This window comes from Gigantopelta aegis, chromosome 5 (assembly GCF_016097555.1).
Source record: "Gigantopelta aegis isolate Gae_Host chromosome 5, Gae_host_genome, whole genome shotgun sequence".
NCBI classification, from domain to species: domain Eukaryota; kingdom Metazoa; phylum Mollusca; class Gastropoda; order Neomphalida; family Peltospiridae; genus Gigantopelta; species Gigantopelta aegis.
In genome coordinates, this window is record NC_054703.1 from 7,777,976 (window position 1) to 7,850,064 (window position 72,089).

The 72,089-nt window shown below is 39.6% G+C and overlaps 4 protein-coding genes across 5 annotated transcripts in view; 1 reads left to right on the forward strand and 3 right to left on the reverse strand.

Moving 5' to 3' along the window:
- LOC121373846 (excitatory amino acid transporter 2-like) overlaps nt 1-3,794 on the forward strand; it is a 9,790-nt gene extending 5,996 nt beyond the window's left edge. The window contains exons 5-6 of one of the 2 annotated variants that reach the window (XM_041500620.1): nt 1,931-2,065; nt 2,464-3,794. In XM_041500620.1, the coding sequence (XP_041356554.1) occupies nt 1,931-2,065; nt 2,464-2,593 (265 nt within the window). In that variant the 3' untranslated portion in view covers nt 2,594-3,794. Of the gene's footprint in view, nt 1-794; nt 847-1,930; nt 2,066-2,463 lie in introns of those variants that run through there. The other variant, XM_041500621.1, reaches the window with a different exon arrangement.
- A 10,306-nt stretch (nt 3,795-14,100) lies between these two features.
- LOC121373520 (protein FAM186A-like) lies at nt 14,101-28,259 on the reverse strand. Its single transcript, XM_041500195.1, has 3 exons — nt 28,068-28,259; nt 23,043-23,085; nt 14,101-15,089 (listed from the first exon to the last, which is right to left on the reverse strand). The coding sequence occupies exons 1-3, from the start codon at nt 28,257-28,259 to the stop codon at nt 14,101-14,103; spliced, it is 1,224 nt and encodes a 407-aa protein (XP_041356129.1).
- A 15,983-nt stretch (nt 28,260-44,242) lies between these two features.
- Nucleotides 44,243-45,808, reverse strand: LOC121373528 (tigger transposable element-derived protein 4-like). Its single transcript, XM_041500205.1, has one exon. The coding sequence runs from the start codon at nt 45,806-45,808 to the stop codon at nt 44,243-44,245; it is 1,566 nt and encodes a 521-aa protein (XP_041356139.1).
- A 22,039-nt stretch (nt 45,809-67,847) lies between these two features.
- On the reverse strand, nt 67,848-68,954 carry LOC121373531 (type-1B angiotensin II receptor-like). Its single transcript, XM_041500208.1, has one exon. It carries the CDS (start codon nt 68,952-68,954, stop codon nt 67,848-67,850), a length of 1,107 nt encoding a protein of 368 aa, XP_041356142.1.
- Between the last annotated feature and the right edge of the window lie 3,135 nt (nt 68,955-72,089).

Sequence of the window (72,089 nt, forward strand, 5' to 3'; positions counted from 1 at the left end):
ACAGCATTAAGCGATCATGGTTATAACAGTGATGGTATCAAGTGTTCGAGAAAGGTGAGCATATTCTGCCCCACCGGTGAAACCAGTCATCACAAGTACCACGACAGACTTTAAATTAATTAATTCATCCATTAGGGGCGAGATTTAGCTCAGTCGGTTGAGTGCTCTCTTGAGGTGCTTCAGTGGATCCGTTCACTGATTTTTTTCTCGTTCCAAACTGTGCACCACAACTGGACAAAGGCCGTGGTATGTGCTTTCCTGTCTGTGGGAAAGTGCATATAAAAGATCCCTTGCTTTTAATGAAAACATGTAGTGGATTTGTTCTGATGACTATGAGTCGTAATTACCAAATGTTTGACATCCAGTAGCTGATGATTAATTAACCAATGTGCTCTAGTGATGTTGTTAAACAAAACAAACTTTTTCCCATTCATTCATTTGCTTTATATATATATATATATATACAGTTGAATCTCGTTGGCTCGAACCCCGTCGGTGCTCGAGAAAGTGTTCGACCCATCGGGTAGTTCGACCGAACCATTTGGTCAACATCGGATATTTCCGTAACATCAGTTAGAACGTTGAATTAGATAGGTGTCAGGACGTTTCGGCCCCAGTACGGCCCCAAACCGTTTCGGCCCCTAATGCAATATACGGCGATCTAGTGTTCGTGTATACAGATATATGCTGTAATTGGTATAGTAACACCGGTAATAATATAGATAAAATACAAATTTGTAACATTAATTTGTCTTTGGATATTAATGCTTTATCAGCTGTTTACTTTCTTTCAGCTGAAGCTAGGCGAAATCAACATACCGTACTCGGCGTTTTAACCTCAGCTGGGTATGTAGTATATTTAATAAGAAACCACAGTACATCAGTAGTATGCAGTGTGACTGTTCATTATCTAAGGCCTGTACGTATTTCATGTATATGGCTTGAGTAAATGATACTGGAAATAAACAACATTATAATATTATTTTTATCTGTAAATATAAACACGCAATGTGTGACATCTAAAAATCAATGGATATAGGACAAATCAATGAATAAATGTACTTTATTAACAAAATAAAAATTAGTGCGAATAGAAACATGGGCGAAACGACTCGGTTAGAGGTACGAATCAACCCTGTTCAAAACGACTCGGGTGAACTAGTAATGAGGGCAAAACGACCTGTTACCATATTATTTTGGTAACTGCAAACTTAAAAGTATCATCATTGTGTAATATAACAAAATATCAGAGTGAAAGGATTTATTAGAAATTACTCCGATTGTGTGATACAAAAGCCCTTGCCGAAGTGATGATAGCTGAGTACCTCGCCCCTGGTTTCATTGAAAACTGATCTGGTAGACGTGTTCAGATTAACGCTTCCCGCCGAGGCCAATTGTTTGACTGGTATCACGGTTCATCGAAAAGGCACCGTGACACTAGCTGTACTTGAAATACTTTTACTGATACCTGCTGGCTGAACACACAAAACGACAGGTATGGCAAAGAAAGGATTGCTTGGCTAGTGTCGCGATTCTCCGATCCATCTATAACTCGTTCCGCCTAAATTATTATAATCCAAAGGTTGTAATAACCAACTGCGCAAGCGCGGCAGTTGTTGATCCTTGGTTGGTCGGTGGTTTTCCATTTGATATTTGATGTATCACCAGTTCGAGAGAAATATAGCTACTAACACAGACGAGACCGATAATTTAGTTCGAGCGAAGCCTTATAGTCGACTCGGGACGTATTCGACCCATCATCAGTTAATATAAGGGTTTACCGGACACAAAAATCGGGACTTCGTTTTTGGTTCGAGCGTTGCGGTGTGATCGACCCTTCCGAGGTCGAGCCAACGATATTCTACTGTATATATATATATATATAGATAGATAGATAGATAGATATATATCATATTTGTTTCACTTTCAGGCTTCTAACTTCTGTCGGTTCTTTGGCCATTCCACCTGTGCCGAGTTCCAGCTTAGTGACGTTAATAATAATTCTGACGTCAATGGGCATCCCGTCTGATGGAATAAGTCTGTTGTTTGCTATCGATTGGCTTATGTATGTATACTCTGATATAACAACCATATATGGTTTATATATGTGTGAATGGGCCAAGGTGTGTGTGTGTGTGTGTGTGTGAGAGAGAGAGAGAGAGAGAGAGAGAGAGAGAGAGAGAGAGAGGGGGGGGGGAGGTAGGTAGGTAGGTAGGTAGATGTGGGGGATATTTGGGCCAACTAACCATGGACCAAGATTCACCAGTTATTTATTTTTTTCATTTACCATTAAATTAATTTAAATGATTTCTTTGTTATTTTTATAGATGACAGTATACTGTTTACATTTAAAAGTTAAAGATAATAACTAATTTTGGCGGTGAAACCGCCATTATGCACGGTTGAGATAGCGCCTTTATCTAAACAAACACGAAATAACCTGCATTTTACCGATTATTTCAGGGACCGTTTCAGAACCTGTTGCAACATTATAAGTCACACGTTTTGTGCGGCTGTGACGTACCAGTTTTGCAAGAAAGACTTGGCAAAGATCGACCAGGCAGACAGTCATCAAGAGAACCAAATAGCCTGATGCATCCAAGCTGTTAGGAGCGGATCCAGAAGTGTGTGTGGGGGTGGGGTGTGTGTGTCGAGGGGCGTGCCACCTCTTGTTCCGCCAACATAAAATGTAATAAAAGGACAGTGTAGCACCCACCCCTTTCACAAGACCCAGGATCTGAATCTTCTTGTCATTAATGCTGTGAACACATTTATCATAAAGTAAGCACGCTGTAATTCTATGGATAGATACAAAGTGAGTGCTCATTAAGGTAACAATAATTCAAATTTACTTCATTTCACGGATTGAGTTGTCAACTTTACGTCGTTTCACACGTCATCAGGCACGGCGGAAGCAAGTAGACATTGGGAGGGTGGGGTGGCGTGGCTAACTGAGATCAAAGGCGTAAAGCAAAATATTGGTAGGGCTTCCCGGTAAAATTTTAAAAACTAGATGTCTTGAAATGCAATTTCCTGTATTCTACAAGTAAAATGCATTTTTACCTTAAGATTTACTACCAATAATATTTTTGATTCAAAATTAATGGAGGGGCTAGAGAACCCCCCCCCCCCCCCCCCCATACACACACACCTCCCCAGCCCCCACCTGCTCCGCCGTGCCTGGTCATGAATGGAGTTATCAGCATTAGGTGAAAACCTATTTCATAAAACAGGAACAAGAGAATGTTATGTACCGGGTTTGGGGTATTTATTTTCATTCATTCATTAAATTAAAATATTTTATTCCGTATTTGATATCTGAGTATTTGTCTATAGTCCGTCCCATCCTCCTATAATTAATTTTTGTAAATAATTTGGGTTTGTTTGACGTAAGAGGAAAAGTAAAAACCCCGACCATTTGTATGTGCCATTTAAAATATATTCGGTTTAGAAATAAATAAAATTGTAATACATACCATAGTAAGAAAACGACGCTTTCGGCGTTATGGCCACCAATTTAGTTTTATGGACTCGTGTAGTCTTGATACGAGATAACTCTATTTGATTAATTTCACTACAGAGGGAGCAACAAGAAAATAATCTGAATTATCTCATTATAGCAAGACTATACCAGTCCATAAAACCAAAATAGGGGAGGGGGAGGCTGGTCGTAGCTCAGTGGTAAAGCGCTCGCTTGATGCGCTGTTTGTCTGGGATCGATCCCCGTCGGTGGTCCCATTGAGCTATTTCTCGTTCCAGCCAGTGCACTACGACTGGTATATCAAAGGCCGTGGAATGTGTTAACCTGTCTGTGGGATAGTGATATAAAAAAATCCCTTGCTACTAATGGGAAAAAATGTTTCCTCTCTAAGACTATATGTCGAAATTACCAAATGTTTGACATCCAATAGCCGATGATTAATAAATCAATGTTCTCTAGTGGTGTCGTTAAACAAAACAAACTTTAAACATTAAAACGAAAATGGCGGCCATAACGCTGTAAGCGTTGTTTTCTTACTGTGGTTTGTTTTACAGTTTTATTTATTTCCCTACCGAATATTGTTTTCAATTGCACACCATTATGGTCGGGTTGGTTGTTTTGTTTTGTTTTGTTTTGTTTTTTGTTATTTCCAAAACACTGGAACTGGAACTGGAACTTGTGATTAACGTGCACATTCAGAGCTAGCTGTTGTAGCGCACGCCTATCTTGGGCACAGGCACCGGCCTCGGCCGCTTTCTCTGTTCAGGACAGGAAAGGTTGGCGGAGGGTGGAGGAGGGACATACTGCGCTGGAAGATGCAAGAGAGGACCAGCAGCCCGACCGTGGTCGGTAGTGTGTGTGTGTGTGGGGGGGGGGGGGGGGGGGGGGGGAGGTGGTGCTATGGAATTGAAAACATATTATTTCCATCTCTATATATGACATTGTGAGAGAACTATACTGAGTGAAAGAATTAAGGGATCACATTAACACTAACAGGAATGAATGAAGGAAGGAAATGTTTTATTAACGACACACTCAACACTCAACATCCATCCCAGTAAGCCTGCACCAAGTATATATTATTTTTCAATACAAAATAAACACCATTCTCAAAATTTTAAAATAACTGTCTTATGTTTTTGTACATAAATTAACCCAGGTACTGAAATAATAATCGGAGTGTTTTCTTGGTTAATTGGCAGGTATATATTTAGACAGTCCCCAGGCACTGTGTCTAGACAGAACAGAACAGAACTTTATTTCTCCAAGGCCGTTACACAACGGCATATGGGGAATATGAAATAATAATTGACAGTGACAAGATGGGTTTTACAGGAGATAAATATATACGTATACAGTACAATGCATATATGTAATAAACTCACAATGTAATATGCAATGGTATTAACACAGCTATGTATGGTGTGGGACAATCATCATACTACACATGCACAAACATATACGCAAACACTCATACATATACACGTATACACATACACATACACATACACATATATACATATACATACACACACATACATATTCATACATATACGCATACAAACACACACATACATGTACATATATATATATATATATATATATATATATATATATATATATATATATATATATATATATATATATACACACACACATACATATTCGTAAATAAATATATAATGGCAATAATGGATAGTGTATATATTTTCATTTGTAGGCAGCTGTAGTTTTAGAGTTTATGGAATTTGTTAATAATTTCTTTTATTAATTTGCATAGTTTCTTAAGGGCACTTATTTTATTATTAGTCATCAAACGCTTATATTTCAGCATACTGGGTTTAATATAATAGTATGGCTTTAACAATGAGTGACGTAAATTTACGAGAAATGTGCAGGTGAATAAATAGTGAAATTCATCTCCTGTGTCATTTGTATTACATAAGGTGCATGTTCTGTGTTCCACTGGGGTGTTGTTCCAGCGCCCTGTTTCAATAGGCATATAATGGTTGTAGGTTCTAAATTTTAGTAAAGTAGTCCAAGACTTTTGTGGTAATAGGATAAAATATTTCTATAAACTAAGATTTTCTTTAAATATAGCGTACGCTTTATCTCTTGATGATGTAGATATATCACTATTCCATTTTTGTAGATATTTACGATTTTATCGTAGCTTTACGTGGTCAAGAAGCAGCTTTATAGAAGAAAGGTTCTGTGTCAGTCAAATATCGCTCATACCCAAGTTATTAAATATATCTTCCACATATTCCATCCATTTATAGTTATATCCATTTAGAATTGAGTCGTGTGACATTAATTCGTGCAGCAGAAATGATGATTTCGTTCGTTTACCTGATACAATTCGGGCCCAGAAACTTATAATTCTTTGTTGAATAACCAGGTTAAGGGGTGTTCTTCCTAATTCTCCATATAGCATGAAAAGGGGGTACCTTTTTTCATGGGTAGGATATGCCTCAAGAATGTAATATGAACGTTTTCGACAATATCAGTATTTTCATATCCCTATATTTCGCATCCATATAAAAGTACAATTGAGTCAAATAGTCTTAGTTTACATTCCACTGAAAAGTTGTTATCTTTAGATTTTGATAGAACAAAGTACATTGCTTTTATTGCCTTTTGTTTTAGTATTTTATTTTGTTTTGGTTATATTAAATGTGTTTAGTTTTGTAAAAGTTAAGCCTAAGTATTTATATTCTTTTACGTTTTCAAGTTCATGGTTTCCAAGTGTAAATACCTTCTTGTAATCGTTTCCATTACCATTAAAAATGATTATTTCAGTTTTATTTGCGTTGACTTTTAGTTTCCATTTGTTACAATACTTGGAAAATACATTTAGTGACTGCTGTAAGTCAGAGGCATTAGTTGCGAGAAGCGCGGTATCGTCAGCATATAATAGACATAGGAAGTGCAGGGTCAGATCACAAAAAGTTTCCATACCATCTGTTTTTAAGGATACTCCATTACAATTTTGAAATTTTAAAAAGTTTTCTAGATCATTTAAATAGAGAGAGAATAGGACTGGCGACAAATTTTCTCCTTGACGGACTCCGATGTTGCAAGGGAACTGTTCTGAGGTTCCACTGACTGTACAAATACATGATTTTATTCCTTGGTACATTTGATTTGTGATTTTAAAGAATTTTCCATGTATGTTATTGTCTAATAGTTTTTGCCACAGACATGTTCTAGAAATTAAATCAAACGCCTTTTGGAAGTCAACGAAAGCACAGAATAGTTTCTTTTTTTATTTTCTTTAAAATTTCTATCAGTGAAGGTATATTAAATAGATGGTCTGTGGTGGAATAACCTTGTCGAAAAGCAGTTTGGGTTTCGTTCAATATGTCGTTTTCTTCAATAAATTTGTTCAATCGGTCATTTAAAATTGTTGTAAATAGTTTCGAAATGTAACATAGTAACGTTATTGGTCTATAGTTTTCTGGTAATAAGCGACATTAAAAAGACGTGCCTCTTTTATTAAGATCACAGGGTATTGTGTGATTTAAGCGCGCAGACACCCCTCAAATCGTAATGGACAGTATCAGCCGTCGTGCTTTATTGCTGTAAGCAAGTCTGTATAACCCTTGATTAAGTAGACTTTCCCATCTAAAATCATAAAACTGACCAATTACGTAGTCCCAAAGAAAAGAAAATGATCATTTGGGTTTCGTGAGTCATCGTTTTTGCTCGAACGTACCCTACCAATAGGCCTAATTATATGCATTTTTTTCTTTAGATTTTTTAAAAGCATAAAATACCATAACTCCATTTCGTTCTATTGATGCAAATTGAAATAGATTTAGTTAAATAGTTTGTTATACTATCAAATCATTTCTTTTGTTTTACAAGTCATGTTGATGAAAGCGAAGCGCCTTGTCGTAAATTAGAGCGTTTGTTTACACTGTGCATGGAGGCGTTGGGCGGAGCTGACGTCACTTCGCCCCAAGCTATAGCACCGGACGTCACAAAAACGAAACAAAATGGCTGCCCCCAGTTAGCAGGAATAATCACTTTTTTTTATTAACTCTAAAATTATGTGTTTTTCATTTCTTAAAGTGTCAGTATGTGTTGGTCGTCCGGGTATGCATCTTTTAAACACATCAGGCTCATATTTTAGGTACGCGATTTGCTCTATAGCCTTGGATATGCTATTTGGTACCACCAGAAAGTTCATAACTGTTATATTTCTAACTGGAATTAAACAGAGAATGACTGACCAAAAGAAAGAAATGTTTTATTTAATGACGCCCTCAACACATTTTATTTACGGTTATATGGCGTCAGACATATGGTTAAGGACCACACAGATTTTGAGAGGAAACCTGCTGTCGCCACTACATGGGCTACTCTTTCCAATTAGCAGCAAGGGATCTTTTATTTGCGCTTCCCACAGGCAGGATAGCACAAACCATGGCCTTTGTTGAACCAGTTATGGATCACTGGTCGGTGTAAGTGGTTTACATCTACCCACTGAGCCTTGCGGAGCACTCACTCAGGGTTTGGAGTCGGTATCTGGATTAAAAAACCTATGCCTCGACTGGGATCCGAACCCAGTACCTACCAGCCTGTAGACCGATGGGCTAACAACGACGCCACCGAGGCCGGTAATGACTGACCAATTCACCCAATCAATGTATGCTATTCTTGACACATCCTCAAAATGTTTTATATACAAATATATTGTTGATAATTTATGTTTGCAGGTTCTTTTACAAAAATATCTTGCTTTGAAGTATAAACACATATTATGTAAATACAGACTGTCTGCACACAGCCTTGCTATTACTGCTATAGAAACGGGCAGATGTAGTAATACTGAAAGATCATGCAGGCAGGCAGTTGAAGATGAGTTCCACTTCATATTAGTTTGTCCATTGTATAGTACTCTGAGAGGCAGATATATTAAACCATATTATTATACCCCACCATCTTCATTTAAATTAATAAATTACTGTCCATTGTCGCCGGCCTCGGTGGCGCAGTGGTTAAGCCATCGGACTACAGGCTGGTAGGTACGGGGTTCGCAGCCCGGTACCGGCTCCAACCCAGAGCGAGTTCTTAAGGGATCAGTGGGTAGGTGTAAGGCCACTACACCCTCTTTTCTCTCACTAAGCACTAACCAACTAACAACTAACCCACTGTCCTGGACAGACAGCCCAAAGAGCTGAAGTGTGTGCCCAGGACAGCGTGCTTGAACCTTAATTGGATATAAGCACGAAAATAAGCTCTCAGCCGAATTTGACCTTTGACCTTTGAAGTCGCGCTCTGCTCTGTGGATCTCCCCCACTCCCCCTCCCCCACCCCCCACCCCAAAGCCGGTGGCTACTCCACCGGTGGCGGTTCTTTCGCCGCCGACGCCGAAGACACCGTCCCCGCCGCGACGCAAACCGGCCAGCCTGCATCAGATGGAAGTGGACCCACCGGCCAGCCCTGGCTCTCCAGAACCCACGGTTCGACACCCCCAGCCGCCGGCCCTTATAAGGGCCAATCTTATGGCGCTGTTGAAAGGGTTCGAACCGGTGGTCGCACCCAGACGCAACGCAGAGAGACGCCGACCAGCTGGCAAGCTAGACACGGCCACAGCAGCGGTAAAGCGCCGGGTTAACCAGACAGGGACCAAGCCCCTGGTTGTGTACGCCCCATCGATGGAGCAGCTGCCAACAACGCCGAACAGAGTGATCTTTCCACACCGGTACGATCAACATCGTGACAGCTTCCACATCAACACCTTGAAATCCTGTACCGGGACCCTGAGTACCATGCTGACGATGCAGCACGACAGTGTCTACCAGCAGGCATACGTGGGGGAAGGCTCCACACACCGTCAGACCCACGACATGCTACGCAGGGTTTTCGCGCAGCACTACGGGGACATCGTCAGCCGGTACCAGAGGGAGCTGCATCACTTCGCCAGCTTTGACGCCTGAACACTGCCCTAGCCCTTAAGGCTATTTAGGTTCGTATAGGTCGGTACGTTTAGGCTTAATTAAAAAAAATCCGACACCCTTTAACTTTCGGCTGAACCGTTCAAATTAGCGTTCAATAACGATAATTCTTTCGGACGTAACGCAAACAAATTACTTAAACCTTTCGGCTTAATTCTCTTGAGAAATTTCTAAATTTACCGCCGCCTCTTCCGCCTTAACTCGGTCCACCAACAACCGGTCTTCTGCGCTCCTTCAGTGCTTAAGTCATAAGCGACAATCCCGTCTTCTCCTCCCCCTTTCCTGTCTTGGACGGAAGAGCTTGCTTCGCAAGAACCTGCGCCTACAACAGCTTGCTCTGAATGTGCACGTTAAATCTATGATCTGACCTGACCTGACCTGTCCATTAATAACATAAAGCGGTTAACAACATTGTGTAAATATTTATTAGCAGCAACAACTCCGAGAAAAGATAATTTATATTTATAATAGATCTACGTATCACTCTCTACAATGTACTGCAATATAGTATTATGGGATTAATATATAACTATATGGTGTATTATGGTTAAAGGGACATTCCTGAGTTTGCTGCAATTTTTAAGATGTTATCCACTAACAGAGACTTTTTAACGACTGTAATTACATATCAAACGTATGTTTCTGTATAAAATATTAGTGGCTGTATATTAAACGTGTTTCTGATCGTTCTAATATTTATACTAGGTTATGTTTAATTTTATTTCCTAAAATATTGTTTTTTCGTGGGTACAAAATTATTTGAAGACAAAAAATCCAGTTTGGCCTTCTTATAAATATTAAGACGACCAGAAACACGTTGAATATACAGACACAGATATTTTAAACAAGAAAATATATTTAATATATAAGTTTAATCGTAGAAGTATATGTTTTAGTCGGAAACATCTTACAACGCATCAAACTCAAGAATGTCCCTTTAATGTACAATATGTGTATGTATAATTATATGATAAACTATGAATAATGTATTATTTGTATCTATAATTATGTGATATATATTTATGTTATGGAAAATGTACGTGTTCCTATGAACTGCATGTTTACAGCGATTCAATTATTATTAAGTTGTACCAGATGTTTATTATGCTTCATCAGCTACAATTGCATATTTTTGCCGCCTCTGATGGGAGCGGATGTTGTATAATATGAGATTTAAACACTGAATGTTTGTAACTCTCTATTTGTCACACCTGGTCATTCAGTTCAGGTAGGAGCACTGCTAGTGAGCGGTAAGTTGATATTGCATCACAAAATATTTAAAGGGACATACCCTAGTTTTTAAACACTAAAGCACTTTTCTTAAAACCATTAAGAGCCGTTTTTGATAACTGAAATCACACTTCACTTAGATTTTATTGTTCAGATTATCCATTTCCGTATATTCGAAGTGTTTTTGGTCATCCAGGTGTTTGTAATATCACAAAATGCATTTCTCATATTTTTAAAAACGCACGTGCGTCTGAGAAATAACAGTTATGGAGTTGAGTTTTAGTATATTTTTAGAGGGTATTTCACCTTTTCAAAGTCACAGACTTATGTTTCACTGTGTTACAGGTTTGTAGAAACTAAACCTAGTGTTGATTTTCACGGTTTGAAACTAGGGTCTGTCTCTTTAATGATATTGCCCTATGTAATATTATGATTATGATTTCTGTATGTTTCAGATAAAGTTTAAAGAATACTAATTTTCGTTACAAATGCGTACATAGAGTACCATTAACAGTTGTGGAAATACATAAAACATGTACAGTAAAATATTCATGCAAAGTTAAAGTTTGTTTTGCTTAACGACACCACTAGAGCACATTGATCCACCAATCATCGGCTATTGGACGTCAAACATTTTGACTCGTAGCCTTAGGGAAACTCTGCTATATATTTCCATTGACAGCAAAATATATTTCTTTCCGATTGGAGGGGGGGGGGGGCGTAGCTCAGTGGTACAGCGCTCGCCTGATGCGTTATCGATCTAGGATCGATTCCCGTCGTTGGCACATTGGGCTCTTTCTCTTTCCAGCCAGTGCTCCACAACTGGTGTAAACAAAAAGGCCGTGGTATGTACTATCCTGTCTGTGAGATGGTGCATATAAAAGATCCCTTGCTTCTAATCGAAAAGAGTAGCCCGTGAAGTGGCGACAGCGGGTTTCCTCTCTCAATATCTAGCTCAGTCGATTGAGCACTCGCCTGAGGTGCTTGCGTCCCAGAATCGAACCACCTCAGTTGATCCGTTCGACTGACGGTTTTTTTTTTTTTTTTTTTTTTTTTTTTTTTTTTTTTTTTTTTTTTTTTTTTTTTTTTTTTATCGTTCCAACCAGTGCACCACGACTGGTCGAAGGCCGTGATATGTGTGCTTTCCTGTTTGTGGGATAGTGCATATAAAACATCCCTTTCTGCATTAAGAAAAATGTAGCGGGTTTCCTCTGTTGACTACGTGTCAGAATTACTAAATGTTTGACATTCAATAGCCGATGATTAATTAATCAATGTGATCCAGTGGTGTCGTTAAAGAAATAACCATATGTCCGACGCCATATAACCGTAAATAAAATGTGTTGAGTGCGTCATTAAATAAAACATTTCCTTCCTTCTTTTCCATAGGGAAGCACATATCACGGCCTTTAGTATACCAGTCGTGGTGTACTGGTTGGGACGGGGAAAACATAGTCAGAGGATAAGGGGTGGGGATATAGCTCGCCCGGTGTAATTGGATAGTTGGATCGAACCTCCTTGGCGACCGCTTTGATTTTTCCTGTCCAAACCAATTACAAAACTGATACGTCAAAGACCATGGTATGTGCTGTCCTGTTTATTGCAAAATTCACATTAAAAATTCGTTGGATGAAATTGTGTTCACAGCATAACAAAACACCACTCTCTTAAATATATATATATATATATACATATATATATATATACACACACACACACACACACACACACACACACACACACACACACACACACACACACAGGCACTTCAATGCACTCTCAGAGTTTTGGTAGAGTTGGTCTTGTGAAGGTTACTGATGTTTAAATTTCATAACTGTTTTACGTGACCAGAACACGTGGTGAAGAGCTAATCATTTGACTGCTTTGACATAACTTGAATATTATGATTAGATATTTTGAAAACAAGTGTCAACGCTCACGTGGTACAAGTGGCAATTTCACAAAACATCGTAAACTTACGTCTGCGACTAGCGGTTATATACCGGACATACATTTACAAGTGTTCGGCATCTATTTCACGAAGAACATTACATCATTACGAACAATGGAGCATTTTAAGAACAAAAGCATTAACTATATTTGTTGTACTATAATAGTAGTAAGAATTGTGGTTTTGTCGTAGATTTACGTTTACGTGAAAAACTAGGCTTACGGTAGTTTGTGAAAGTGGGACCAGAAGTTTAAACCAAATGTGTACACGTTCAAGTTAATGTTAAAGTTCAATTCTAAAATGTAACGAATTCCTGCAAGCAACTTAAAGAAGGAAATGTTTTATTTATCGACGCACTCAACACATTTTATTTACGGTTATATGGCGTCAGACATATGGTTAAGAAGCACACAGATATTGAATTGAAGTTTGTTTTGTTTAACGACACCACTGGATCACATTGGTTAAATAATTATTGGCTATTGGATGACTCGTAGTCAACAGAGGAAATCCGCTACCTTTTTCCTAATGCAGCAAGGAATCTTTTATATGCACTTTCCAACAGACAGGAACGCACATACCACGGCCTTTGACCAGTTGTGGTGCACTGGTTGTTTCGATAAACAAAAAAAAAATCAGTTGAACGGATCAACTGAGGTCGTTCGATTCTGCGACGCCAGGTTAAATTAAGTTGAAGTTAAAATAATATAGACCAGATTACACCAGTCGCAAGGCCGATTACTCAAGCACTAAGCAATATTATTTTGTCGATATGGCTTCGCTTCATGTAGTCAGGTCGCATTTTGCAGAAATGTGACAGGTAGGGTGTATACTACCAAATCAAATCCCATAGACAACAATAGTAACATATGTGGCTAAAACTAATACCTGCAGGGTATCAATCGACATAAACGCCACAGATATAAATACTACCACCCCTCACCCTTAAAGTGAATCAGAAGAAATTGGGGTTCAAGCTGATCATTTCTGATAAAATGGGTAGCGTCTATGTGTACCCTAGTTCCGCACAAAATTCGAGTACTTTCTTAACAGGTACCCCCATACATGTTTCAAGCAAAAGCAAGGGGTCCAACCTAACCGTATGACACATGCTTGAACTTCGTAAGCCACTTCAAAAATGGCGGATAAATCTCGCTTCGATACACGACGGTGAGTATATTTTGTCTTTGTGGTTAAAATAATATTGCGATACGGCTCTAGAAGGCATACTCTATCCATCTGTTTACTTAATTCTCGATTTTGTTCAACCAAAAAAAAGCTATTGAAGAAAAACCTCGTTGTTTTGACAGCCAAAACAAACACGATAAAAGTTGTGTGTGTTATTTTAACGAGTTATATTTATATACTTGAAAAGTGTCATGATAAAAGTTTGTATACCATGGAAGCTAAATTAAGCAAATACGTTTTGGACAGTCATTTTATAATTATCCATACAAGAATTTTCTTATAGTTTAGGCACATCTTCGTCTGCGGAGCCTGGCCGCTTGTGGTAATGTTCTAGTATCTGCCTGGGCCGCTTGTTGTAATGCCCCAGTATGAGCCAGGGCCGCTTGTGGTAATGTTCCAGTATGAGCCAGGGCCGCTTGTGGTAATGTTCCAATATGAGCCTGGGCCGCTTGTGGTAATGCTCCAGTATCAGCCTGGGCCGCTTGTGGTAATGTTCCAGTATTAACCTGGGCCTCCTGTGGTAATGCTCCAGTATCAGCCTGGGCCTCTTGTGGTAATGCTCCAGTATCAGCCTGGGCCGCTTGTGGTAATGCTCCAATATCAACCTGGGCCTCTTGTGGTAATGCTCCAGTATCAGTCTGGGCCTCTTGTGGTAATGCTCCAGTATCAACCTGGGCCTCTTGTGGCAATGCTCCAGTATCAGCCTGGGCCTCTTGTGGTAATGCTCCAGTATCAGCCTGGGCCTCTTGTGGTAATGTTCCAGTATCAACCTGGGCCTCTTGTGGTAATTCTCCAGTATCAGCTTGGGTCGCTTGTGGTAATGCTCCAGTATCAGCCAGGGCCGCTTGTGGTAATGTTCCAGTATCAACCTGGGCCTCTTGTGGTAATGCTCCAGTATCAGCCTGTGCCTCTTGTGGTAATGCTCCAGTATCAGCCTGGGTCTCTTGTGGTAATGCTCCAATATCAACCTGGGTCTCTTGTGGTAATGCTCCAGTATCAACCTGTGCCTCTTGTGGTAATGATCCAGTATCAGCCTGGGTCTCTTGTGGTAATGCTCCAGTATCAACCTGGGTCTCTTGTGGTAATGCTCCAGTATCAGCCTGTGCCTCTTGTGGTAATGCTCCAGTATCAGCCTGGGTCTCTTGTGGTAATGCTCCAGTATCAACCTGGGTCTCTTGTGGTAATGCTCCAGTATCAACCTGGGAAACTTGTGGTAATGCTCCAGTATGAGCCTGGGCCGTTTGTGGTGATGTTCTAATATGAGCCTGGGCCGCTTGTGGTAATGTTCACATTACATTATAAAGATGTGTATTAATAATATAAATACATGATATTACATTATAGAGATATATGTATTAACAATATAGATGCATTCTGCGATGTAACAGAGTAGAGGTATATTGTAAAATATAATTATTCAGAAAATTTCAGTTACAACTGTGTACTTTATAATTATTGATATTACAATATATAGATATAAATAAAATAAATAAATAAATAATAAAATAATAATAATAATAATAATAATTAAATTGTCATAAAATAACAATAAGACATAAAATAATGTAATACGATTTAAAATATATCAAGTATAGTTGTATGTTGACCTTTAGTTTCATTAACTGGTTAATGTATGGTAATTTTGGTTTTTGTTGGGTATTGTTGTTATGGGCGTTTAAATACTTGAAAAATTATATTCATGAATTTAGCTAATTGTTTAGTGTGCTTATTCATTTACTGCTCATAAGTTCTCTAAATTTATATATATTTGGTCGTATATAATAATATGGACGTAAACATTCTTAAATAATGAAATTCGTCTCCTATGTAGTTTTCATCACAAATAGTACAAAGTCTATCTTTTAATAGAACTGTATCCCAACGTCCAGTCTCAACAGGTACATAATGGTTAGAAGTCCTAAATTTTATCATAACAGTCCATAATTTTTCAGGAATAATATTAAGATAATTTTCAAAATTTAATTGGTGTCACGGGGATCCTATAATACCCGTAACTGAATAAAACACGTTTATCCAAATATCTCTCCTAACTGTATATCTATTAGATCTCTCTGTATCGGGCAGTTTATACCCGAGTGGCTCGTCTCTAGGTATAATCAGAGATAAGATCTTATATAAATATGTGTTATTATAGCACGTTTAGTTCACAAGAAAGCACAACAAAAACACAATACACTTTGGAATCTGTATTAATACTACGCTGACAAATGTACTGCCGCAGTAGTTAATTAACAACAACAATACAATAACAACCCAGAACTAATCACTTAATTAGTTAATCACTAGGTGTCTAGTTTACACAATATTCTAATCACTTCACCGTGACACAACACCCACACGTGTGATAATTGAGAAACGCTTCCAGGGGAACTTAATTAATAAAGGAATTACAACTCTATTCCTACTTGGTTAATTTTTATTTAACCCTTAACTACTCATTCAGTAACCTTGTAATACAGAATTAATACTGGTACCTATCACAATAAAGACAATAACATACAGTTTACCTAGGTCCTCTAGGATGACCGGCTAAGCTTTATATTTTTAGAACAGTGAAGCCTAGAATTTACTTCGTCAGTTACCGGAAACACTGTCTAAATAATATTGGTATAATACAGTATTAAAATATTTAAAGTCACATCAATCACATCAAGGTTATACAACAGAGCAGAAATATATATTTATCAGTCCGGACGGACAACGTTCCCCTGGAACCTTCCTTTTTGTTCTCCTCGATAAATCTCAAATCCTAGCTATTTATTACACAAACCGAATATCGCCTGGGGGCACATCGCGGTACTCCCCCTATCATGTGAATTTTCCACAGCTACCAAGACGACATTTTTTCTTAGATGGTCAGACTAGCTGTCGCCATCCGCTAGGAAAACAAGGTCGTAAAACAGAACTCGCGAAGGTATTACGTAACTACTGGCCACATGGCCTCCACACCTGGTGTGGGTGTGTAATAGGGGGGTACGGTCGCGCGGAGGTATTACGTAACAAGGTGCCCAGCTAGTCTAAGTGCATATTGATAACAGCTCGACCACCATCGCGTGGGGGTATTACGTAACCACGCCGCACACGGCCCTCTGAAACAATTAACATCGCCACAGGCGAAAAAAATAAGAGCATGTCCCGTCACAATTGGTCTTTGAAATATTCGTAGGTTTTACCTCTCGATGGTTCTGAAATATTATTTTTCCATGTTTGTAAATACTGGTCGTTTTGTCGTATGCTGATTTGTTGTGATAGCCATTTTACCGATAGAAAGGTTTGTGATAGCCACATATTACTCATTCCTAGATGATCTAAACTATTTTTAACAGCACCAATCCAGTTATAATTAGTTCCATTGCTAATATGGTCTCTCATCATTGATTTGTATAATAATAGAGATAGTTTAGATTGTTTCCCAGAGATAACTCGTGCCCAATAACAAAATTAATCTTTTGTGGATAGTCAACTCGACTGGCATTCTATTAAGTTCACCATATAACATTCAGATTGGGGTAGCTTTTTTCACAGGGAGAATATGTCTAATAAAATTGATTTGAACAGTTATAGATGTCGTTGTTTTCGAATCCCCATATTTCACATCTATATAATAATATTGGCAGAACCATCGAGTCAAACATTTTGAGTTTACATTCTACTGATAGATGACGATCTTTTGCTTTTGCCAGAACGAAATACATAGTCTTTGTCGCCTGTTGTTTAAGTCTAATGTTAGTATTTTTGAATTTATTTAGTTTGGTAAAAGTGACACCTAAATGTTTGTATTCTTTGACATTTTCGAGAGTAGTTTTTCCAATCTTAAAAATATATTTATAATCTTTAGAATTTCCATTAAAAATTAAGACTTTTGTTTTTGTAGTATTTATTTTAAGTTTCCAAATATTACAATATTGATAGAATATATTTAACGTGTGTTGTAAATTGACCGCACTTGTTGCTAGTAAAGCATCGTCAGCGTACAATAAGCAAATAAGATGTATTCCAATGTCTTGTGTGTTATTTATATTATCTGCGATGGCAGAAACACCTTCATAACCGTGGTTAAGTAAATAGTTTTCTAGATCATTTAAATACAGAAAAAATAAAATCGGGGATAAATTTTCATCATGACATACACCATTATGGCATGCGAATAATGGTGATTTATTGTTATTTACAAATATTAATGATTTTATACCTTGATACATTTGATAAATGATTCTAAAGAATTTACCATTTTTGTTATTTTCTAGTAACTTGTGCATAGATGTGCTTTTGGGATCATATCGAAAGCTTTTTCAAAATCAACAAATGCACAATGTAGTTTCTTTTTCCTTTTTTCAGGATATCAATTAGTGAATGAAGTGTAAATAAGTGATCTGTAGTCGAATAACCTCTGCGGAAAGCAGTCTGGGCTTCGCTCATAACATCGTTTTCTTCAATAAAAGTAGTTAACCGGTTATTTAATACAGTTGTAAATAACTTTGAACAGCAACATAGTAATGTATTTGGTCGATAATTTTCAGGGGATGAACTACTACCTTTATTTTTAAAGATTGGTATAATTATTCCAGTCAGCCATTCTTCTGGATACACACTATGATCTAAAAGTATATTGAAGAGTTTAACATAGAATGGGAGCAATAAATGGGCTGTCGATTTAATATATTCGTTAATTATTTTATCTACACCTGCTGCTTTATTGTTGTTTTATTGATTTTAGTATTTCGTCCTCGCTGAATTTTCCATTTATGATATCATCGTTGCTTACTTGGTCTACGAGATCATCAATATTTATGTCGGGCACTGTATCAGCCGATAGGTCCTTATTTAATTCACTGAAATAATTAAAGTAGTCTTCAACCGATGGTGCACTTTCTGTCCTGCTTTTTGTCTCTAAATATTTTATAGAATTCTTTGGGGTCATTTGTTTTTAATAGACTCATGTTCTGCTCTGTTTTAAATTTGTAATGAGAATAAGATTTAAATATAAATTTCTTATAGCATTTACTTGCGTTTGTTAAGTTCATTTTATTTGCTATAGTTTTAGGTTTCGAGAAACATTTTTTTGCCTCCAAATATTTTGTTCGTAGAAGCTTACACCGTTTACTAAACCAGGATCGCTTATTATCTGGCGAAGTGCCAGATCTATGTTTTCGTGTCGGCACGTGGCCGAACTTAAGTTGGCCGAGTCTAAAAATAGCTTGTTCAGCGTGTCGACTGTTTGGTTTACACGTGTTGGGATACTGATAGATTCATCATCGAGAATTACCGATAATGATTGAAGTAAGTTTGTATTGATATTGCTAATAAATTCTTCACTTTTATTGGCGTTCCATTTACCGATATTAATTGACTCCAACTCGTCATTTACACATTGGTTATGTTTAAATTATATGTCACGGTCCGTCTGAATCTTACAGGTAAGTACAACTGCACAGTGGCTGTCTGAAAAGAGCGGGTCAAAATTACACACTTCAAAGTCAATGACAGATTTAAAGATGTGGTGAGTACCAATAACATAATCAAACTACAATCTTTACTGGTGACTGCGCCTATATTTTTATCTGTTTCGCATCTACCGTTGAGGATATATATATTATTATGTTTGCACAAATCAAGAAGTTTAAGACCATGGCTGTTAACCTTACCCGTATCCTTGCTTGCTCTGTCCCTGGGTACATTTAAAGTATCAAGCTTTGCTATATCATTTAAAAAGGTTTTCATGTCAACATTATCAATATATATATATATCTGTGTGTGTGTGTGTGTGTGTGTGTGTCTCTCTCTCTCTCTCTCTCTCTCTCTCTCTCTCTCTCTCTCTCTCTCTCTCTCTCTCTCTCTCTCTATATATATATATATATATATATATATATATCGTATTATGTTCATCAAGTGTAGTGTAATCAGGCAAACATCTAGTTCTTGCATTAAAATCACCTATTAGGAGCAGAGGTTTTCCCGGTTCTGTCATTTGGGAAATTTCATTTACAACAATATCAAAGGTATCAACTTTTAAGTATGATGAGCCAATTGGTGGAATACACACAACACCAGCAGTTACGCTATTATCTATACACTCTTTGTCTAAAATACTAAACCAAGAAATATACTGCGAGTTATTTTTTACCTTTATTTTAACTAGGTTGGTCAGTTCATTTCTTACACCAATAACAATACCACCAGATGATCTTTTACCTTTTCTCTTATTGAAATGTAGAGTGTAACCTGGGATTAACTGTGATAAGCAATCACTTTCATCTGTTTTACTTTCAGTAAAGCATAGAATATCATATTGTGAGACAAACTTTAGAAAGTCAGGTATAACCAATTTGTTTCTTAGGCCACAGACATTTAAACTAGGTATTTTTAAGTAAATACAGCTGTGTTTCATATTGGTAAAGTCTATGTTATCAGTGGTTTGGGTATTATATACAGTGTAAGATGAAGCCTGGCTGTTTACAAAATAACTAAGGTTAGGTGCATGGGTATCACTGGTAGGTTCAATAGCACAACAGTGTGTGTGTGTGTGTGTGTGTGTGTGTGTGTGGGTGGGGGGGGGGGGGGTTACATGGCTATTTACAAAATATGTATGCTTTGCTTTAGGGAGATCACTGATCACTGATCACAGTACTGGGCTGTGTATATCCACTTGTATTACTGTGATGGGTCTCACAATTTATATGCCTATTTACATTGTACATATTGGTGGATTCGGGTGCTAGTACATCATTTGTCTCAACATGTTCACTTGTGCTACAATTTGGGGTCATATTTGTTACATTCTTATCCACAATATGTCCAGTTGTAGTACAATGGGGTCATATATATTTTGTTGTTTGAATCATACATATCAATGGGTTTAGATACATCATAAGTCGTATGTTCACTCGTAGTACAATAGAGGGTCGCATGTGATATTTGGCTATTTACATCATACATATCAATGGTTTTAGGTACATCATAGGTCACACTATGTTCACTTGTAGTACAATGGGGGGTCACATGTAATATTTGGCTATTTACATCATGCATATGAATGGGTTTAGATACAACATAGGTCACAATATGTTCATTCGTAGTACAATAGGGGGTCACATGTGGTATTTGGCTATTTACATCATTCTTATCAATGGGTTTAGATATATTGTGAGTCATAATATGTTCACTCATAATACAATGGGGGGGGGGGGGGGGGGGGAGCTAAGTTGGCAATCAGTCATTTCTATCCTAACACCCCCTTCTCAAAACGCACACACGCATACACTGAAAACACCGAGGGCTCGCACTGTCGATAGCCAAATTATCCATTGGCTAATTAAAAATTACGTTTGCAAAAAATGGCTAATAAAATTTGCAAGTGGCTAAAATGTTGGCTAATGCCATTTTCTATCTTCTGGTGTGAACAAACGGTTACATAATCTATCCGACATCTCAAACATAATAATAATACCAAATATTCATTTAGCGTAATGGCGATCTCGCGACCGGTAACGAGAAACGGTGTTATCCAGAATACGGCATAGGCCTTATGATGTTTGCTTATTTTAATAATCACGGTTATTAATTTTAACGGCATGCATTCGACATGTATGACAGCAAGTTGACGGTTATTCAATGTCTGGAAGATCTGTAACTTGTTATTTTAACTTTGTAAAGTCTTTGAACCAAAGTAATAAAAACAAACCGAAAATGCAAGTCAATTTGAATACACGTCAGTTCAGGGCCGAAAGACATGTAGGTTATCCCAAGGGCTGAGTTCAGCCAGACCGAGCGAAAACAAAACGTTTGCTACACTGGTTTCTGCGCTTCAGGTTAAACCAAATGGACACGACGGACGCCAATCAAATAGTTTGCGAACGTTAGGATGAACGTTCGTTGGCTGAACTGCGGAGAACTCTCAGATCAAATATACGTCACGCTTTAGTGTCAGCTGATACCTATGTGTCAAGAGACATCGTTGCGGACATTAAACAATACGATAACACAGAAGTAAATCTTGATGTCAATTTGTAGAAAAGCAATAGTTGTTTCCATCAATGAAGACCTAACTGCAGTTTCGTTTATTTCCTTTGTCTTTGTTAATTTTGTACCTATGGTCGAGAGCACGCATGCAGATCGCGATCGCGGAAAATTAATCATATTTGTTACATAACGAGTTGACATTCAATAGTTAGCTGGATTTGAAAAAGACCGTGCATTTTAATTTTATTAACGTTTTTGTTTTGTTATATAAATGGAATATACTGTGAAGTCAGCATTCTTAGCCTAGGTATTTTACAAGCAGAAATCACAACAAGCATTTAACACGACGCTGAAATCAACAACAACAGCATGGCGCAAATTATGAAATTGTTTGGGGTGGGGAATTGATGGGTTACTTTAAAAAAAATTAAGAAAAAAAAAACTGATTTGCTGGATTGAAGGCGAACACTTAACTGTTTTCAACCCACTACTCCACTTATTTTGGCTTGATTTGTGTTACACTGATGCTAAAAATGTAAGTGCCTTAAAAACAATCCTGGGAAAGGCCTGGACTGTAGGTGCCTGGAGGCTTGTAGTGATATTCCAGTAGGTGCCTGGCGCCTTGTAGTAATGTTCCAGTATCAGCCCGGGTCGCTTGTGATAATGTTCCAGTAGGTGCCTGGCGCCTTGTAGTAATGTTCCAGTATCAGCCCGGGTCGCTTGTGGTAATGTTCCAGTAGGTGCCTGGCGCCTTGTAGTAATGTTCCAGTATCAGCCCGGGTCGCTTGTGGTAATGTTCCAGTAGGTGCCTGACCGCCTGTGCTAATGTTCCAGTATCAGACCGGGCCGCTTATGATAATGCTCCAGTATGAGCCAAGGCCGCTTGTTGTAATGTTCAAGTATCAGCCTAGGTCGCTTGTCGTAATGTTCCAGTATCAATCTGGGCTGCTTGTGGTAATGTTCAACAATCGGCCCGAGCCGCTTGTGGTAATGATTCAGTATCAGCCTGGGCCGCTTATGGTACTGCTCCAATATCAACCTGATAATGCGATTTTTTTGCACTTTTCAGTTTTAAAATGATCCAAAAGCTAATTCAAGATGTCCTAGAATGTACCTAGTCTGAACGATAAAGCTAATTCAAGATGTTCTAGAATGTACCTAGTCTGAACGATAAAGCTAATTCAAGATGTTCTAGAATGTACCTAGTCTGAACGACAAAGCTAATTCAAGATGTTCTAGAATGTACCTAGTCTGAACGACAAGGCTTCAGCACTTTCAAAAACATATCTCTGCGGAACACAGAGTCAAAAGTTTTAATTTTTGTATACACATCCGTATTTTCACGCTCTTGTTTTATAGGAAATATTTCTGAAACTCACGGCAGGATAAAGTTCTCTGAAAAACAACAGAAAATTGGTTAGGATTGTAATAAATGAAACGTTCTTTAAGGTGATAATTTTTGACATATTCACTATGGGTATGTAAAAAAGAACGACAAACAAGTACCCCTATTAGGTGATTATGAGTTTGGAATCTTTTTAAAATTGGACACCACATGTTATGTTTTTGACCAATTTTAAACATCAGTTCTCTTACTACAACCTTTCTAAATATATGTATATATATATATATATATATATATATATATATATCTATATATATATCTATATCTATATCTATATCTATATATATATATATATTTAGAAATTTCCAGGGTATGTAATTTTACCCTTCGTACCCTTTGACAGAAAGCCTGACAACCCAGATAGCGAAGGTGTGTGTCAAGGGTAGTGTTCTAGAACCTTAACTGGAAATACGCACAAAGCTAAATTGAAATAAAATTAATGAATATGAGAGTCTGTCTATCCAGGCATGACCCCAGCACAGTATGGCTTTGTTCGCCTAGCTACTACACGGCCCGAACAATACTGTACAATGAAACATAACCACATGTATGAATATTTATATGTATAGGGATCCGGTCGTTGTAGTTGCATAAGTTTCACAGGGTTGGTATGAAAATATACAGAGCTTGTAACATAGTCACCAATTTAGCCAGTTGCTCATAGATGACGATAACCGTAGCTAAAGATTGGCGCATGAACACAAACTCTAGCAAGAAGTGAGTATTTGGTAATATAGGTTTAATACAATGCATGGATATGAATTTGTTATTACTTTTTCATAATTTGTGCATGTAAATTAATAATTCACCACACGTATGAGACAAACAGTAAAAGTTCGTAGCTAAACATTGGGGCATGACTCTATTAAGAATTTACCGGCCTCAGTGGCGTCGTGGCAGGCCATCGGTCTACAGGCTGGTAGGTACTGGGTTCGGATCCCAGTCGAGGCATGGGATTTTTAATCCAGATACCGACTCCAAACCCTGAGTGAGTGCTTCGCAAGGCTCAATGGGTAGGTGTAAACCACTTGCACCGACCAGTGATCCATAACTGGTTCAACAAAGGCCATGGTTTGTGCTATCCTGCCTATGGGAATCGCAAATAAAAGATCCCTTGCTGCTAATCAGAAGAGTAGCCCATGTAGTGGCGACAGCGGGTTTCCTCTTACAAACAGTGTCAGGATGACCACATGTTTGACGTCCAATAGCCGATGATACGGTAAAACAAATCAATGTGCTCTAGTGGCGTCGTTAAATAAAAAACTTTACTTTACTTTACTATTAAGAATTAGAGGGACATTCCTGAGTTTTCTGCATTGTAAGATGTTTCCGACTAATAAAATATTTCTACGATTAAATTTACATATTAAATAAATTTTCTTGTTTAGAATATCAGTGTCTGTATATTCAATGTGTTTCTGGTCGTGTTAATATATGTAAGAAGCCCAAGCTGGATTTTGTCTTTATATAATTTCGTACGTACGAAAAAAAACAATATATATATTGTAGGAAATGAAATGAAATTTAACCTAATACAAATATTAGAACGATCAGAAATACGTTTAATATACAGCCGCTAATATTTTATGCAGAAAAATATATTTTATATGTAATTACAGTCGTTAAAAAGTCTGTTAGTCGACAACATCTTAAAAATTGCAGCAAACTCAGGAATGTCCCTTTAATGGTAAAAAGTCAGTATTTGGTAATATAGGTTTAATATAATGCATGGATATGAATTTGTTATTACTTTTCCATAATTGTTGCATGTAAATTAATAATAACTCACCACACGGATGAGACAAATAGTAATATTTAAACATTGTAGTAAAACAAGAAGTTTGTTTTGTTTAACAACACCACTAGAACACATTGATTTATTAATCATCGGCTATTGGATTTTAGCCATTCGGTAATTCTGATATAGCCTTAAAGAGGAAACCAGCTACAGTTTTCTATTAGTAGCAAGGGATAGTTTATATACACCATCCCACAGAAATGATAACACATACCATGGCCGTTGATATACCAGTCGTGCACTGACTGGAACGAGAAATAGCCTAATGGGCTACCGACAGGGATCGATGCTAGACCGATTACGCATTACGAAAGCGCTTTACCACTGGGACTGGGAACTATTTTCTCGTGCCCCTATCCAGAAAGGTTCAGGCACGTCCACCATGGATCCGCGTTCTGGCATCGTCAGCCCACGGTTCCATGGCGGAAGGGGGGAGGGGTGTGTGTTTGTATGTTGGGGATATATAAAATACGGTAAGACCTTACATATAAAATTACTTAAAAGGGATAACTGCATTTATCTTTACTTATATATACCTAAATGGTATATTACCTATATTTCTATTATATTTTTGAAACACCATAAAATATGTAGTCAGGCTATATCATTTAACTTATTTATTAATTGGTGTCATTTTTGATCGGGCTGGTCAAATATTTGTTATTAACTAATAAAAAAATAAAAAAATATTATAACTTATTAGCCTAGCTTTTAGCCCTAGGGAAGGAGGTTGGTATAGGCGGGCGGGGCATCGCGTCCAATCCAGCCCGCGCGTAACCCCAGGGTAGGGCCAGAAGCCGGCCGGATTTCCACGGGGGAGGCGTGGCGGGGGGGGGGGGGGGAAGGCCTCCTACCAGGCATTCTATCGGTCAAAACCGCCTACGCCCTATCGCACCCAAAATAGCACCCTACCACGGCGTCCCCCCCCCCCCCCATCCCGCCTAACCCAAAGTTATCCATACAGCAATCTGGTCCTAGTTAAAGATGTTGGTATGAAGGGTAGGGTAGGAGGGAATGATAGGGTTGGGAATGATATGTAATGATTAACCCGCCAAGCACGTCCGGACCGCCGAGGTGGAAACGCATCTCCGGATCGTTGTTTCGGTTAGTGGCTCCGAGGTGTCTCATTGGATTTCTTCAGCATTCGTACGCCTACACCCGCAAGGGTGCGTCACCCATACACATGACATAGTCATTGCTATATAAACCCTAGGGCCGTCCAGATGACCACTTATTCGTTAGGTGGACGACCCCGGTAACAGTCCGGTTATTTTCATTTAATAAATTAAATATGGACTGCTCAAGTTAATACCAGTTTAAAATTGTTATATAAAAAGGAAGGGTACATATATCACTAAAACAATAGTTAAAATACTAAGAGGAAAAAATAATAAATACTAATACTATTAAAAGAGGAGGGAGCGGTCCACTCTATTTTATCATACCTAACCACTCCCTCGACACACATTATTCTCACATTCACTCCCATCACTCAATCCGGCCGGCATACAAGCGGAGCACACACTGCCAGGTGCGCGTCCCGCTGTTGTCTGACCAAGATACCTCATACACCCATTCATTCTTACATAATAAATATAATAAAAATATATACATTCACACACCATACCATATACAGTTAAAAGGAAAAATCCCAAGGATTACTTACCGGGTTGGGCGCCAGCTAGTTGTGAATTAAAATTATTGCTACCGGTCATCTCCAGAGTGTGCGCGGCTATCACCTACCTGTATATCCATGTCTCACCATCTCTATCTTGCCACCACACTAACCATTCTAGCCGCCAGCCCAGCCGACCTCCAAATCATTCTTTTATGCGTTTATTTATTAAATTACTATCTTATATCTTTACACCTGTCTCTTTAATATATTTTATTATAGCCTTATTGATAGCATTATCACAGTGTTTAGGCGGATTAAACATAACTATTGGATTAAATTTTAAATTGTATTTAATAAATGTATCTTTAAGTGTAATTCTCTCCCCACTGTACCGAGTACAGTAGAATAGAAAATGACGAGCATTGTCCACTCTACCGCACTCGGTACAGTTGGGTTTACTTAAATTACTAATACGTGCTCTGCTCTCGTTCAGGCCCATAGAGACTCCCAATCGGAGTCTAGTAATTAGTTTAGTAGTCTGTGGATCTAAAAAGGTGGGACTTTTACTATTTACCTTAGGTTTAATTAAATAGTGCCACAGTCTTGTTTTCCTGTCCCACTCAGTCTGCCAAAAAGACATTAATTTATTATGTGCTGCGGCCATAATTTCATTACAATTTAATTTAATATTAATATTAATTATTTTATGTGAAAGTGCTTTTTTAGCATTTAGATCAGCAGTCTCGTTACCAGCGATGCCCACATGGGCAGGGATCCACTCCATCACCACGGTGTGGCCTCTATCTATAATATAATTAGCAAGGTTAATAATCTGTGGTATTAAATACGAGCTGATGGTCTTGCCAGCATTTATAGCTTGAAGTAAGCTCAGAGAATCCGAAAGTATTAAAAAAAAATTGGGTTCCTTTAATTTATTAATGGTTGATAAAATCCACTTTAATGCCGACAGAATAGCCACCAGTTCAGATGTAAAGACAGATACCCGGTCGGTAAGTCGTGCACGGCATGAAAATGGTTCATCATTAACATCTTTATTAACATAATAAGCCATACCTGTTCTGCCGGACACCGGATCCTTAGATCCGTCCGTATAGACACAGATATGGTCAAAATATAAATCATTTAATGCTGCTTTAAATATAATATTTTTGAATGGCGGAAATTCAGTTTTTAAAGTTTCTTGTCTTAGTTTTAAATTAATTACTGCATATTTTAATCTATCAGACGGTTTTAAAACATTACAATTATTACTAAGCTGCAGGCCCACCAGCTCTAAATTATTAGCCATGCGGTTAGTATAGTCTAGTACAGATCTATTTAATATATTTCCAGTGTTAGTATTATCCTGTGTCATAAGAGACACAGGATGGGTTGAAACAACACTCCTAATCTTGAACCAGTACTTGAGACATTGTTTAACTCTCCTCACACTCAACGGAAGTACTCCAAGCTCCACCCTGATGCTGTCATTGGGGGTGCCGAGATGGGCCCCCGACACTATTCTGAGGGCAACATTATAGGTGGCCTCTAATTTAGCTAACTGTGTAGGAGAGGCATTGCTAAAGGCCTGAGATCCATATTGGAGACGGGAGACTATAAGCGCCTCAAATATAGCTAACATAGTACGCCTATCAGCACCCCAGGTGGTAGCGGTGAGAATCCTGAGCATATTTATATGTTGCTTGCAGGCATTAACGACTTCAGTAATATGAATACCAAAAGTAAGAGTCTGGTCGAAGGTTACTCCCAAAAACTTAACCGATAGAACTTGTGGGATAGAGGTATCTTTATATATTAGGTTAAGTTTAGTTTTTTGTTTTTTTCCTTTATTAGAAAAAATTATCGCAACAGTCTTGGTCCTGGAAACAGTAACTCCCCAGGTATCCGCCCATTTTTCTAAGTTATTAATATCTTTTTGAATATCACATTTAAGTTTTTCAATACATTCTCCAGCTCTCCAAAAAGCAGTGTCGTCTGCAAAAAGGCCTAAACTAAATTTAGTGTCATTGGACTTGTGGTCCAATAATTCCTTGGCAAGGTCATTTATATATATGCCGAAGAGTGTTGGGGCTATAACAGATCCCTGTGGTATCCCGTTTTCCAGGTCCATGACCGGCGAAAGAGCCTGCGCAACATTAACAGTAAAAGAGCGTTTAGAGATAAAGCGCTCTATAAAAGTAAACACGGGGCCCCTAATTCCCATGTTATATATTTTAATTAATAATCCGTGTCTCCAGACCATGTCGTAGGCTTTTTCTAGGTCGACAAAGACACCGACCACCTTTTCTCTCTTGCAAAAGGCTTCCGAAATTTCAGTTTGTAATCTAAAAAGGTGATCGGTAGTTGAATGATTTTTCCTAAAGCCACTTTGAAAGATGGTAAGAAGGGCATTACTTTCCAAATGTCTTGTCAGCCTATTATTAACCATAGCCTCCATGGTCTTGCAGACACTGGAAGTAAGAGATATTGGTCTATAATTATTAGGATTAGCAAGGTCTTTGCCCCTCTTTGGCAGACTGAAAACTTCCGCATGTCGCCACTTTAGGGGCAAATACCCCTGCTTCCAGATATTATTAAACAGTTCCAGGAACAGGTGGAGGGTTTTATCAGGTAAATTTTGTAAAAAGATATAACTAAAATTATCTGGGCCCGGAGCGGTGCCCTTACGGTTTTTAAACGCCTCCACCAATTCCTGGTATATAAATGGTTTATTATAGTCAGCGTCTGAGAACTTTGAATCCAGGGGAATTTTACAATATTTTTCCATATGGGTTTTATGTTCTTGAAAACTTGATGAATAATTATTAGTTCCAGAGTTATTTTGAAAAGTTTGTCCAAAAATATTAGCCTTTTGTTGATTCGTAACATAGTTTTTATTTTTAACCAACAGAGCAGATTTAGCTATAGGTTTCCCCTGGATTCTCTTAATCTTCGACCAAACATCCTTACTACTACTCCTAACATTCATATTAGTACAAAATTGTTGCCATGATCGTTTTTTGGCATCTAATATTGCTACACTGACTTTAATTTTACTTAATTTAAAATTCTCTAAATTAACTTTAGTATTATTTTTCTGATATTGTTTTCGTGATTTATTACGCGATTTAATTAATGTAGCTAGTTCCGGAGTCCACCATGGTACTGAGTTATGTTTAGTTTTGTAATTAGATCTGGGGACTGTGTATTCGGCTATATTTATGATAGCTTTAATTAAATTGTCATTAAATATATCTATATTATTATTTCGTATACTGTCAGCCTGCAAGTTTAGACATCGTTTATGGAAGTCCGGCCAATCCGCTTTTATCAAGTTCCATCTGCTTTTAGCAGCTATAGGCTCTCGCCAACAGCTGTTGATATTATAAGTAACCAGTATGGGCAGATGGTCGCTGCTAAACTCATTAACAACCTCCCACTCACATTTAGGGGCTAACTCTACCGAGACCATGGTTATGTCGAGACATGACCAGGTGTTATAGCTATCTGAAAGATAAGTAGGGGAGCCATCATTTAAACAAATTAAATTAGATTTCGTCATATATTGCTCTATTATGGCTCCCTGTATACAAGTTCGTTCAGCCCCCCATAAAGTATTTTTACAGTTAAAATCCCCAACTATAATTTTTTTATTTTTACTAACTATATCAATATCACTAAAATAATCCTGTAATTGTAGTTTGCCAGAGTTGCCTGGATGGATATAGAAATTAAAAATATCTATAGATTCATCCCGGCCATGAATCGTCACCCCCATGGCCTCAATATTGTTCTTCGTCTGTTTAAGAGTTATTGGAGTATACGAGAGGTCGCTCCTGACATAAACAGCTATACCCCCCCTACTGGTACAGTCTGTATTATGGTAAAACCCATAATAGCCAGGTAAATTATAATCTTTAAAATTTTTTATATTTTTCTTAGTATTGTTAGTAGTTTGGGATAGCCAGGTCTCCTGTATACAAACGACGTCTATTTTAAGCCCAGAATTCTGCAAATAATGTTTTAGTTCGTCTCCCCTCCCTTGGGATCTGAGGCCTCTAGCGTTCCACTGCAGCACAGCCAGCCCTTTAAATAATTTAGACAATTTTTGTCTATTATCTCCCTTTACATTATTATTATTATTATTAATATTATTATTATTAATTATCCTTTTATTTATATCCATAATATTATTATTATTTATATTAATATTCTTTCCCCCCAATTCCCCTTTTCTATTTATATTGTCTCCCATAATTAGTTCAACAAAGTACTATCTATTTGCTTAATACTCCTGTTTTAGTCAGTAGTCTGTCGATCCACTATGGAGACATCATCTGGCCTGGCTGAGTCGCAGCGGAACCACCCCATGTTGCCCTCCAGTGCCGTGGTGCCCCGCACCAGCACCCCCAAATATTGGTGCATAGACCTACAAGCAAACATGGTGGCAGTCCGGACCACTTCCGGTGTGATCATTGGAGGTTTGGCTCCCCCCAGGGACCCGTCCAAATATAGCCCGGTCAATACTCTCATTAATTGGAAAGCCGTGACCGGGCGGTTAGGATCATGCATCGATCTTTTAGCTGGTGTGGGGGCTTTCTGGTGTCGTGTCGTACTGTTTTCCGATGGAGTGCTGTTTTGTTTACTATTTGGTAATGTTATTTTAGAGGTAGTGAGACCAGTTTTATATTGGTTGTTATATTGATTTAGTATTCCAGGGGCCCCGCTAACCTTCCTCTCCCGAGTATGGAGGAGGTGCATAGCTTTTTTATAATGGGTGCATTCTTGATCATGCGTGTAATGATTTAATTTACAATTAGCACATTTTACCATTTTGGTGCACGGGTTCCCGGGGCCTCTTTTAGGATGTTTGTCGCCACACCGAAAGCATGTTGGTTCACCCTGAGCCCTACATTTTTTGGCGTTATGCCCCCATCGCTGGCACTGAGCGCATTTGGTAGCTTTAGGCCTGAATTTGAGCAGAGGATATGCTTCGCCTTTAAAGATGATCAGATCGATGCAGCTACCGGGATTCTTAAGCATGATATCCCAGTAGCCATTCCGCCAAACAGTAAGGTTTTGGATATCCAGGTCCCGGTTCTCCCGCATAAGCACCGCCTGCAATTGAGCCGTGCCCATCGGGCCGATCGGCATTTTCACAAGGCGGCGCCCTGAGAAATCCTGGACCTGTGTACCCTCCACCCTAGTAGTCTTGCGCGCATTAGGTCCGACCTGTTTAAAGCTAGTATCTGCTGGGGCGCGATCCGTTTGTGCCTGAGCCACCCCAGAGCCGCCCCTGGCAGGTTGTGTTTTTACATAAAACGGGTTATTATTCACATTGAAGGTCAGAGAAGTTGGTGCCGTTAACTTAGGTGTAATTACCGGAAATTCAGTATCAAAACCAGTTGGTTTACTTCCAGATTTAGGGACGGGCGCCTCCCCCGGGCAAGTAGACCTCAGAGTAACTCTGCGTTTAGACCTGGGGGGTGCGACCGTCTTATTTGTCAACAAAAACTCACTCTTATTAGGTTTTTTGTGCTCCCCGAACAACGCACGTTTAGTTTTATTTAGTAACATTTTGGTTTCTGTCAGATCGTTCTGGGGAGCACTGAAGTTAGTAAGAGGACCATAGATAGCCACCCCCTCATTGGTATCGACTGGGAATGTGCATGTTTACGTTTGTCGGGGGAGTGCGGACCTGAACGGAACCGTATAAAGAGGAAGGTGATAGACTGTTGTTGTTGTTGTTGATACGTTTTAACGTGCATATATGCCACGGAAGCTTCACGCACGCCTGTCATGGGCTTAGTCTCTGGCCTTTGCCAGTGGCTGAGTCTAGGACAAGGGGGGGGGGGGGGTGAGTTTGAAGTGGACAGAATTTTGAATAAGTATTTAGTTACGTCCCAGTCGATTCTTGCACTTCGAAACTGACCACGATGAGGATGGACGTATGTCAATGTACTCTCGCGTTACCCCCACCTGGGGGGACTTATGGTCTCCTACGGAGCGTTGCTGGAATACCGGGTCACGTATACCGGGTCACGGGCTTCCGTGACCTTGGTGTACGGGGACCCGGTACCACCGAAGACTGGAAGATGGAGGAGGAGGAGACATGCGACAGGAAAGGCACAGGGGGAGCCAAAACCGGCGGCTAAACCGCCGGCAGCGACTCCTTCTGTTGCGCCGCCAACCGCCGTACCCCGGAAGAAGACAGGATCGGAAGAGGCACCAGCCCCGGACGTCCCGACTTCACCCAAAGGTCTGACTAGACCCACTCCACAGGCCAGGACTTCAGCGCCTCCGGTTGTGCCGCCGACTATACAGGCAGCACCCGTTGAGGCGCAGGCCCGAAAGATTGCCATGGTGAAGCGGAAGGCAACCACTCCCCCGAGTGGCCAACCAGACAAGCCAGGCCCTCCGAGTCAACCACCGAAGCCGGACATGGACGGGGATGAGCCTTGGTCACTGAAGGCCGGCAAACTAACAGCACACCACGCTCAGCTCTCCAAAACCAACATCGAGGACGTCAACTTCCTCTTCACGCAACCTAAGCACGAGGCATTTCAACCATTACCAACGAGGCCGACAGAGGGAGACTACTGTTTTCACCACGTCACAATGCGGGATGGCCGAGGTATCTGTTTTACAGTACGCCGAAAAGGAATTTACAACCAAGGACTGCTACTCCCAGAAATGGACAACCCGACCATACACCGAATGATCAAGATCACAGCCGGGGAAGATTACCGCTCAACAGCCAAGGCGTTAGCAGCATCCCCATATCGGTCGGTCATCCCGCATTTCGACGCTGTCAACTTTATCGGAACACCGTGACGTGCTCCCCTTTACCAACCTCCTTCACCTCCGTGAGTACGATGTTTTTTTGGGCTAGTTAGACTTTAAAAGTTTTCGATCGAGTTCTAAATTCATATGTTTATTTTTTTGTAAATAGTCTAACGCATTTTATTTTGGCGCCCGTTCAATTGCTCAAAATCACCTTAAAACCCTTTCGGCCGAGCAGTCGTAAACTTTTTGGGTTTAAATTTAGAGTCCGGACATGTATTTGGATGCAGTTACTCTTTGTAGACTTAGGTAAATTACAGGCTTCACCGAGGAATCGAAATTCAGCCAATCAGAGCACGGCTCCCACTCGGTGTTACTTCAAGTTTGCGAAGTGTCTGCTAGTCGGTCCGCGCTCGCGTTGACCTTACTAAATGGCTTTATTCCAAATTCTGCCCACTTCAAACTTACCTCCCCCCCCCCTGCTCCGGAGTTAGTCACTGGCGAAGTCAGAGGCTAAATCCGTAGTGGGCGTGCCTGAACCTTTTTGGATAGGGGCACGTTAATATAGTTCCCAGTTCCCAGTTACGTCCAGCGACTGCGCGGACCGACTAGTAGACACCGAAAATGGGCCGTGTTCTGACTGGCTGAATTTCGATTCCTTCGGGTCTAACTAGGAAAACCCTATAACTACAGAGAATACCTGCACCTAACATCATGTCCGGACTAGAAATTTAAACCCAAAAATAAGTTTGACTGCTCGGCCGAAAAGGTTTTAGGGTGATTTGAGCAATTGAACGGGCGCCAAAGTAAATTGCGTTGGACTATTTATAAAAAAATAAACATAAGAATTTTGAAGCTCGATCGAAAACGTTTAAAGTCCAACTAAGCCCAAAAAGGAGGATACCTGTCCTAGGTAAGGTTGGTCTACTTCGGGGAGCTTGGAGTGTCTCGGAGTGACGGCAGTTGTTTCCTAAGTTGTTGGAGATGTTTGACCACCAGGGAATAGTCGGGGCCGCAGACCGCTTTGAGCATCCTGTGGATCGATCTGTTGTCGAGTTCCCAAAACAGGATGCACTGCCTGTAGGTCTGGTCCCTTCTGTGCGTGATGACTATTCCCTTGGTTCCACCGAAGATCTTGGAGTGGAGCTCAAAACTGCTGCCGTCCTCCATTGGTTTCCAGCTGGTGTTAAGAAATCCTCCCCGAAGTAGGCGTGGTTCGAGCGTGTCCCCCTGCATGTACTGATGGAGGTGACGGCGGAGTCCACTGATGGCAATGGTCCATTCGTCGTCAGCAGGGGGAGCGGATTCCGGCGGCGGCTTTGTCTTGGCTGGCTGGGTGGTCGGTGATGTCGCCTTCCTTTTCGCCGCCGGAACAACAAGTCCATGGGGCGACTCGACGGGAGCGGTCGTTACTGACCGCTGCACCGGAGTCGTCGTCTTTGGGGTGGAGGTAGAAGTCGGTGGTGGCACACTCGTCCGTTTGAACATCTTGATGTCCTGGGTGGTGTACGGCCGTTCCGGGGATGCTGGGGCCACGAGTGGTTCCTTCCTCTCCGGAGAACTCGGTGGGGGCGGTGTCACAGAAGGGAGCGCCACTGGCGGTTGAGCCGCCAGCTTTGTCCCCCCCTGGGCCGTCCCCAACACCGGTTTCTTCCTTCTTCTTCCTCTTCCAGTCCCCCCTTTCCTCTTCTGTGGAGGCGGGTCACCGTACACCAAAGTCACGGTCGCCCGTGACCCGGTATACGTGACCCGAAACTCCAACATAGGGCCGAAGCTGGCAATCAGTCCCCCCAGGTGGGGGGGGGGGGGGCAGCTCGAGAGCGCAGGTAGATACGTCCACCTTCATGATAGACAGCTGGAGAAGTCTGTAGACTGTTGTTGACGTTATTTGGGGGAATGGAGCTTAAAACCTGGAAATGAATGTTTTGACTAAGTAGGGAGTCTTGAGTATACCCTAACTGGGAGCAAGAGGGTGTGGGGGTGTGGGTAGGATCCAGGCTCTTGTTAACATCTATGGGCTCCTGGTAGATGGTCTCGAATAAGATCTCTACACTAAGACTGGAGTTGGGGTCGGGGCGGAGATAGAAGTAGCTGCCTAATTTAAGAAGGGGTGTCTCTGTTTTTGAGTGAATGAAAACTCTTCCATCCGTGAGCCTGGTGAAAAAGAAAAGGGAGGTTTCTAGATTAAAAGAAGCATCTGAAGAGATAGAGTTAATGGATTCCTGCAGAAAAAAATACTCATACCTGGTTGGATTCTTTCCAACAAAAAAGACTTGTCTAATTCCAGATATGGGGGGGGGGGGGGGGGGGTTAAGGCCGTTGAAGTGGGGGGTTTGACAAAGATTTAGCTTTTTTTTGCAGTTTCATCTCCAGAGTATTTTTCGTATATATCGTCTGCCAAAAGTCTGTAACGATTGGCAGTACTAATGTTATACTTACCCAACTCTTCATCTGTTGATGCGTGGGTCACCTCCTCCACCACCCTCCTCTTTCTCTGGCCCCCATGATGTGGTGTAGGGGGAAGGATCTTTTTCTTCCTCTTCACTGTCTTAGTTGAAGCTGGTGGTGGTGACTGTGACCCACTGGCGCTTGCTGCGTCGAGATGAGGTTTGGCGCTTACCTCGCCAATAACAACAGAGTCGGTGGTTGGATTGGGACAAGTGTTTATTTCAACGGGGGGAACTTCTGGTAGGTCTTCTCCAAGATGTATGAATAAATTATTAGATCCAGAAGAGGAGTCGGGTTCCTCATCGCCATTACCAAAATTACTATCGAGATCAGCGGCGACCCCGACGACGTTGTTCCCCCGGGGGGGTGGGGAATCCGAAAAAGATTCGTCGGAAGGAATTTCTTCTATGGTTGACAAACAGGGTTTAGTTAATATATCAGCTATTATATTCCTAACAGGAGTCCGGAATAAGGGGGGGGGGGGGTATGGGGGTTTGCGAGCCGTCCGTTAGTGGGGTACAAGCATCACAAGGTTGTTTTTTTCCTGTTTGGGGGGTACCAAAATCATGGTCCCAAGCAAGTTGTTCATCTGAAAGTTTATTGGGGTTGTATTGTTATTTAAAACTAAATCTAGTTTATCCGTGGATGTGTTGTTAAGATCATTCGAATCTTTTATCTCGGATGTATCGAGTACTGACTCCAACATGGCGGCTGTCATGGCGGCTGTCATGGCGGATAGAGGTCAAGTTGTTGTTTATTGTTAATTAACTTTTTTGATTTTACAAGATCTTCCAAGTAGAAATTATTTATTTAAATATTATAATAGTACAATATAACAATTAATACTGTCTTGGATAGTAGCTGGCACTACTATAAAACAATAATTAGGAGTTAATAGACTAATTTACAATTACAATAAGCTACTCAAAATAAACAAAAGGCGGCCATTAGTATCTTAGCTTAGCTTAGTAACTGGTTTAACGTGTCCATATACCACTAGGGTTTCGAACACGCCTATCCCGAGTCCGGCATCCGATAGGATCGGGGGTCTGACTCGGGACAGGGATAACCTAACAAATAGGGTCAATTTTGAAATTTACATCCAAAAATTAAATAGTGGGCCTTTAAAATTTTGATGCGCATCTCCAATTAAAAATAATAATTCTACTCATGAAATTTGGTCGCTAGATTAGAACGGGCGGTCAAAAAGAAATTAGATAACTAGGGCCTCGAACACGCTCATCCTGAGTAACCTCCGACAAGATCGGTGGCCTGACTCGGGATGGGGGGGGGGGGGGGGGGGGGGGGGGGGGGGGGTTAGTGTTGAAAATGGGCAGAATTTTGAAAATAGAAAAAAAAAAAAGAAAAAAAAGTTAGTAGAATAATAAAAAAAGAAAAGAAAGTTGAGCCAAAAATAAAAAGAATTGACTGCTCGGCCGAATATTTATATAATTTGGAACATTTTAGACGGACAGTCCAAAAATAAATAAGAGAAAGAAGAGAGGATCGGACTATTTAATAATATTAAAAAAAAAAAGAAGAGTAATTTCGACATAAAATTTTGAAAGGAGGTCTAAAAGTTTAAAGTCCAATCTATGTGTCCTGAAAAAGGTTGACGCCTACGGCGAGCTGATGAGGGGTCCGGTGGTCAAGTTCGGGACTTCGTGCTTCCTGTCCATAATAGCTGGTATGACCTGGTGGTAGCCGGCGCCGAAGATAGCCTTGACGATCCTGTGGATGGTCTGGCTATCCATCTCTCGTAGCAGGATCGCTTGTCAGTAGCAGTCTCGGCGCCGGTGGGTCACGAGGAGTCCCGAGTGGCCTTCCTTGGTCCGGAGATGGTGTAGTTCGTACTCGGTACCATCCTGCAGTGGTCTTCAGGCCTGGTTGAGGAACTTCCCCATCAGCTTGCCGGGGTCGGTGGTGTCCCTCTGCACGCAATGCCGGAACGCTGGCTTGATCTTCTTGACTTGAAGCTTCCATGCGTCTTCCGGCTGGGCTGGGGGGGTACGTTGTCGGCTCGGCAGCTTGTCCGTGTCTGGCTGGATGGCAGGTGTTGTGGCCTTGCGCTTCGCCGCTGCAACAACAGGGTCCCTTTACTGCTCAACGGGAGCGGTCGAGTTGACCGCTGCACCGGAGCAGGCGTGGAAGTCGACGCAGGAGGCGGTGGCGGCGACTGAGCCATGGCGGTGTTCAGTAGGCCTGCCGTAGCGTCCAAGGTGGTCTCCGCTGGTGGCATCGTCCTCCTCTTCCCCTGCGTGTGCTGTAACCTCACCGTGGTGCAGGGGTGTAACATTCTCTTTGAGAATGGCCAATACAGCACAAAATTGAAGTTTTGAGTAAAATTCAGTATCCGTAAAATTCTGTGATATTTGTGTTTTTGTACAGTTCTTTACACAGTTCTTTACACTGTTTTTGTTTAAGTTTTGAATTTTTATATTGATGTTGATCATCACTTTATTTATTTGCATTACCATAGTTTGACGCCCAATAGCCGATGTATTTTTCGTGCTGGGGTGTCGTTAAACATTCATTCATTCATTCATTCGTCCTCCTCTTCGGCGAAGTTGTAGTGGGGGGCGGCGACGCAGACGGGACCGCCGCTGGTGGTTGAGCCGCCCGCTTTGTTCCCTCCTGAGCCGCCCCTGGCACACGTTCCTTCCTCCTCATCTTGCTGGAGTCCGCGTCGCTGTAAACCAAAGTCACGGTCGCCCGTGACCCGGTGTACGCGACGCGGAACTCCACAAGCATTCCGAAGCTTGCCATTAGTCCCCCCAGGTGGGGGGGGGGGGGGGGGGGGGGGCAAGTTAAGAGCGCACGACGAAACGTCCAGCTTCATAGCGATCTAACAGCGGAATATTTGTATCTTAATGCAAGGACGGTCAGAGGATGTAATCGTAAGCAATAAAAATGAAAATTCTCAATCCCTGAACGGAGCCTGCAAAGAAAATACAATGGGAAATACAGTGGCTAGTGACTTACTCTTGTCCAATGGTGGTATACTAATATATTTATTATAGAGAGCTCAAGGCTTTAATAAAATGGGTGAATATCTGGAAGGACCTCTCCCGTTGAAAACAAAAACCGCAAGAGCCCAAGAATCGACTGCAAGAATCGACTCCTGACAACTGATACCTGAACCATAATGGCCCAAATATTTATAGGCCAAGGGATTTGGATGTTCACAAAGTGTAATCTTAGTGTTGCTTTAAGGACACAGGCTGATTAGTACAAAACAAAGACAACAAAGATGAAAGAAGATGTAAAATAAACAGTTGTAAGAACTGTTCACAAAGTGTAATCTTAGTGTTGCTTTAAGGACACAGGCTGATTAGTACAAAACAAAAACAAAAAAGTGTTTACAATATTTGACATAATGACTGAAATAAATTCCCATTCAGGCAATCAGTCAAATTATAGACAAACAAAACATGAAAAAAAAGAAGAAAAAAAGAAGGTTTTTACAATACTTGACATAATGACTGAATTCAAAATTCCCTATCAGGCAATCTGTCAAACTGAGGGCACTCATTTTCAGTCATCTGGCCAAATGACTGGTTTGACACATTGACTGTAACATATATAATCTGAATTTATTTTAAAATGGATCGGAATACGGAAGGCCGTTGATATCAACATCAGAAAGTTCGTCGATGTATTAAACATTAATAAATTGTTTTTGTTATATATATATATATATATATATATATATATATATAATAAAAAGTGTATTATGCGAGCCTCTGGCGAACATAATACATTATTTGTATTCCTAATATATGATATTGACGATACCGAATTACACGAGGGTAATAATCTCTTTATCATATAAGCTCAAGCTTAATACAACGTGTTTTTGTAAACTGTACACTCAACTTTAATTCCAGTCCGCCATTACTAGATCCCCTGCGGGTGCTGTAACCTCACCGTGGTGTAGGGGTGTAACATTCTCTTTGAGAATGGCCAATACAGCACAACTCCCCTTTTGGGGCACCTTGTTGGCCATAAGGTGCATCCCGTAATGGTGGATGATGGGATCCTGGTGGTTGAGTTGGGTGCATATCTGCGGGTATGTTTTCTGTCAACACACCACTTTGGCCTGGAGTTCAGCCAGACGGGTGGTCAGGGAGGCCCGACCTGATGAATCGGCTGGTCACACCAAGCTCTGAAGCAAACAGACATTTTTTATTATATTTGCCAAGAATAACCATTCCTTGAATGACCATGTGTATTTGTTGCTCTTGGGGCGGTGGCTAGGGTCAATCAGGTGATTTCTTTTGTTTTTTTATTACCGGAGTATATCAACCATGTATCCCTGGCATGATTGTCTGGTGGTTATCCGCAGCTTCATGTCCCCTTGTTGGACTCTGTGATGGGTGGGGGCATGGTTGATGAATTCATGACTCTACACTATGGGTAAAAACAAATCTCAAACTTCTGGTGAAGAATCTAGGACTAGTTTGAATTTGAAGAAGTGAATTTTTTTTACTTCTGAATCCTGGCCGAGGTTCCTGGTCATCAGTTCATCTGTTGATGGGGCCTTGAGCAAATTATCTCCATTTGTTATTCAGAAAGGGCTTGTCGGCTTGGCTGGCGAGCCAAAGTCTGTTAAAAAACTTAAATGTGGTTCGTTACTGGTAGAATGTTTGACTGAGAGGCATTCATCGTGTCTTCTCAAGTCTACCTCATTGTGCAATGTGCCAATAAAAGTATCGCCTCACGCCTCCCTCAATTCATCGAAGGGGGTAATCCGGTCACGAGAACTGGAAGGAGTCACTGAAGAAGAAATAACAGAAAACTTATCATCGCAGTGTGTGATATCAGTGAAAAGGATTAAGATTCGTCGGAACAACGATTTTGTTCCAATGAATACTTTGATATGCCAGTCCTTCCTCAATCAGTTAAAGCCGGATATCTCAGTATATGTGTTGTGCCATTTATACCGAATCCCTTACACGGTTTTAAATGTCAGAAGTTTGGCCATGGTCAAAGTGCGTGTAGAAACAAGCTGACATGTGCTCGTTGTGGTCAGTTTGACCATGACAACAAAATATGTACTAATGACATTATTTGTATAAACTGTAAGGGAAACCATTTTGCATATTCTCGAGAATGTGCACGATGGAAATTCGAGAAAAGGGTACAACAGGTAAAAGTTGACAAAAACTTGCCATTTCCAGAGGCTAGGAAACTTGTGGAAACAGAAACTTCTGTCGTAGCAGGTAAATCATATGCTATGGTTTCTACAGGAAGTATTTCAACTAATACTGACATCACTTTGCGATATGATGAGGCGAAATATCGAAAGCTTTCTGATATAGAAAAAGCTGCTAAACAGGCTGATAAGGCAGCCCAGAAGCAGCAGGAAGCTTTACAGACACCAATACAGACACCAAAAACGTCTACACAAATGACACAAGTATCTCTGGATTCACAGAATCCATCAGGTAGGTCGACTGCTATGGTGCCAGGCCCTAGTGGTCCTCCTGAGTCAGGAAAAGGGAAAACATCCAGTAACAAATGCTCTTCGGGACGTCTAAAACAAATTGAGATGCGTTCTGTCCCGATAAGTAATTCGTTTGATCGTTTGGTTATGGATGTGGGTGATGAGATGGCTGATTTGCCTCAAATTCACCCACGGTCTAAGTCAAAGGAAAAAACAAAGATTAATCCCATACGTCCCCCTGATGACTAATTCAGTCATTCAGTGGAACTGCCGTGGGCTTAGGCCCAATTTTGATGAATTAAGTGTTTTAATTCAAAAACATAATCCTCTTGCAGTGTGTCTTCAGGAAACTTTCTTGAAGGACACTGATCATATTACCATGAGAGGATTTAACCTCTATGATAAGTTTCAAGAAACTGAAAATAGAGCATCTGGGGGTGTCTCCATTCTTGTTAATGAAAACATTCCTCAGAGTATAGTAACATTAAATACAAATTTACAAGCTGTGTCTGTAAAGGTCACGGCTCATAAAACGGTGATATTTGTGTTTTTGCACAGACTTAAATTTTTATATTGATGTTGATTTATTTTATTTATTTGCATTACCATAGTTTGACACCGAATAGCCGATGTATTTTTCGTGCTGGGGTGTCGTTAAACATTCATTCATTCATTCATGCTTCAAAAATCACTGATAACTGTATGAGCCAAAAACAAAAAATGCAACATCGCCAGATGCATTGAATGCATATACAATGCAAGAAATTCGCAGTTGGTAGCCCCCTTGTCATTTGCAACCAATCTTTTGGTGTATTTTATAACTGGGAGTCGCAGTGCCTGCGAAATACTTTCTGGAAGCTACACTTCCATTTTAAACTGGATAAAAACCAAAAGCTGTGATCCTCTTCACTGTCCAAACGATAAGGATTGCGTCACTTTGTTTGACAATAATCAGGTGTTGGCCAGGAACTGGAGGGTACGATTTGATTACAAATCTTTAGTCAGTATGATTACTAGATTACAGGATACCATGAAGGATCTTAACATATGTTATAATAATGCATACCGATGGATGATCGGACAACGACGACCATACAGTGCCAGCAAGATGTTTGTTAGTCATCAAGTAAAAAGCTTTGGCGCTTTACTTCGCTCAACAGCATATTCGCTGAGCAGAATAGAAACAACTTCAAACGACCTACTTGCCCACCTGCGGTGTATAACTGTGTACGTCAAATCTGTATGTGTAAATCGCTGGCACAAACTGCTGTATATTATGTAATCAGTTTTGTGTGTGATGTTTATATATGGTCTATGGATTTCTGATCTGAAATAAACATCTATTATTATTATTATTATTACTAGTCATACACATTTTTCCAAATAACAATGCATTACAAACTATTCAAAATAACCCACAATTATCACCTCACAACTGGCTTTCATTTTCAACAGAATCTATTATGAACGCAGGAAAAAACACTTTTAGAAGCATCACACCAAACTGACACCTTTAGACAGCACCGGTTCACATTTCTGCACATGTTAATTACTAAAGTTTCTTCAGAACAATACATGCACAATGGGATCTGTAGCGATTCTTTTAACAGTTCATCCAACGATGTAACGGAAAATCGTACCCCACAGGCAGTTAAATGTCAAATTGCATATGTTACCGATGGTATATTAAAATACAGTAAAGTACGCTTATAACGAACTGCAAGGGACCACCTTCATTGGTTCGTTATAACAGTAGTTCGTTGTACACATTTGCAGAAGTTGGTAATTTTTATTCCGAAAGTCGGCCATTTTGAATTTTGTACTCCATATAATAGTAAAAAAAATAAAAAATGCCTTGGTGATTATAAGACATTTATAAAAAATATATCATTTATTACAATCAATAAATACAACAAAACATTACTGAAAGATCACATCAAAAGAGTTTAGTGAATTACATGTGTGACCTTCCCGATCCACAATAACCACTAACTGGATTAAAAACTTTAACAGACCGCAGAAGTCACGTGTACCAAGATTGATAAATCCGAATTATCCAATCATGGTACTAAACAATTGCCATGTGTACAAGTTATCACATGCAATTAAATACAATTATTAGATATAGACTGTGTGATATTTAATATCACATTATTCAATGCAATAAACTAATTGCCCGATTAATAAATTGACTAAATAGCTAAAACATTGAGCACACACTTTCTTGACAAAATTACATAACAAGTAGCAAGTGTTTAAATGTTTTTATATAAAAAATATATGTTTAAATAAATAAAGTTTTCCCACAGAATTCTGGCATTTAAGTTATTAATTAATAGTCACCAAACGAAAATCAGTCCATCACGAAAAGTTTCAATGCACGACTGCCAAGGGTGCTAAACAAGATGACCGGTCGCCGCTCCTTCATGCCTTGTTGACGTGGTAACTTCTGACGGTGCTGGACAGGAGATACTCTAACTTCGAGTTCTGAAGATTGTGCGTTGATTCCCAGTTTATATAGGCATCTGAAGACGTGTGCAACAGAATGCACTCCACAAGAACATCGTGCAGAACTCATAACTTACGATGTAAATTAATTCGCAGACCAATCAAATCATTCCAAAAACGAAAAGCCACCAGACAGGTGCTCCACGGATCACGGTCTGGCTATACAAACAGACAAAAACAAAATGTCAGCCACCTTGCCGAACACATGTCTGCTCTCCAGGTAAGTCATTATTTTATTATTTCAGCACGCCGTCGTTGTTTAAACACATGATAGGACATAATGAGATATGTCCGCCACAGTTATATTTTATTCTCTCCAGCCAGCGAAACACATAGTCTTCCATATTTTTACTTGAATTTTCACCCGACGATAAAAACGTCCATATTACATAACCCAAAGCCAGATTTAACTTAAAACCAGATTATCATAACACATGTACCTAATCACGTTTCGTCACGTAATCACTAATCGTGGTTTGTTTACTTAGCGTTGGACGCATAACTTCTAATGCCGAGTCAATGTCCGCAATGCTGTCAAATACTGGCAATCGAATATCTCCTTTGCTCTGAAAAAACAGTCTGACTGTCTCGAGTGCCTTGTGCGTTTCAACTGCTGTGGGCATTGGCTGTTCGGGTGGCTCCTGTGTATCGTCCTCTGGTTCAGAATCACTGTGGCCGTCTCGTTTTCCGATAATCTCTGAAACGATGTCGTCATCTGTCAGCTGTTCGGTGATTACAAATCGCTCGTCTGCAGTGAGATAATCTTCCAGAGTGACACCATCTGGCACTGGCATGGCTCTCACGAGTTCATTCCACACTGTCTGTAGATTTGCTAACGGGGTGCTGTCGTCTTCGTCGTCAGAACTCTCAGAACACGCAGCACTTTTGAACCCACCCTTTGCAAAACAGTTCACGATACACGATGAGGTCACGTGACGCCAAGCACGATGGGCTGTGTTGATTGCCGTCAAGATGGAAACTGAGTGCTCCTGTTGACTGTCGAATGCCTTGATGATGTCACTCATCATCTCTCGTCGATAGTTCACTTTTACGTTTGCGATTATTCCCTGGTCCATCGGCTGGATTTTCGAGGTAGTGTTCGGGGGCAAAAAAGCCAGTGTTATACTGGTTAATCCGGAAACTTTCGGATGCGCTGGACAGTTGTCGACTAGTAAAAGGATTTTTCTTTTTTGCCTTTTCATGCTCTTGTCTAGATCTTTCACCCATTCTGTAAACAATGCTCCCGTCATCCACGCTTTCTTGTTTGATCTGTAGTCCACTGGTAAACTTCGCACATTCTTGAAGCACCTGGGTTTTGCCGATTTCCCTATCACCAATAACTTTAACTTTTCGGTACTGGTCATGTTGGCAGTGACAAGCAGTGTTATTCGATCTTTTGATTTCTTGCCGCCGTGACACTGTTCTCCTTTCAGTTGAAGCGTTCTTTGAGGAACAAGTTTGTAGAACAGTCCTGTTTCGTCTGCGTTGAAAATATCTTTTGGATGAAACACGGCAAGGTAATTTGGAAGTTGTGAAGTCAGCAAGTTATCAACAACCAAATGGTCTACTGCGGCACTTTCACCATGCATAGCTTTGGAAATAATTCCCCGTCTTTGTTTAAAACGTTCTACCCATGCATTGTTTGCCTTAAAATTCACATGGCCAAGTTTGGCTGCCAGTTCGTCCGCTTTTTGCATAAGTAGTGGTCCACTCAAGGCGATGTTTTTATTGCGTGCTGACTTGAACCACAAAAAGAGAGCATCATCGACATCTTGAAATTCGAACGAGCGAATTCGTTTTCTAGCTGTGTTGAATTCTGAAGATTGACATTTTGATAAAATCGTTTCCCTCTGTTTCAAGATGGTACTGAGAGTGGATTTGGGAATCCCGAACTCAGCTGCTATGTCTTTCTTTGATTTTTGTCCGAGATCAACAGCTGCAACGATTTGAAATTTCACATCTAGATCGAGCGCTTTTTTTTTGCGTGATGTTTTCGTGTCCGTCATGATTGCATACTGAACGAAAAACTGACACGGATTTATAACAAACAAAGAGAATCCCATTAATTACCGCTGATTAATATCATTGTATATATATATTGAGTTGAACGTGTCAGACTGTTTTTGGAGTATGGTTGATCTCACGGCTCAGCTGTCCGTTAACACTGATTGGTTTGATACGTAACGGTTCCGGTATAATTAGTGACTTAATCCCTTAATTGATACCTGTTCCCAAGTCCAGACAAACAAAAGTTATTTAGGCTGTTGTTTTAGTGCGGTCGTGCGGTCGATCCCACGGCTTTGCAGCGTTTTACACTGATTGGTTTGATACGTAATGCTTCCGGTATTCACGGTTCGTTATGTAAACACTTATTTACACTGGAATTAACTATTTGGGACCACAAAATTGGTTCGTTTTAACAGTTAATTCGCTATACATAGTTCGTTCTATACATTAAAATGTATTACTAATATATAGGGGAGAAAATCGGGACTTTACAATCAGTTCGTTCTAACCGGTAGTTTGTTATAAGCGTGTTCGTTCTAAACGTACTTTACTATACATTAAAGTCTCAAAATCAAGCAATAAATATGACATCGTTGATAAACATGAGCGTAACGCACCAACAGTTGTTATAGGTAACCCTATAATGTGCAACCCTTGTTCCTATTAATCAATGCACAAAGTAATTGGTGATATTCAAGACTGTGTGCAAACAGTTAGATAGGAAATGGTTAATAATTGGTTGCGGCGGTTTGCCATATAACCTTGCTTCTAGGGTCATCCAAAACAGTTTGTGTGTTCACACTGTAATGAAATTCTTGACAGTGAACTTAATATAGAATCACTATCTGAACTTGGCCACTACCGAAAATTCAACAATGTTTTGATTGTATCTGGACCAAGACATGTTCAAATTAATATGGCTAAAGCCACATTTAAACTTATGGTAGGTCATTCTCAAGGATTTGGCCTTAATGCTCGGATTTAGATCGCCCAATGCATTAACAACATGTGAAAAGACAACGGATCATCACAAATCTATGCAAATCATCGAAATTCCTTTGTTTGGAACCCTTGAAAAATTCTCATTCTATACATTCGAGGATGTGCATCTACACAGACAACTCCAGATGTTAATGGCTTCCACTCCTGGTTGACAAAAGTCACCAATCCAAATATCAAGTATTTGGTGGATACTTTGCTGACATATGTCTTGTGTTTGTATCTGTTTCGCGCAGGGCTGAGAAGAGGTCACAGGCAACTGGTCACTGAATATAAAGCCAGATTTTCTGATATTTTTTTCAGCCTCAACATGACACAATACCAGGAAATAATGTTTAGAGAAATTCACATGTATTCCCAGTGTCCAGCTCCTGTCACGGAATTCTTAAACAACACAGAGTTTCACGTGCACCGGCAGTGACAGCAAAGGTGAAGGCGGGCATTTCATATTGGAAGCCAAAAACAAACAAATGTGGATGCCTCCAGGACTGCCAACACAGGAACGATGGGAGAGAATTTGTCGCAATTTGGAACAGGTATGTTAATTTTTGTATACACAACACATGGCATATTGTTCTCTACATGAGTTTGAATATTCATTTCCGGTGCTACTAAAGACTGGTCTCAACACACTGTTATGTTATAGTAATGACTGCATTGTAAATATATCATAATGTTTATATATATATATATAATGTAAAAAAAAAACCAACACATATATTTTTATTATTCATTTTATTATTTTAGGTGGGGTTTTCTAAATGGTTCGGACAATAAAATGTGATATTTTTCATGTGTGTTTTGAATTGAAATCCGGCGCAAGAAGCATGAATCCAGTAATCACATTCATTGTCATCTTCAAATTCATGTCTCCAAAATTGCTTTTGGTTCCACACAATCGACATGCATCGGCATCACATTCCAAACTGCTACTATTTGATTCTGTGTGTGGACTGGGAACGGAACGTAGTAACATCTTCTGCTTGTATCACTGCATTCTCTGCATTCTGAAATTATGTTTAATGATTCATAACAATTATAAATTATGTTTCATTATTTATATATAATAATGTAAAACACAAAAGATTATAATTATTAAAATTATTATTATAAAATGTTTTAAAAGACTGCATTACTTGCTTAAATGGAGTTGTCTTTCTTATATAGTTACTGAACAAAGTCACAACAGACTGACTTAAATATATATTAACTTGACATGCTGTAAGGTATATTATTTGTAACGTTATTGGTATAAATAATTTTATAATATTTTAAAACAACATACGAACTTGTAAGGTTCCGTATTTACATGGCACAATATCCTTGTCTCCATAAGTGAAAGTTGTTCCAGAACTTTACCTGCGCGTGCTGTAACCTCACCGTGGTGCAGGGGTGTAACATTCTCTTTCAGAATGGCCATACAGCACAAATTGAAATTTTGAGTAAAAGTCAGTATCTATTGCTGATATTTGTATTTTTGCACAGTTCTTTACACTGTGTTTTTACTTAAATCTTGAATTTTTATATTAATGTTGATCATTACTTTATTTGTTTGCATTACCATAGTTTGACACCCAATAGCCGATGTATTTTTCGTGTTGGGGTGTCGTTAAAACATTCATTCATGCGTATAGTTAAAACATTGATGACGAATTAAGTCATACACAAAATTAAATAATAATGTTTATATATTTAATGTGTTAATATAGGTTTATAAGGGGCCATTCACAATTATCAACATTATCATAAGTGTACAAAGAGTACACTTTTTCATGACCCTCCCCCCCTCCATAAGTGTACAAAATAAAAAGTTGATTTTTTTTGTCCATCTTTTATTGGCAGTTATATTAGAATGTCACTAGCCACTGGAGTGGGCCTATCGTAATCTAGAAGCCATGTTCAAGTGATTTTCTTGGGTCTTCCTTTCTTTTGCTTGTGATTGTCCTGGTTTTGATGTTTCAGGAGGCTGGTATCTTGTGGGATACTTCTCATTACAAATCGGGCACTTGTGGATCTTTTCATGAGCTTCGGTTGCCTTCTCTGTCCTGTCTATCATGTTCAATGCCCGAACTCCGCCATGAATTATTTTGATGTGTCTGTCTTCATCAGCCTTGCTGGTAAAAACATACCTGAAAGTACAATGCCATAATTATATTTATTTTATTAAACATATGAAGAATAGTGTTTCAGTTATATATGATATTCTTCTATTTATTATTTTATTATTTTATGTTTGATGAATTAAAATCATTGTTACCCATTTTTCAATAAATAACTGCTGCGTCCAGTTACTTCTTAAGTTGTGGTTGTGACAGACAGCTACATGTACATGTAGGTGTAAAAGTGTACAAAATATACCCCAGAGACAGGATAGTACATACCATGGCCTGTAAAATAAAAATGATTATGCCACTTTAAAATATTTAAACATTGTATAGAATGTCTTTTGAGAGAATATATAGCATTTGAGTTTCATTTAAATAAATTAATTCCCCATTTACGTTTGACTTTTGGAAATTTTTGTGTACCACGCTTTTCGATTGTACACGCAATAATATCAGACCAGCTATTAAATAACGATAGCCATTAATATTAGGCCAATATTTACCTTTGGTTGAACTGCGAAGAATGACTTTATAGTTCTCTTCTTGTTTCGAACTTGCTCCATTTTAATGATGGCGTTTTTTAGTGTAATGTCGACTTCGCCTCCGCCATGTTCACGATCACGCCACGCTTTCTGTCCTTTTGTCACGGCATCGGCACGTTTCAGGTTGTCATTGAGGAACACAAAGGCATTGATAAACTGCATGTATTCATTGTTAGGAGTTTTATGAATAGCATCCCCTCTATTCAAAAGAAACTTTAACAAAGCTTTCATGTTTTCCCCAGGGCGATGGTAAACATTGTCCGCCATTCTACTTCTTTTTTGTTATGTAGTTTACCGCATTTTTTTTCGAGAGACCCGCTGTGAGGCGTAGTTATCTGTGAGGTATCGGTGTTTAAAATGGGTGCTGAATAGGTGCTGTTTATAATAACGACGATTTGGGGGGAAATAGATTTCTCGGAAAGTTATAAATCGACATTTATTTGTATTTCTAAAAAGCGTACAGCGGCTGTTGACCCCCTCCCCCCAGCGTACGGTTTGTACGCTTATGTTAATGTTGACAATTGTGAATGACCCCTAAGTTAAATCAATTTGTGCACAAAGGCACAATGGCAGGGGACTTTACTTGGTTTTAATTGTATGCATTAATAAATGTACTACCCCTGCGTGTGCTGTAACCTCACCGTGGTGCAGGGGTGTAACATTCTCTTTGAGAATGGCCAATACAGCACAAAATTGAAGTTTTGAGTAAAATTCAGTATCCGTAAAATTCTGTGATATTTGTGTTTTTGCACAGTTCTTAGCACTGTTTTTGTTGAAGTCTTGAATTTTTGTATTGATGTTGATCATCACTTTATTTATTTGCATTGCCATGGTTTGGCACCCGTTGGCCGGTGTATTTTTTGTGCTGGGGTGTCGTTGAGCGTTCATTCATTCATTCATTCATTCATTCGTTTATTTAACTGTTGAATTTTTATACTAATGTTGATCATCACATTGGGTTTGCATTTACCATAGTTTGACACCCAATAGCCGATGTATTTTTCGTGCTGGTGTGTTGTTAAACATTCATTCATTCGATAATAAATGTACTAGTTATGTGATGCTGTTTTTGATAGGATAATGTTAATATATATATCACCATCGATTTCGTTTGCAAATAAAAAACATTGTACACACTTGTATTAATAATATTTTTCAGTATAAAACATTAATGTTTTAAATTAAAGGTAACATAAATTTGAAAACGTATTTAATAATATTATATTTTTTAAAATTAAAGATGAAAATGTATAATTTTATTATAAATATATTTAATAACACTGGAGCTGTGAAGTTTGACACCCAATAGCCGATGTATTTTTCGTGCTGGGGTGTCGTTAAACATTCATTCATTCATTCACTGGAGCTGTAGATATCGCGGATTCACTAATGAACGCGTACAAAGCTGAAGTTAAAAACGAAATAAAGGATGTTTTAATATCGTTTTTCAAAGATGCGTCACAAGTGTACGACAACATCATGGATGTCTTTCAGTGTAGCACACCAGGCAAGCTAGACTTTGTACAATACAATATGGTGTTGGTAAAGTGTAAAAAACCCCTCACAGATTTAAAAAGACTTGGTTTTCTTTTTGTTTGTGTTTTGTGTCTTTTTGTGGCATCATGCTGATAGGTGATTTCAATGCTTCCCTGGTGGTGTTGTTTGTGTTTTGTGTCTTTTCGTGGCATCATGCTGATAGGTGATTTCAATGGTTCACTGGTGGTGGTGTTTGTGTTTTATGTCTTTTCGTGGCATCATGCAGATAGGTGATTTCAATGGTTCACTGGTGGTGGTGTTTGTGTTTTATGTCTTTTCGTGGCCTCATGCTGATAGGTGATTTCAATGGTTCACTGGTGGTGGTGTTTGTGTTTTATGTCTTTTCGTGGCCTCATGCTGATAGGTGATTTCAATGGTTCACTGGTGGTGGTGTTTGTGTTTTATGTCTTTTCGTGGCATCATGCAGATAGGTGATTTCAATGGTTCACTGGTGGTGGTGTTTGTGTTTTATGTCTTTTCGTGGCATCATGCTGATAGGTGATTTCAATGGTTACCTGGTGGTGGTGTTCGTGTTTTATGTGTGGCGTTTGATATGTCTTTTCGTGGCATCATGCTGATAGGTGATTTCAATGGTTCCCTGGTGGTGGTGTTTGTGTTTTATGTCTTTTCGTGGCGTCATGCTGATAGGTGATTTCAATGGTTCCCTGTTGGTGTTGTTTGTGTTTTATGTCTTTTCGTGGCATCATGCTGATAGGTGATTTCAATGGTTCCCTGGTGGTGTTGTTTGTGTTTTATGTCTTTTAGTGGTATCATGCTGATAGGTGATTTCAATGCTTCCCTGGTGGTGTTGTTTGGATGACCATTTTGGGCTTTCCGGTTTCTACCTGGATTGTTTTAAGACGTATTTGTGCTATCAAAAACCGGCCTCGGTGGCGTCGTGGTTAGGCAATCGGTCAACAGGCTGGTAGGTACTGGGTTCGGATCCCAGTCGAGGCATGGGATTTTTAATCACGATACCGACTCCACACCCTGAGTGAGTGCTCCGCAAGGCTCAATGGGTAGGTGGAAACCACTTGCACCGACCAGTGATCCATATCTGGTTCAACAAAGGCCATGGTTTGTGCTATCCTGCCTGTGGGAAGCGCAAATAAAATATCCTTTGCTGCTAATCGGAAAGAGTAGCCCATGAAGTGGCAGCAGCGGGTTTCCTCTCAAAATCAATGTGGTCCTTAACCATATGCCTGACGCCATATAACCGTAAATAAAATGTGTTGAGTGCGTCGTTAAATAAAACATTTCTTTCTTTCTTTGTCCTATCATGATTATCAAAAGGAATAAAGTAAACAAATTAGTATAAAAAATGTAAACAATTATATACAGGTAAAGTTTTTTTTTTATATTACTGGCGTGGAAGTTGAAATGTCAAGTTATGCGCAGTTCGCTGACGATAGAGATGAATGTTGTGATGATGCTGATGTTATTTTTTACATTAAAACACACCATGTAAATATGACAATTATTAAAAAGAACATTAATGGCTTAGTAATATAATCTTGGATTTATTTATAAGGATTGAAGTGGGTAGATTGTTATTGACACTATTTGAAATATTCATATTTGCATAAATAGTAAATATAAATAATTACAATAAATAGGTTTTTGAATGCGTATGAAATAAGAAGGGACATTTCAAAATTAGACAACAGTACAACTTAATCAAGCCTACGTGGGTCCATACAACAATTAATAAATCATTTTGTTTTAATGTTCAATAACACATCCCTTGTGTAATGTTTTAACGGTGGAACCATTTACCCGTATGGCATTAATTTCGTTTGTGTGATCATACATACTAGATATAACAGCAGATGTTACGGACATAAATATGCTTGACGTTTATGAATAGGAAATTATACATTACTTTAAAAATGGGTATGAAGTATTAAAAAAACATATTTGACATTTTTGAACGTATGTGATGATACCCCATAACACGTTACCTAATTGATGGCAGGCAGCCTCCGTCACTGATAGGACTTAATTGTTTAAATGTAATATATTATTTACAGATAAAAATTAATATTATAGTAAATTGTAGTTATACATACTGTCTTTTTGTCAGGAGTGATTTGTAATGGTGGCATCTGTGTACATGTTGATGAAGAAGTTGATGCTGCTGATGATGATGTTGCGACTACAGATGTTGTTGATGTTAATACCGTTGCTGTTTCTGATGATGATGAACAGGAAGAAGAAGATAGAACGATTGGTTGCTGACAACACCGTTTCATTATACACAACACTGATAAGACTTCAACATGGAATTTTTATGTACAACTTATTGTGAAAAAAATCACCTTTATATGGTAGAAAGTTGTTGTGATATATCAGATGATAACCATACCTTGCATGTGTTTTGTATATTAACACCAATGAAAATAAGTGATAAAGAAGTTGCAATGATAGTTTCCATATGAACGAGTTGCAATGTAATATATATATATATATATATATAAACCCACAAACACTATTTATTAATACTTTTTAATACATGGACGAACTTTCTGATGATGGTACCAACGGCCTTCCGTATTCCGATCCATTTGTAAATAAATTCAGATTATATATAAACTGACGTGACATCCGGGTCATGTACTAGATGTAATGGCGGCATGGAGGTTTGGTGAATTTGTGGAACACGTTATTATCATAGTATTGTTATATTTTCGTATTTACAAGTGATTTAAGTGCTGTACATCGTTGTAGTACCCCTGCGTGCGCATTAAACTCACCGTGGTGCAGGGGTGAACATTATTTTAAAGAATGGCCAATAAATGCACAACTCCTCGTATGAGGCACCTTGTTTGCCGTGAGGTGCGACCCGTGAAAATGGATGATGGGATCCTGGTGATTGAGTTGGGGCATACCTGCGGGTTTGACTTCTGGCAATACATCACTTTGGCCCGGAGTTCATATAGACGGGTGGTCAGGGAGGCCCGACCTGATCAATCGGCTGGTCATGCCAAGCTCTAGAGCAAACGACCTTTGTTTTGTTTATATAGCCAAGAACAAACATTGTTTTAATTACCTTTTGTATTTGTTGCTCTTAGGGCGGTGGCTAGGGTCAATCGGGTGATTTATTTTTTATTGCCTGAGTATATCAATCATGTATCCCTGGCATGAATGTCTGCTGGTTATCCGCAGCGTCATGTCCCCTTGTTGGACTCCGTGGTGGGTGGGGACATGGTTGATGAACATTTGCGCTTATAATTATGGCTACAAACAGCTTTATACCTTCTGATGGGGCTCTTAAACGGGTCCATACCGAGGTTTCGGACTCTTCGTCATCAGATGAAGAGTAGTTTGACACCCAATAGCCGATGTATTTTTCGTGCTGGTGTGTCGTTAAACAATCATTCATTCATTCATTCATTCAGATGAAGAGTCCATGACTTTGTACGTAAAAAAAATCAAAGGTAATTTCTGGCAAAACATGGCCAAGGTTCCTTATCATCGGATGATGGGGCCTTGCGGAAATTATCACCCTTTGCAATTGAATAGGGTCTGCAAGGGCTAGCTGGAGAGCTTAAGAATATCAAGAAACTGCGGAATGGCTCTTTGTTGGTGGAGTGCGCTACTGAGAGTCATTCGAAAAAACTTCTTATGTCGAAAGTCTTATGCAATGTGCCAATTGAGGTTACACCACATTCCTCCCTTAACTCTTCAAAGGGAGTGATCCGTTCTAGAGACTTGGAGGGAGTAAGTGAGGATGAGATTTGCACAAATCTCACCTCACAGGGTGTTGTCTTGGTCAAACGGATAAATGTTCGTCGGAATAATGTACTTGTTCCGACGAATACTCTGATCTTGACTTTTAATGTACCAACTCTACCAAACTCTATAAAGGCAGGGTATTTAAACATCCCTGTTGTACCTTTCATACCCAATCCCTTGAGATGCTTTAAGTGTCAGAAGTTTGGTCATGGGCAGAATACGTGTCGTAACAGTTGACGTGTGCTCGCTGTGGTCAGTATGATCATGACAGCAAGGCATGTCAAGATGATATGGCATGTACCAACTGCGAAGGCCAACATTTTGCTTATTCTCGCGAGTGTCCAAGGTGATAAGTCGAAAAGCAGATACAGCAGGTGAAAGTGGAAAAACACCTGTCTTTTTATGAGGCAAGAAAACTTGTAGAGACCTCTACGACTGTGGTGGCAGGAAGATCTTATGCTGCTGCAGTTAAGGTTTCTACAACCAGTGTTGCTATTCAGACGGATTTAACATGGTCTAATGGTGACAATCGATTTAAGAAGATTTCTGATATGGATAAAGCTCAAAAGCAAGCTAAGAAAGCTATAAATGTTGTTCAACAGAAAGTTGTTAAATCTACGCAGGTGTCTTTGGATTCTAGAAAGCCACCAAAAGGTTTCACTGCGGAGCCAGATCCCAGTAAGCCTAAGTCAGGAAAAGACACTAAGACTTCAAATAAGGATTGTTCTTCAGGTCGACTGAAGAAGTATGAAAAACAACTGATTCATTTAGACAATCCTTTTGAATCTTTGGATGATCAGATGGATATTTCATCACAAGATCGTCCCCAGTCTAGAAAATCGCCAAAGAAAAAGATAGTACCCGTACTTCCCCCGAATGGCCCCTGCGTTTGCATTAACCTCACCGTGGTGCAGGGGTGAACATTCTTTTATAGAATGGCCAATAAATGCACAACTCCTCGTATGAGGCACCTTGTTTGCCGTGAGGTGCGACCCGTGAAAATGGATGATGGGATCCTGGTGATTGAGTCGGGGCATACCTGCGGGTATGACTTCTGACAATACATCACTTTGGCCTGGAGTTCAAATAGACGGGCGGTCAGGGAGGCCCGACCTGATCAATCGGCTGGTCATGCCAATCTCGAGAGCAAAAAACCTTTGTTTTGTTTATTTTAGCCAAGAACAAACATTGTTTTATTTACCTTTTGTATTTGTTGCTCTTGGGGCGGTGGCTTGGGTCAATTGGGTGATTTATTTTTGTTTATTGCCCAAGTATATTAACCATGTATCCCTGGCATGGATGTCTGCTGGTTATCCGCAGCACCATGTCCCCTTGTTGGACTCGGTGGTGGGTGGGGAGCATGGTTGATGAATTAACACTCCATACTAACATGGATATTAACAAATCTCCAACATTTGATGGGACTCTGAAGAGAGTCCGCACCGAGGTTTCGGATTCCTCCTCCTCTGATGAGGAATCCATGTTGTCTAGTTTGACTGTGAAGAAATCAAGGGTTATTTCTTTGGATATTTGGCCAAGGTTCCTCGTTATCGAATCTTCAAACGATGGAGCTTTGCAAAAATTATCACCTTTTGCAGTTGAGAAGGGACTCCAAGGCTTGGCTGGTGAGCCAAAGAGTGTTAAAAAGTTAAAGAATGGTTCTCTGTTGGTAGAATGCTCCACTGAGAGTCATTCCAAATGTCTTCTCAAATCCAAAATGCTATGCAATATATCCATCAAAGTCAGTGTGCACAAGTCCCTTAATTCATCAAAGGGTGTGATTCGATCACGAGATTTGGAAGGAGTGAGTGAAGATGAGATATGTGAAAATCTCTCTTCACAAGGTGTTTCGTTTGTTAAACGGATACGTGTTCGTCGGAACAATGAATTGGTTCCGAGGAACACATTTATCATAACTTTTGATAAACCTCTCCTTCCTGAATCCATCAAGGCTGGGTATCTAAACATACCAGTTGTACCATTCATTCCAAATCCCTTGCGGTGTTTTAAATGCCAAAAATATCGACATGGTCAAAACACCTGCCGTGGCAAAATTACATGTGCACGATGTGGGCAGTTTGACCACGAGAGCAAGACATGTCATATTGATATATCATGTACTAACTACAAGGGAAACCATTTTGCTTACTCTCGAGAGTGCCCAAGATGGCAATTGGAAAAACGGATACAACAGGTTCGGGTTGGAAAACGTGTGTCGTTTCCTGAAGCCAGAAAGTTGGTGGAGACTAAGTCAGCTGTTGCTGTGGAGAAATCCTATGCTGCAGCAGTTAAGGTCTCTACTACAAGTACTTCAGTTCAGACGGATTTAACCTGGCCTGATGGTGTTGATCGATATCAGAAATTATCGGATGTAGAGAAGGCTCAAAAGCGGGCAGCAAAGGCTGTTCAGATGCAAACTGCTGTGTCCCAAATGTCCTTAGATTCTCAGAATGCTCCAGTGGTTTCACCAGTTGGAAAACCAGGTTGTAGCAAACCTGTCACCAAAAAGGAAACCAAAAAACAACATAAAGATAACTTGTCAGGTAGACTAAAGAAATATGAACAGCGAACAGTTTCAACTGCTAATTCATTTGAGGCTTTGGATGATCTGGAACATGAGATGGACATCTCTCAAGATTATCCACGAACAAAAAGACCACCACCAAAGCCTACGATAACTCCCATACTTCCACCTAATGGCAAATAAATTCCTACAGTGGAACTGCAGTGGGCTTAGGTCCAATTTTGATGAATTAAGTATTTTAATTATAAAACACAATCCTCTTGCAGTGTGTCTTCAGGAAACTTTCTTGAAGGACACTGATCATATTACCATGAGAGGATTTAACCTCTATCATAAGTTTCATGAAACTGAAACTAGAGCATCTGGGGGTGTTTCCATTCTTGTTAATGAAAACATTCCTCGGAGTATAGTAGCTTTAACTACAAATTTACAAGCTGTGGCTGTAAAGGTCACGGCTCATAAAACTATAACTCTGTGTTCAGTTTATTTACCTCCTCGAAACCATTTTAATTTTAATTCTAGAGATCTTCAAGACCTCATTAACCAGCTTCCTACTCCCTTTATTATTATGGGAGATTTTAATGGTCAACACACTTTGTGGGGATGCGAGGATATCAATATTAGAGGTAAACAATTGGAAGACTTAATTCTCAAAAACGACTTACTTTTATTTAATGATAAAAGTCGTACATATCTTCATTCTGCAAGTGGATCTTTCACTTCCATAGATTTAACTCTTTGTAGTCCATCACTTTTTGTTGATTTCTCCTGGAAAGTTGGTTCAGACCTTTGTGGTAGTGACCACTTTCCCATTATTTTGGAGAATGATGGACCACCATCACTTGAAAGGATTCAAAGGTGGAAGTTGGCGAAGGCAAATTGGGGTCAGTTTCAGCATCTGTGCAGCACTCGCCTGCAACAATTTGCCATAACTGATGCTGATGATCCCATGTCTTTGTTCACTTCCATCTTGAAGGACATTGCAGATGAAACTATTCCTAAGACTTCGGCAGTGCCAAAGCGTTTCAGTAAACCATGGTTTAATGATACGTGCAAAGATGCATTCAAAGAGCGAAACAGGTTGCTTGAGCGTTTCAAACGAGAACCTACAGCAGACAACCTGGATGCATTTCGTATTGCTAGGGCTAAGGCTCGCAGAGAGATTAGACAGAGTAAGAAAACATCTTGGAGAACTTTTGTCTTCAAGTTGAATTCACAAACATCAGTAAAATCTGTCTGGAATAGGATCCGTAAAATCAAAGGTAAAGAATCCAGTAATACAGTTCATCATTTGTCTGTCAATGATACGGATGTCACGTCTCATCGTGACATTGCCAATGCATTGGCAGACAACTTTTCTCATAACTCATCTTCTGCTTTCAGTACAGCAGCTGAAAAGCAGTCCATTAATTTTTCATCTGAAAATGCTGAAGTGTACAACAGGCGTTTCTCTATGGAGGAATTGCAGGATGCTCTTCGTAGAGCCCATGATACTTCAGTAGGTCCAGATGAAATTCATTATCAGTTATTAAAGCATTTACCTGAATCATCTTTGATGGTTCTTTTGAATGTTTTTAATAACATCTGGATTTCTGGTGACTTTCCTTCTGATTGGAGGAAAGCTATTATCATTCCTATTCCCAAGCCTGGTAAGGATCCAACCAATCCCACTAGTTATCGCCCTATCGCTTTGACAAGTTGCATTTGTAAAACCATGGAACGAATGATCAATCGTAGACTTGTCTGGTATCTTGAATCTCACAAATTGCTCACTAACGTGCATTGTGGGTTCAGATCTAGACGTAGTATGGTTGATCACCTTGTTAGATTTGAAACGTTTTGTAGGGAAGCTTTCATCCATAATCAGCACTTGGTTTCAGTGTTTTTTGATTTGGAGAAAGCTTACGATACCACGTGGAAGTATGGGATTTTAAACGACCTCCATGGCATGGGCCTAAGAGGTCGACTTCCAGTTTTTATATCTCAGTTTTTAAGAGATAGATCTTTTAAAGTCCGGGTGGAGTCGACTTTGTCCGACATTCACCCATAGGAGATGGGTGTGCCTCAAGGTAGTATCCTGTCTGTAACTCTATTTTCTGTGAAAATTAATAGCATCACCCAGTGTTTAACACCTGATGTCGATTGCTCGTTATATGTCGATGATTTTCAGATTTGCTATAGATCGTCCAATATGAGTATCATTGAACGTAAGTTGCAGCTTTGTTTGAATAAACTTCATCAATGGGCAACTGACAATAGCTTTAGATTCTCAAAGGCAAAAACGGTTTGTATGCATATCTGCCAGAAAAGAGGTCTTCACTTAGATCCACAGTTGTTTTTGGACAAAAATCCAATTCCAGTTGTGGAGGAGACTAAATGTCTGGGGGTTATATTTGACAGGAAGCTATCTTTTGTGCCCCATCTTAAATATGTTAAAAAGAAGGGCTTAAAAGCTCTCAATATTTTAAAAGTTATTGGTAATACGGAATGGGGAGCAGACCGCAAGGTTATGCTCCGTCTGTATAGATCTCTTGTGAGGTCTAAACTTGATTATGGATGCATTGTGTATGGGTCGGCACGCAAGTCTTACTTGCAAATGCTAGATCCTATACACAATCAGGGACTTAGGCTTTGTCTTGGTGCGTTTAGAACATCACCTGTAGAGAGCTTGTACGTTGATGCACACGAACCTTGTTTGGGTGCTAGACGTGCAAAGCTTTCTCTGCAGTATGCTGCCAAGATTAAATCTTTACCAACACATCCAGCTCATGATGCTGTGTTTGACAACAAATATATGAAGTTGTTTGATGCAAGGCTAAATGCTATTCGTACATTTGGTCTTCGCATTAAGCGTTTGATTTAACTGACACTTTGGAAACTCCATCATATTTTATTTTACCACCATGGTGTAATACAGCACCTAAAATTGTATTTGATCTGGCGCATCTGAAGAAAGATCGCACAGATGCTGTTGTGTTTAAACAGTTTTTCATGGAATTTCCGGACAAGTACCGTGATTACATTCCTGTGTATACAGATTGATCACGGGATGGAAATTCTGTGGCTTGTGCTACAGTTTTTCCATCAGACACTATCATTTCCATGAGACTGCTTGACTCAGCATCGATTTTAAGTGCTGAAGTTTGGGCAGTCATTAAAGTCTTGGAACAAATTAAAGATTCCGTAGCATCCAGATTTATTATTTTTACAGACTCACTTTCGTGTCTTCAAGCTTTACGAAATATGAAGGTGGACCATCCCTTAATTGGGATTGTTATACGAAAGTGTGTCTTTTTATCTATTGCCAAAAAAGATGTTGTATTTTGTTGGGTGCCCAGCCATGTTGACATCAGGGGTAATGAAAAGGCAGATTCAGCTGCCAAGTCTGCTTTGCATTTGCCTCATGCCAGGGTTGGTGTACCTTATACTGATTTTAAAAATAATATCAACAAATTTATCTTTTTGATTGGCAACGTGATTGGGACGGTGAGGTTGCGAGTGGCAGTCCTCCTATAGACAGTGCAGGAAGGATGAAATAGTATTGTATTGTATCATGCCCGCATCGGTCACACTTACCCCTGCGTGTGCTGTAACCTCACCGTGGTGCAGGGGTGTAACATTCTCTTTGAGAATGGCCAATACAGCACAAATCCCCTTTTGGGGCACCTTGTTGGCCGTGAGGTGCATCCCGTAATGCTGGATGATGGGATCCTGGTGGTTGAGTTGGGGGCATATCTGCGGGTATGTTGTCTGGCAACACACCACTTTGGCCTGGAGTTCAGCCAGACGGGTGGTCAGGAAGGCCCGACCTGATTAATCGGCTGGTCATGCCAAGCTCTAGAGCAAACAACCTTTGTTTTGTTTATATAGCCAAGAAAAAACATTGTTTTAATTACCTTTTGTATTTGTTGCTCTTAGTGCGGTGGCTAGGGTCAATCAGGTGATTAATTTTTTCTTGCCTGAGTATATCAACCATGTATCCCTGGCATGAGTGCCTGCTGGTTATCCGCAGCATCATGTCCCCTTGTTGGACTTCGTGGTGGGTGGGGGCATGGTTGATGAACCATTTGATTTCTAATATGGATATTAACCAATCTCAATCTTTTGATGGGACCCTGAAAAGGGTCCACACCGAAGTTTCAGATTCTTCATCATCTGATGAAGAATCTAAGTCTTTGAATGTTAAGAAATCCAAAGTGATTTCTTTGAAAACCTGGCCAAGGTTTCTCGTCATCGGTTCTTCCGATGAAGGGGCCTTGAAAAAACTGTCGCCCTTAGCAATTCAGAAAGGGCTCGAAGGCTTGGCCGGAGAGCCCAAAACTGTCAAGAAATTGAGGAATGGCTCATTGTTGGTTGAATGTTCAAGAGAGAGTCATTCCAAAAATCTTCTTAAATCTAAAATGATATGCAACATTTCTATCATTGTGAGTCCTCACGCTACTCTAAATTCATCTAAAGGAGTAGTTCGATCTCGGGATTTGGAAGGAGTTAGTGAGGATGAGATTTGCGAAAATCTCTCTTCACAAGGGGTTACATCAGTCAAGCGGATTAAGGTTCGTCGGAATAATGAACTTGTGCCGACAAACACCTTGATCCTGTCATTCAATGTGCCTACACTTCCATCTTCAGTTAAAGCAGGTTACCTGAATATACCAGTTGTACCTTACATCCCCAACCCTTTACGGTGTTTCAAATGTCAAAAGTTTGGACACGGACAGAATACATGTCGCAACAGATTGACATGTGCTCGTTGTGGTCAGTTTGACCATGATAGCAAGACATGTCAGAATGATATGATATGTACCAATTGTAAAGGGAAACACTTTGCGTACTCGCGAGAGTGCCCAAAGTGGAAAGTGGAAAAACAGGTGCAGCAGGTCAAGGTAGAAAAGCGCCTGACTTTCATTGATGCTAGAAAACTTGTAGAGTCTTCGACAAATGTGGTATTAGGTAAATCATATGCCACGGCTGTCAAGGTTTCTACAACGAGTATAGCTACTCAAACTGATTTAACTTGGCCCAACAGTGAGGATACATTTAAGAAGATTTCTCATCCAAAAGATGTCAAAAAACAGACTGTTCATAAACAAGTTTCAACATCTACTCAAGTGTCTTTGGATTCTAGGAATCCATCAAGAGGCTCATCGCCTGGGGAGCCAGGTCCCAGTAAGCCTCCGTCAAGAAAAGACACCAAAAAGCAGCATAAGGATTCTTCTTCAGGACGACTGAAGAAAGCTGAAAAAAAGTTGGTTTCGACCAACAATCCATTTGAAGCTTTGGCTGATGTGGATGATCAAATGGATATAGTGCCAGATGACCGTCCACACCCACAGAGATCTCATAAGCCAAAGATAACTCCTGTACTTCCCCCTAATGACTAATTCAGTCATTCAGTGGAACTGCCGTGGGCTTAGGCCCAATTTTGATGAATTAAGTCTTTTAATTCAAAAACATAATCCTCTTGCAGTGTGTCTTCAGGAAACGTTCTTGAAGGACACTGATCATATTACCATGAGAGGATTTAACCTCTATCATAAGTTTCATGAAACTGAAAATAGAGCATCTGGGGGTGTTTCCATTCTTGTTAATGAAAACATTCCTCAGAGTATAGTAGCTTTAACTACAAATTTACAAGCTGTGGCTGTAAAGGTCACGGCTCATAAAACTATAACTCTGTGTTCAGTTTATTTACCTCCTCGAAACCATTTTAATTTTAATTCTAGAGATCTTCAAGATCTCATTAACCAGCTTCCTACTCCCTTTATTATTATGGGAGATTTTAATGGTCACCACACTTTGTGGGGATGCGAGGATATCAATATTAGAGGTAAACAATTGGAAGACTTAATTCTCAAAAACGACTTACTTTTATTTAATGATAAAAGTCGTACATATTTTCATTCTGCAAGTGGATCTTTCACTTCCATAGATTTAACTCTTTGTAGTCCATCACTTTTTCTTGATTTCTCCTGGAAAGTTGGTTCAGACCTTTGTGGTAGTGACCACTTTCCCATTATTTTGGAGAATGATGGACCACCATCACTTGAAAGGGTTCAAAGGTGGAAGTTGGCGAAGGCAAATTGGGGTCAGTTTCAGCATCTGTGCAGCACTCGTCTGCAACAATTTGCCATTACTGATGCTGATGATCCCATGTCTTTGTTCACTTCCATCTTGAAGGACATTGCAGATGAAACTATTCCTAAGACTTCGGCAGTACCAAAGCGTTTCAGTAAACCATGGTTTAATGATACGTGCAAAAATGCATTCAAAGAGCGAAACAGGTTGCTTGAGCGGTTCAAACGTGAACCTACAGCAGACAACCTGGATGCATTTCGTATTGCTAGGGCTAAGGCTCGCAGAGAGATTAGACAGAGTAAGAAAACATCTTGGAGAACTTTTGTCTCCAAGTTAAATTCACAAACATCAGTAAAATCTGTCTGGAATAGGATCCGTAAAATCAAAGGTAAAGAATCCAGTAATACAGTTCATCATTTGTCTGTCAATGATACGGATGTCACGTCTCATCGTGACATTGCTAATGCATTGGCAGACAACTTTTCTCATAACTCATCTTCTGCTTTCAGTACAGATGCTTTTACATCTGTCAGAACTAAAGCTGAAAAGCAGTCCATTAATTTTTCATCTGAAAATGCTGAAGTGTACAACATGCGTTTCTCTATGGAGGAATTGCAGGATGCTCTTCGTAGAGCCCATGATACTTCAGTAGGTCCAGATGAAATTCATTATCAGTTATTAAAACATTTACCTGAATCATCTTTGATGGTTCTTTTGAATATTTTTAATAACATCTGGATTTCTGGTGACTTTCCTTCTGATTGGAGGAAAGCTATTATCATTCCTATTCCCAAGCCTGGTAAGGATCCAACCAATCCTACTAGTTATCGCCCTATCGCTTTGACAAGTTGCATTTGTAAAACCATGGAACGCATGATCAATCGTAGACTTGTCTGGTATCTTGAATCTCACAAATTGCTCACTAACGTGCAATGTGGGTTCAGATCTAGACGTAGCACGGTTGATCATCTTCTTAGATTTGAAACGTTTTGTAGGGAAGCTTTCATCCATAATCAGCACTTGGTTTCAGTGTTTTTTTTTGATTTGGAGAAAGCTTACGATACCACGTGGAAGTATGGGATTTTAAACGACCTCCATGGCATGGGCCTAAGAGGTCGACTTCCAGTTTTTATATCTCAGTTTTTAAGAGATAGATCTTTTAAAGTCCGGGTGGGGTCGACTTTGTCCGACATTCACCCACAGGAGATGGGTGTGCCTCAAGGTAGTATCCTGTCTGTAACTCTATTTTCTGTGAAAATTAACAGCATCACCCAGTGTTTAACACCTGGTGTCGATTGCTCGTTATATGTCGATGATTTTCAGATTTGCTATAGATCGTCCAATATGAGTATCATTGAACGTAAGTTGCAGCTTTGTTTGAATAAACTTCATCAATGGGCAACTGACAATGGCTTTAGATTCTCAAAGGCAAAAACGGTTTGTATGCATATCTGCCAGAAAAGAGGTCTTCACTTAGATCCACAGTTGTTTTTGGACAAAAATCCAATTCCAGTTGTGGAGGAGACTAAATGTCTGGGGGTTATATTTGACAGGAAGCTATCTTTTGTGCCCCATCTTAAATATGTTAAAAAGAAGGGCTTAAAAGCTCTCAATATTTTAAAAGTTATTGGTAATACGGAATGGGGAGCAGACCGCAAGGTTATGCTCCGTCTGTATAGATCTCTTGTGAGGTCTAAACTTGATTATGGATGCATTGTGTATGGGTCGGCACGCAAGTCTTACTTGCAGATGCTAGATCCTATACACAATCAGGGACTTAGGCTTTGTCTTGGTGCGTTTAGAACATCACCTGTAGAGAGCTTGTACGTTGATGCACACGAACCCTGTTTGGGTGCTAGACGTGCAAAGCTTTCTCTGCAGTATGCTGCCAAGATTAACCAACACATCCAGCTCATGATGCTGTGTTTGACAACAAATATATGAAGTTGTTTGATGCAAGGCTAAATGCTATTCGTACATTTGGTCTTCGCATTAAGCGTTTTTTGTCGCTTTCCAACATTGATTTAACTGACACTTTGGAAACTCCTTCATATTTTGTTTTACCACCATGGTGTATTACACCACCTAAAATTGTGTTTCATCTGGCGCATCTGAAGAAAGATCGTACAGATGCTGTAGTTTATAAACAATTGTTCATGGAAATTCAGGACAAGTACCGTGATTACATTCCTGTGTATACAGATGGATCACGGGATGGGAATTCTGTGGCTTGTGCTACAGTTTTTCCATCAGACACAATACTTTCCATGCGACTACCTGACTCAGCATCGATCTTTAGTGCTGAAGTTTGGGCAGTCATTAAAGCCTTAGAAGAAATAAAGGATTCTAGTGCATCCAAATTTATTATTTTTACTGACTCACTTTCTTGTCTCCAAGCTTTACGTAATATGAAGCTGGACCATCCCTTAATTAGGATGGTGATACGAAAGTGTGTCTTTTTATCTATTGGTAATAAAGACATTGTATTTTGTTGGGTACCCAGCCATGTTGGCATCAGGGGTAATGAAAAGGCAGATTTAGCTGCCAAGTCTGCTTTGGATTTGCCTCATGCCAGGGTTGGTGTACCGTATACTGATTTTAAATATGGTATTAACAAATTTATCTTTTCGATTTGGCAACGTGATTGGGACGGTGAGGTTGCGAACAAGCTTCATGCTATCAAGCCAGTCTTGGGAGAGTGGCAGTCCTCCTATAGACGGTGCAGGAAGGATGAAATAGTCTTGTGTCGTGCCCGCATCGGTCACACTTACTTAACCCATTCATTTATCTTGAAGAAAGATCCTCCACCTCAGTGTGAGCACTGCCAGTGTCTTCTGACTGTGCGACACATTTTGGTGGAGTGTAAGCAGTTGTCAGAAACTCGAAAAGATATATTTGGACAAAGAAATGTGATGGAATCATTTCGATTCCATCCAGAACTTTTATTGCAGTTTTTACGAGATACTGAATTTTATTCTAAATTTTAATTATATCTATCTGTGATATTTGTACTTTTACACAGTCCTTTACACTGTGTTTTTATTTAATTGTTGAATTTTTATATTGATGATGATCATCACACTTTTCTTGCATTTTACCATAGTTTGACACCCAATAGCCGATGTATTTTTCGTGCTGGGGTGTCGTTAAACATTCATTCATTCATTCATTCATTCATTCGGTCACACTTACTTAACCCATTTATTTATCTTGAAGAAAGACCCCCACCTCAGTGTGAGCACTGCCAGTGTCTTCTAACTGTGCGACACATTTTGGTGGAGTGTAAACAGTTGTCAGGAACTCGAAAATATATATTTGGACAAAGAAACGAAATGGAATCACCCAGAACTTTTATTGCAGTTTTTACGATATCTGTGATATTTGCATTTTTACACAGTCCTTTACACTGTGTTTTTATTTAACTGTTTATATTTTTATATTGATGATGATCATCACACTGTTGTTTCATTTTACCATAGTTTGACACCCAATAGCCGATGTATTTTTCATGCTGGGGTGTCGTTAAACATTAATTAATTAATTCATTCATTTAATTCATTTAATTATATCTATCTGTGATATTTGTATTTTTACACAGTCCTTTACACTGTGTTTTTATTTAACTGTTGAATTTTTATATTGATGATGATCATCACACTTTTCTTGCATTTTACCATAGTTTGACACCCAATAGCCGATGTATTTTTCATGCTGTGGTGTCGTTAAACATTCATTCATTCATTCAGATAGAATATTCAGTTTCAGATATCAGATGGACTATTCAGTTTTATATATCAGATGGACTATTCAGTTCTATATATCACATGATCTATTCAGTTCTAGATATCAGATGGAGTGTTTCACAATACTCAGTTCTATATATGAGATGGACTATTCATTTTTAAATATGAGATGGATTATTCAATTTTAGATATGAGATGGATTAACTCACAGTACTCGTCTGGATATCAGATGGACTAGTCTGGATATCAGATGGACTAGCTGGCAATACCCAGTTCTAGATATCAGATGGACTAGCTGACAATACACAGTTCTAGCTATGAAATGGACTAGGTGACAGTACTCAGTTCTAGATGTCAGATGGACTAGCTGACAATACTCAGTTCAAGCTATCAGATGGACTAGCTGACAATACTCAGTTCTAGATATCAGTTGGACTAGCTGACAATACTCAGTTCTAGCTATCAGACGGACTAGTTGACAATACTCAGTTCTAGATATCAGACGGACTAGCTGACAATACTCAGTTCAAGCTATCAGATGGACTAGCTGACAATACTCAGTTCTAGATATCAGATGGACTAGCTGACAATACTCAGTTCTAGACATCAGATGGACTAGCTGACAATACTCAGTTCTAGCTATCAGACGGACTAGCTGACAATACTCAGTTCTAGATATGAGACGGACTAGCTGACAATACTCAGTTCTAGATATCAGACGGACTAGCTGACAATACTCAGTTCAAGCTATCAGATGGACTAGCTGACAATACTCAGTTCTAGATATCAGATGGACTAGCTGGCAATATATAGTTCATCGTCGTGTTTCTTCTCTCTTTATTCTGTTTGAACCTGCAGCAAACTAGGCTTCTCTTGATGATGTTCCGATAGTTTGATGAACTTCCGATCAGGATGTAAAAGTTCTGACCGAAATTCAACAAGTAAACGATAAGAAATAGAGGCCATATTTTCAGACTTAATATGAGAGCATTTTCATCAATGTCCAGTACTATTAACGCATTAATATATGCATCTAATACCGCCGTTGGCATCAGTGTAGCAAAAGCCATTATACAAATCAACACTAGGGGACGTGTGGCGTTAGTTTGCGGGTGACTGCCTGCATCATTCCCTGACCTTGTAAAGGTCTTTCGGAAAGCATGGCTTCGTTTCAGCTGAATAATTATAAGGATGTTTAGGACGAGAATGAACAAGCACGGCAGGCCAGACATCAGCAAGAGTCGAATGAAGATGAAGTAGTAATAGACTTCCTGGGTTGGGATACAGTGTCCTTCCACTAGATGTAATTCAGTATAAATGGGGATCATGAACACGGTCGACATACCAAGCATTACGGAGCAGACAATTCTTGCCTTCATCCTGGTACAAAGTACGTCTCTCTTCAGTGGCCAACAGACGCATACGTATCTGTCAAGAGCGAGTCCAGCCACCAGCCACGGCGAAAGTATCATCACAAATATTCTGAAGGTGGTTAGTATTTTACAGAGGGCCTCGTTAATTACCGTAACTGACCGAAGGGAAAACACTCTCTCTGTTTCGATGATAAACCTCGTGCCTAACAACAAACTGTCGGAGACAGCCAACCATTTTAAGAAAACGGAATAAGATAAGAAGTTCAATTTAGCGTCACTCATCATAATACACAGGAGGATGTTTCCAGCGATTCCTAGTACAACTATGGACAATATAACTGCCCAGTAGCTGGGTACATAAATGTCGAAATACGGCCACCCATCGACGGGCGGTTCATCGTCTCCGTTATCAGAATAGTTTCCGTAAGTAAATTCGTCAAGGCCGATAGTAGTGTCTATAAAGCTGGATGTTTCGTTCAGCGTAAGCGGCTGCTGTGTTGAGTTTCGCATCATTTTCATTGGTTGTCTGCAAAATAAATTATCATAATTATCATCATCGTCACATTGTTACATTGTTTGATTATTATTAAAATTGAAGCACAGTATGCATTTTTGATTAGTTTCCATCAGACATATGTTCCATGAGACTGCCTGACTTGATATCAATCTTTAACCTTCCCTTACCATAGTTTGACACCCGATGTATGTTTCGTGCTGGGGTGTCGTTAAACATTCATTCATTTATTCCTTTAACCTTAGACGAAATCAAAGATTCGATTGCATCCAAATGTATTATTTTTACAGTAAAAGTCAGTATCGACCTGTGATATTTGTGTTTTTGCACACAGTTCTTTACACTGTGTTTTTGTTTAAATCTTGAATTTTTATATTGATGTTGATATCACTTTATTTGTTTGCATTACCACAGTTTGACACCCAATAGCCGATGTATTTTTCATGCTGGGATATCGTGAAACATTCATTCATTCATTGATAAGAAAATGGAGTACATTTTTAATTCCACTGATATATACGATGGTGCTAATTTATAAATGACATTTAGAAGCGTAATTGGTAGCCAAAAAAGATTTTGGTTTATTACCTTTTGGTAACCAGGTTATTACATCAAGTTTCTGGGTAATGGATAATTCACCATTTATAAAGGCATGTATTTTTTTGTTGCTTATTTTTTGTATTCTTTAGTACACTCGATTACTCTTATTCTCCTGCGCGTGCTGTAACCTCACCGTGGTGCAGGGGTGTAACATTCTCTTTGAGATGATGCTGGATGATGGGAACCTGAGTTGGGGACATATCTGCGGATATGTTTTCTGGCAACACACTACTTTGGCCTGGAGTTCAGCCAGACGGCGGGTGGTCAGGGAGGCCCGACCTGATTAACCGCCTGGTCACCCCAAGCTCGAGAGCATGCAACCCTTTGATTTGTTTATATAGTAAAGAACAAACATTGTTTGATGTACTTTTTGTATGTGTTGCTCTTGGGGCGGTGGCTAGGGTCAGTTGGGTGACTTATTGTTTCTTTATTGCCCAAGTATATCAACCATGTATCCTTATTGCCCAAGTATATCAACCATGTATCCCTGGCATGGCTGCCTGCTGATTATCCGCAGCACCAAATCCCCTCGTTGGACTCGGTGGTGGGTGGGGGCATGGTTGATGAAATTATAGATTCATGGATCCAAATAAAGATATACCTTTTGATGGGACCCTGAAAAGGGTCCACACCGAAGTTGCGGATTCTTCGTCATCTGAATGTTACAATTAAGAGGTCCAGAGTAGGGTCTTCTGAATCCTGGATTCAAATGAAGGAGCCTTGGGCAAACTTTCACCGTTTGCTATTCAGAAAGGTCTGGTTGGTTTGGCTAGTGAGCCAAAAAATGTAAAACAATTGAGGAATAGTTCATTGTTAGTAGAATGTTCCAAAGAGAGTCATTCAAAGTGTCTCCTGAAGTCAACATTCCTCTGCAAAGTACCTATTACAGTGACAGCTCATAGTACCCTAAATTCATCTAAAGGTGTCATCAGATGTCGAGATTTGGCAGGAGTTGGTGAAGAATGAATGAATGAATGAATGAATTAATGTTTAACGACACCCCAGCACGACAAATACATCGGCTATTGGCTGTCAAACTATGGTAATGCAAATAAATAAAGTGATGATCAACATCAATATAAAAATTCAAGGTTTAAACAAAAACAGTGTAAAGAACTGTGCAAAAATACAAATACAAATATCACAGAATTTTACGGACACCGAATTTTACTCTAAACTTCAATTTGTGCTGTATTGGCAATTCTCAAAGAGAATGTTACATCCCTGCACCACGGTGAGGTTACAGCACGCGCAGGGGAGAGTTGGTGAAGAAGAAATTCTTGAAAATTTGTCAGCACAAGGCGTGACATTTGTTAAATGAATTAAGGTCCGTCGAAACAATGAGTTGTTTTCGACAAATACCTTAATTTTAACTTTCAATACACCGACACTTCCAAGCTCGATTAAGGCTGGGTATCTCAGCGTACCTGTTGAGCCTTACATCCAAAACCCTCTACGTTGCTTTAAATGTCAGAAATTTGGGCATGGTCAGAATACATGCCGCAATAAAACTACATGTGTCGATGTGGTCAGTTTGACCATGACAGCAAGAACTGTAACAACGACATTAAATGTATCAACTGTAATGGGAATCACTTTGCATATTTGCGAGAATGTGCAAAGTGGAAGTTTGAAAAGAAGGTTCAGCAGGTCACGGTTGACAGGCACGTATCATTTCAGGAAGCTAGGAAAGTGGTGGAAACATCAACATCTCCAGCTACTGCAGATAAATCGTATGCTGCAGTAGTCACGGTTTCCATGATTACTGTTGCTGTCGATACTGATCTTACTTGGCCATCTGGTGACAATAAGTATAAAAAGTTGTCTGATGTTGAAAAACCTGAACGGCAAGTGGCTAAAGCTGTCAGAAAAAAAGATGAAGGAAGCAGTTATACAACAAGTATTGGCTTCTACCTCAAAACTGTCTGATTTGTCTTTGGGTTCTGTGAACCCATCAAGAAGGTTGAGTACTGGTCAGCGAGGACCCTGTCTTTATCAGTCAGGAAAAGGCAAACAGACAAAAAATTCAAAATCTGAACGAATAAAGAAGAGTGAGTTGCATTCCATCTCAGTCAGCAATCAATATGATCATTTGGTTTTTATGCTTGATGGGATGGATGATTCATCATCACAAGGTTTTTCGCACTCACAAAAAGTATTAACAAAATCTAAGGGAAAGTCTAAATTAACCCCCATACTTACCCCCAATGACTAATCCAGTCACTCAGTGGAACTGCCGTGGGCTTAGGCCCAATTTTGATGAATTAAGTCTTTTAATTCAAAAACATAATCCTCTTCCAGTGTGTCCTCAGGAAACTTTCTTGAAGGACACTGATCATATTACCATGAAAGGATTTAACCTCTATCATACGTTTCATGAAACTGAAAATAGAGCATCTGGGGGTGTTTCTATTCTTGTTAATGAAAACATTCCTCAGAATATAGTAGCATTAACTACACATTTACAAGCTGTGGGTGTAAAGGTCACGGCTCATAAAACTATAACTCTGTGTTAAGTTTATTTACCTCCTCGA

What these genes read in the sequence shown, in the direction of transcription:
- LOC121373520 (XM_041500195.1), bottom strand. Translation starts at nt 28,259, where the DNA reads ATGTTAGCTATATTTGAGGCGCTTATAGTCTCCCGTCTCCAATATGGA. An exon ending in TTGGAGTACTTCCGTTGAGT is followed by an intron (nt 23,086 to 28,067) that starts GTGAGGAGAGTT and finishes TGTGTTCCGCAG; the next exon opens with AGATATGTTTTTGAAAGTGC. An exon ending in AGCCTTGTCGTTCAGACTAG is followed by an intron (nt 15,090 to 23,042) that starts GTACATTCTAGA and finishes CATTACCACAAG; the next exon opens with CGGCCCAGGCTCATATTAGA.
- LOC121373528 (XM_041500205.1), bottom strand. Translation starts at nt 45,808, where the DNA reads ATGACGGACACGAAAACATCACGCAAAAAAAAAGCGCTCGATCTAGAT.
- LOC121373531 (XM_041500208.1), bottom strand. Translation starts at nt 68,954, where the DNA reads ATGATGCGAAACTCAACACAGCAGCCGCTTACGCTGAACGAAACATCC.